The sequence below is a fragment of the Rhinolophus ferrumequinum genome, chromosome 6, assembly GCF_004115265.2.
Source record: "Rhinolophus ferrumequinum isolate MPI-CBG mRhiFer1 chromosome 6, mRhiFer1_v1.p, whole genome shotgun sequence".
Taxonomy (NCBI): Eukaryota; Metazoa; Chordata; class Mammalia; order Chiroptera; family Rhinolophidae; genus Rhinolophus; species Rhinolophus ferrumequinum.
In genome coordinates, this window is record NC_046289.1 from 72,347,528 (window position 1) to 72,419,616 (window position 72,089).

Consider the following 72,089-nt stretch of genomic DNA (forward strand, 5'->3'; position numbering starts at 1 on the left):
GCTAGATCTTCCAATTAGTTTTACTCTCAACACACATTTATCAAATGCATTTCATATTTCACTCACTGGACCTGCATTTAGGAAGAAAGTAGAATTTAAAAAATACATTTTTCAACATAGAATCACACTCATGCTCATATTAAGAGAACTGAGATGCTGGGGTTGCAAAGGTAAATAATAGAGACCCTGCCCCTCTTCGAGAAGAGGGACAATATTAAACAAAAAATTATAATGCGATATGAGAAAATTACATAGAGATATGCATAAAGTTCCATGGGAAAAAGGGAGACTGGACTTGGACTAATTGTCCACTGGCAATAAATTCATCCCTCTTTTCCTTCCTCCCTCCCTCCATCCTTCTATTAAACAAATGTCCATGGTGGTTAGTTACTATATATAAAGCACTGTGCTAGATGTCATAAATGAAAAGAGAATAAAATCAGATCCTTCTTGAAGGAGCATTAATTTGGTATAGGAGATAAAATAGTTAAACAGGTAATGCAAACAGCCACTGTTTATGGGCCACTTCTTTGTGACAAGGCCGTGTGACGCTCTTTAATTACACTATCTTACGGCAGTCTTGTGAGGTAGACATTATTATCCCCATTATACCAGTTAGGAAATTGAAATTTAGATAGGTTAGGAATTTGCTGAGGGTCATGCAGCTGTGAATTATGGAACTGAGTTCTAACATATTTATCTTACAACAAAGTCTGTGCTACAAAGACAATGTGGATTCTGGAGTGTGAGGTTTTGGGATTAAATTGCCTTCACCACTTGTCAACTGCATGACCTTGGGTATTTTACTGAACTTCTCTGAGCCTCCGTTTCCTCATACAAAAATGAAGTTAATAGTAGCTACTTCATAGGCTTGTAGTGGAGATTTAGCAAAACTCGGTTAAGGCATTTGGTCCAGTGCCTGGCCAATCTTTTAAGCTACATTTGATAGCTAATACTATTATGCTGTTCTGCATACCTGTAGATAGCAAGTGGTGCATGCTGAGAGATGCAGATCAAAAGTGTACATATTTCAAGAAAAGAAGGATCACTTCCAACTGGAGCGTGGGAGGGTGAGTAGATTAAAGGAGGATCGTGAAGAATTCACTTAAATTGGGGTTTCCAAAAAAAAAAGCTAAGACTTGGGGCCGGCCAGGTGGCTCGGTTGGTTGGAGCTCCATACTCCTAACTCCGAAGGCTGCCGGTTCGATTCCCACATGGGCCAGTGGGCTCTCAACCATAACGTTGCCAGTTCAACTCCTCAAGTCCCGCAAGGGATGGTGGGCTCCACCCCCTGCAACTAACATTGAACATGGCACCTTGAGCTGAGCTGCCACTGAGCTCCCGGATGGCTCAGTTGGTTGGGGCGTGTCCTCTCAACCACAAGGTTGCCAATTCGAATCCCACAAGGGATGGTGGGCTGCGCCCCCTGCAACTAGCAATGGCAACTGGACCTGGAGCTGAGCTGCCCCCTCCACAACTAAGACTGAAAGGACAACAAATTGACTTGGAAAAAAGTCCTGGAAGTACACACTGTTCCCCAATAAAGTCCTGTTCCCCTTCCCCAATAAAATCTTTAAAAAAAAAAAAAAGCTAAGACTTGAACATTTAGACTCTAAAATTTGGAGTAGAAGATTGAGGAAGGCAGCAAGAAGCTTGTTACCTGTGGGAGGTGACAAGTAATAAAAATGCAAGCAAATTACAGAGAATGGTAATTAAACAGGGTAATGGCAGAGAAAGTAAGGAGGAAAGGTGGGGCTGTTACGGGTAAGCGTCTAAGAGCCTTAATTCAATCTCTAGGTAGAATGCTGTTCATATGTAGATCGACTGCTGTTCTGTGAATGGATACTGAATGAATAGCCCAAACTGACAGAAATGCAAATGCTCTTTGAAACAGGGGCTATTAGTAATGCAAATATTAAAAACCTCTGATTTAAGCAGAATAACAACAAAACACCCTAATCAAACTCTGTGTTAATCAAGCTGTGAATGAAGACATTTACATCCTCATGATTTTGATGACAGAAAAAAATTCCTCTGTCCCTAGTTTGTCTTATCTGTAGCTAGAACTAAGTATGATTAGTAAATGCCATCCTAATCTAGGGTTCATTCATTCATTCATTTATTTAACAAATATTTTACTGAGAGGTTACTATGTGCCAGGCCCTATTCCATGCCTGGGGGATACAGCGGATCGTCTTTCTTTAAGAGTTCTCATCAATAGCTAGAGAGGGCTTTTGGAACAGAAGGGCACCTCAGGAGAACCATAGGCAGGTTCTGACATATGTCTACTGACATGTTTGGATAGAGGTGGGAAAGGACCTAGAAATCGACAGGGTCCAGAGTGTGTCCTAAGATGATCTATGGTGAGAAGATAAAGTGCCCTTGATTGAAGAAGCTTTGAAAAGATTTTAATGTCCCCAGTTTCATTTGAACTAAAACATTGGCTGCCTTTCGCATTGCTCTGTGCACCCCATTCCAAAGCTTACTCCATCACTCCTCATACACCTGTCCTCATCTTGTGCTATCTAAATTTACCAAATAAATGTTCTTTCCACCCATTCCAATTCCTGCTGTTCTTCAAAGCCAGTCTCTGGGCTCAGCCCCAAGCCTTGAGGGGCAGTAAATGGATTCAGAGTTGCTACTCAAACACAGATCCCCATGGAAACCAAACGACTAAGAAAACAAAAAGAGAGGAAGAGGCAGCCACTGCCTGACCTTTTATGCTTGCTCTCCAAATTCTTTTCGCTCTCCGGCTTGAAGGCAAGTGCTTATTTGTATAACCAGTGGAAGGAAAGAACCTGACCCCTCCTCCCCACTCTCAAATTTCTTAAGAACCTCTCTTCTCTTTGATAGTAAGTATAGAGCAGTGGGACATCTCCACCTGGTGGTGCAAATACCAAATTACCTCCAAGAAGAGATTAGAGAGAGAGCCTGCAATGCAGGTTATTAAGCAGCTGCAAAAGGAAGAGAATGCCAAGACGTCATATGCAGGAGCCACTCTTAGGAAAAGTGTTTAGTTGTGAGGCATTTAGTGCCTCACATAATGATCTATGGTTACATATATATATATATATATATATATATATGATTAAATATATATATGATTAAATATATATATGATTAAATATATATATGATTAAATATATATATTTAATACTTCATTTTTAAATTATTATTATTTTTAAGGAGGGCACAGCTCACAGTGGCCCATGAGGGGATCGAACCGGCAACCTTGGTGTTATTAGCACCATGCTCTAACCAACTGAGCTAACCGGTCACCCCCCTCACATATATTTTTAAAATACTTAAATATCATCTTTTAGTTGGTGACTTTTTTTTTTTTTTTTGCATTCAATCGAAATATGGATGGATACATGAGGTCCTCTCATATCTTCCAACTTCATAGCAGATATTTCCTACCTGAATGTCTTGTCCCCACAAATTCAGTGTAATCCAGGATCTAGATGGTGTTCTTCTCTTCCTTTTCTTTCCCATTGAGAAGGCAGGCCTCACTAGCTTACACAGGGAAACCAGAAGATTTATTCCATTGTCTTTTAGATGTATCCCAGGGTTGAAGTGTCACCCTTCTTCCTCCCCCATCATGAGAGCAGAAGCCCAGACTGTGGCAGGCACATACTGCTGTCCTTGTACCCCCACAGCTATCATGCAGGACCTCAATGTTTTCTGTACATATTCTTGGGGGATGTGATAGCCCTTGTCAACAGACAGTTGTTGCCACCAATTCAATACAACAGGAGTCTCCAGTTTGGGGTGTGGTGAAGGGGAACTTTAGTCAATGAAAACAGCTCAATCATGAAATAGCACAGCTATGGAACAGCACAGTTGTGAGGTGGCCCTGGGGTGAGGTGGCCCTGGCCCTAGTGTTGCAGCTCTGTCCCTCTCTGGCTCTACCCCAGTTCAGCAAGCCAGCTCTGCTCCAGTCCAACAAGATAGTTTTAACGTTACAACTCTAGCTGAGGAAACATAGTCTTTGGTGGAAATAGAATGTGTGATCGTTGAGTCAGAGGAGACCTGCCTTATATAGAGAGCTGACTTACATATACATACACCCCTGATCTCTGTTTTGGTCCATTTCTATGCCAATGAGGACGCTAAATCCTCACAGTTTGATCCAAATAGTATCATCCTGATTGGTCAGAATGGAGCCACTCTGATTAGTCAGTGAAGATGCAAAGGAGGATATAGCTACACAGCTCCAATTGGATGGGGAAAATTTCAGTCCTATTGGTTGAAATGTGATTCCAGGAACTACTTTATAAGTGTTGGTTCAGATGGCAGGAACACAGTGCAGGCAGGCAGCTTCTCCCTGAAGTGTGTTGTGCAGGAGAGGCCCCTGTTTAACAATGGCTGCTAGGCTCTGTTTTTAAATTTGGGCCCGATTAACCACGAGGAGTCCTTCCTAAAAGGTATTTCCTTTCTCTGAGTCAACATTCTCTCAATAAGAGGGCCTGGCAACAAGGCTCAAGGGCTCCTCTGAGAGAGCACAACCGCGTCCCCTGCTCATAGCTACTTCTAGCCAGGGGCACGTGCAGGAGATGCTGGGGCTCATCACTGGAAGAAGGCATAAGACACGATCCATTCTCTTCAGAGCTGAGTGCTTTCTTCTAGGAATTCTTTCAAATTGCAGGTGGCTCATGTCCCCCTAGTTTTGTGTGTAAGTAGGTTGAAATAAAAACATACTCAACATATTGACTAATTGCTCCTTTGTACCTTCTTTCTGAAGTTATGTTTCCCCAACCTTTATTTATATCTTTTGGCCTTTTCTGGATCTTTTCCACAGTCTTCTTAAAAATGTGTTTTATTTTTTAGAGCAGTTTTAGATTTACAGCAAACTTGAGCATAAGGTACAGAGATTTCTAATGTGCCCTTTGCCCCTACACATACATAATCTCCCCCATTATCAACGTCCCCACTAGAGAATGTTAGAATTGATGAACCTACATTGACAAATCAAGCATCACCCTCGGGGGTAGGGAAACCTGAACTGTAATTGATGATTTCCTGGAGGCTCAGTGTGGACAAGGCTGAGAGATAAAAACGCCAAGGGAATCTAGTCCCAGGCTTTTCTGAGTTTGCCTTTAGGAGTTCTACTTCTGGCTCGGTCTCACAGTATATATTGGAGAAAAATCCCCTCATGTTTCCAATAGGAGGAAGGAAAATGGGACCTTTTTGAAATAAGCCAGAGCATTCTCTTCTTTACAAGTCCTACCCTCAGGGGAACTATTTAACCAGAGCCTAACCTGCTGGGGTATTATCAGCCCAACTGACTAGGGAGAAGGGAAATACTCAACTCCAGCCCCCTCTAGCCATCCTGTCCCACTTAAGGTGGGAAGGGGGTGTTGAGAAACACATACAAAGTTCACAGTCCACAAGTACAGACTGTGTAAAATAATGACACCTAGTTATAAGACTGGAGAATGCTTCCTCTCCCCCCATACCTCACTACCATATTATCAAAGGCATATTTACAGCAGTTCTTTTTACCAAGTACATCATGCCCGATTATCGAGAAAAAATTACAAGGCATACTAAAAGGCAAAACAAAACAAAGCCCAAAAAACTCCCCCACAAAACAAAAAACACGGTTTGAAGAGACAAAGCAAGCATCAAAATCAGACTCAGATATAGCAGGGATGTTGTAATTATCAGACCAGGAATTTAAAACAATTGTGATTATCATGCTAATGGCACTAATGGATAAAGTAGACAGCACGCAAGAACAGATTTAAGCAGAGAGATGGAAATCCTAAGAAAGAATCAAAAAGAAATGTGAGAGATAAAAAACACCAGAACAGAAATGAAGACTGCCTTTGATGGGCTTATCACTAGACTGGAAGCAGCTGCGGAAAGAATCTCTGAGCTTAAGGATATCTCAATAGAAACCTCCAAAACTAAAAGGCAGACAGAAAAAAGACTTGCGGGGGGGGGGGGCCAGAACAGATATCTAAGAAATATGAGACAACTACAAAAGGTTTAATATATGCTTAATAGAAAGAAAGAAAGAAAGAAAGAAAGAAAGGATATGGTGCCTTTGATATAAAAGAAATTAATTTCTACTATGACTATCGTATGTATCCATATTAGAATATTATATGAAAGGGAAATGAAATGTATTAAATCACAATGAGTTAAATGAAAATACCCTTCCTGGTGGAGGTCACATGTGAGCTAACTGAATCATAAGGAGTCTGCATAAAAGTTTAATGCTGTATTTTGAATTTATAAACAGATAAAAAGATGGTAATCCTACAAAACTATAGGTTGTAAACACAACTCTAAACCTGAAAATTCTAGAAAGAGGGCATCATTTAGTGAAACTCATCTCGAAGTTGAACAAGCCAATGAAATTATTAAATGCATTGTTGCTTGTTTTTCTTCAAAACTTAAACTTGATGGAGGAGACAAATACTTAAAAAATTTTTTTTAATTAAAATTTATTGGGGTGACAATGGTTAGTATAATTACATAGGTTTCAAGTGTACAATTCCGTAATACGTCATCTATATATCACATTGTGTGTTCAACACTCAGAGTCAGCTCTCCTTCCATCACCATGTTTTTGACCCCGTTTACCCTCATCTATCACCCCCCGCCCCTCCTATCCTCTGGTAACCACTAAACTGTTGTCTGTGTCTGAGACAAATACTTCTTGAATGAATTCACAAATTGCAATATTCACTACCATTACCTTAATGCAGGCTAGTATCACCCCTCACCTGAACTGCTGCATCAGTCTTCTAATCAGCCTCCTAACTGTGTTTTGCCTTCTACAATCCATTCACTACATAGCAATAAATGCGACACTATTAAAACACAAGTCAAATATAGTCAATAACATTTGCAATCCCTATGATGTTGGTTGGGAACTGAACTTATTGGGGCAATCACTTTGTAAGTTATATAAATGTCTAATCACTATTCTGTACACCTGAAACCAATATAACATTGTATGTCAAATGTAATTGAAAAATTAAAAACAATCAAACAAACAGAAAACCCCACGAGTCAAATCACCTCAATTTGGAGCTTTGATTCTCTCGGTGGCTTTGATATGATACTGAGAGCGAAATCTATAGTCCTTATAAAGATCTGGATGACCTGGCCCCACTTTATTTTTTTATAGCTTTTCTTGTGTCCCTGGATCCTCACCCTTATTGACAATGCTAGCCTTGCCTAACTCTTTCTTATCCTTCAAGTTTCAGATTACCATATTTTCACAAAAATTCTTGTACATGAATGTTCATAACAACTTATTCATAATAGCCAAAGAGTGGAAACAATGCAAATCATCATTAACTAACGAATGGATAAACAAAATGTGGTATAGTCATACAATGGACTATTATTCAACCTGTCAACATAAGAAACATCAAACCTGTAGAGAATTTTTATGAAAGTTTATTTGAACTACATTGACACTATATGCCAGGGAGCAAGATCTTAGATGCTCTGGAGAATAACAATTTCACAACCTCTTTTATGTGTTTGAAATTAAGGAGGGAATATCAGGAAGATTACATGAGGATGGGAGAAAGCAAGGCAGATATTGGATTACAGGATAGTTAACAATGTTATATGCTTTCTTGAGGGTGGTTTTTTGAAAGGTGTGTTAACCTAGATGCACAGAAACAATGGACAAGCTTGCTTAAAGTAAAGATAAACCTTTTACTAAAAAATATATGCCTGGAGCATGACTACCCACTATGATCTGCCCAGTCAGAAATTTAGAATCAGATCACCCTGTCAAGTTACTTTCCAGAGAACCCCTTTTTTTTGTCCACAAATCTTAAAAAAGAATGAAATCACAAACCTTAAAAAAAGAGTGAAATTCTGAGGAGGCAGGATAGCTCAGTTGGTTAGAGCGTGAGGTCTGAACAACAGGGTTGCCGCTTCGATTCTCACATGGGCCAGTGAGCTGCGCCCTCTACAACTAGATTGAAGACAACCAGCTGCCACTGAGCTTCTGGATGGGCGGCCGGATGGCTCAGTTGGTTAGAGCGCGAGCTCTCAACAATAAGATTGCTGGTTCACTTCCCACATGGGATCGTGGGCTGTGCCTCCTGCAACTGAAGATCGAAAAAAGCAACTGGACTTGGGGAAACACCCTGTTCCCCAATATTCCCCAATAAAATTTGTTTTTAAAAAAATGCTAAGTAAAAAGTAGTTAGGACAAATATTGTGTGGTTCCACTTATATGAGATACCTAGAACAGGCAAATTACTTAATCATACGACACAATGTGTATATTTCAAACCTTGATTCTCCAAATAGTTCTTTACGTCAGTGTTCTATACCATGGTCTGGGAATAATGGCTCCTGCCCTTTGGCCTATGACAGGTCAGGTGAGGCCTGAATCACATGAAAATGTCTGGATCTTGGAAGAAGGAGGCCCTGAAGGGCTGAGAGTTTAGGCCAAAAGAAAAAACGATCAGAGAAACAAAGACAATGGCCGGCCCCAGGAAGATGACAAAGGCTGTTGAGGTCAGGCAAAGATTAAGCTACCAAAGCATTAGGAGAGCTGTTCTGGAGGGTGGTTCTAGGGCAGACATTTGGAAAATAAAGCCCTGGCTGGGGGTAGAAGGAAGAGAGGTGTTCAAGTATCAGGGTCTTAGGTCACAGTAGCCAGGAGGGTATTAAATATAGAGCACTTGCCAACATCACCAGCTTCCTGTTTTTTTCCCCAGACCCCAGGCCCTACCCTTCCTCTTCAAGGGTGTCTCAGCCTCTTTTCACTTCCTTTTTGCTTCTCTTTCCTCTCTGGAAAACCATAAATGCTATTGCCCCAGAACCTTTGATTGCTAGACCCATGAGTCAGAGAACCTTGAGGCTACTTAGGGGGCTTAGGGTTTGGGGGAGGCTGGCTTGTTGCTTGTGCTGGGTCAAAATTGGTTGGGGCATTTCTGCTGTTGTAGTTGTATCTTGTCCTTCCAAGCTGCCCAGCTTCTCTGTAGAGGAAACAGGGACCCCTGTGTAACTGCACGTGAACTTCATTTCTTTAGGATGCATTCTACTTTAATCCAAACTAGATTTGTTTAGCTTGATAGAAATATAACTCACTTGCATTTTTTCCCCAGATTCTCCTACCTGTACATATACTGTATGTCCGCTCCTTTTAATCATTAAGCCCTTAGGATATTAGGTTCTGGTCAGTGTCAAACTTACTTCGGAATAAAGCTTCAGATCTATCAACCATGACCAAGATACAATAACCAAACCTCAAACTAGAATAAGGTTTTGGTCAAACAAAGCTAACACCTTGGCCTCCTTTATGTCTCAGCTCCAGACTCATGAAAGCAGAACGGTCCCATGGACCACGTCCCCTGGGAACCAGACAGAACATGCCATGACTGGCACCAGACCTGGAGCTGTGATCAATCGCTCCCTGCCTTAGCCCCGACCAATCAGTAGAGCCCATGACACCAACTCCCATAGTAACCGTGATTAATGATTTGCCCTTGACATAACCTGGCTGCTAGAGGCCACCAGAGAGCCAGGTTTTTGAGATCATTAGTTCACCTATGTCTCTGGGCTTGGCACCAACTCCTTAAATAAACCTTTACTTTCTTTGCTGCAAACTCCTGCTCGTGTCTTTTTTTTTTTTGGCTTGGCTGCATGCAGGCAAGTGGACCCTCTGAGTCTATCGTAATGCCTTCTCTATATAACTTTTGGCAGAAAGGTCCAGAAAGTGGAGACAAAACTGCCTTGGGGGACCAAGAGTCCAGGCTTCTTCCCATTGCTTCTCTTCATACTTCATGCACTGTGAGGTCTTTTATCCCCAGGAAAATTCTGCTCTTGATGTTTAGATTCATTAAATGGAACATAGAATGAGGTGTGCTTTGGGTGTCAGAGAGTCTCAGCATCCTGCAGCATCAAAAATGATGGGTCAGTACCCAAGTTACACAGCCCCACCCCATGCAGGTCCTAGCTTCTTACAGCTGGGTGCTATAGCAACACAGCCTAAGAGGAGAGAGGCTCAGAAACCGCTCCAGCCACAGAATCCCTAGGACCTAATTCTCCAGAAGCTTGAGCCTGGGGCCAAGTTAAGGAGCATATACAGGTTATTTGAGACTGGGTATGTGAGGTCTTTCACTGGGGGGGTGGAAGTAGACATGGTGACTCTTCCTTGGCCCTAGAGAGAAGAAAGAAAAATAGGAGTGTGTAAAGGGCTAAATGAGGTTCTTATGAGTAAGCAAAATGAACATGAAAAGGGAAATTGGTGAAGCTTTTGTCCTGTGCAGACATGAAGCAGGTTTCCAATGGAAGGGCTTTATTTTCGTAGGTAATAGAGTAGACTGGTGGATTAATCTAAATTGGAGCAGAGCAGAGACTTTCCCTTGGTTCCAGAGGTTCTAAGATTTGTGTTCAGCTCCAAGATGTTGTATGGCTTTGGGCCTTTCATTTAACCTTTCGGAAATTCAGTTACTAAAAATGGCTTACCATACTCCGTGCCTTACCTCACGGATGGGGTGATGGCCTTATATATGTGACGGGCCTTTGTAAACTCTAAAGCCTTGTTATTTAAAGTGTGGCCTTGGTCCAACAGCATCAATCACCTGGCAGCTTGTTAGAAATGAAAATCTCAAGTCCCATTCCAACTCTACTGAATCAGAATCTTCATTTTAATAAGATTCCCAGATAGTCACCTACACATGACAATTTTCAAAGAATCACCGTAAATCACTGTATAAATTAATGTTACTGTCTGAGTGAGGACCAAACATCACTTGGGATTCAGTTTTGCCCTCTTATGTAAGACCACAAGGGGGTGGCAGGTGCCCACTTCATTGAGTGACAGATCCCTCTACTCCAATTTCTTTCATAAGTGTAGTCTTCAGAAGGATGATTAAGAATGTGCTGGCCCCTGGCAATGGGATGGGAGAAAATGAAAGAAGGACCTGGAGAGAAGAAAAGAAAGATGGATGATGGAAGGAGGATGAACTACAGTGATTTTCTGGGCTGAGAGCAGGAGAACGAGTATAAGTGGAGACAAGTAGAAAGCATTTGTAATCCTGTGTTGGGGGCTTTGAACACACGAAGGTCTGGTGTTCTGAGGTAATAGACAAATTTCTCCTTTTTGTCACTTTTCTCCTTTTTTTAACAGAAGACATGCTTCTGACATGGATCCTCTTCTTGCTCCTCCTAAAGGACGAGTCTGGCTTCTCCGAGACCCACAACTTCCTCGTCATCATGTTGACAGACCCATAGCAAAGGTCTCTGATAAGTACAAATATTACTGTGACGTGATGATGATGGTTCGAGGGCTGGCCACTGAGAATAGCTGTAAGAAGACCAAGACCTTTTTCACAGCCTGTTTCCTAACACAGGTAACCCTCTGCAAGGGTCCAACTGCGAGTGACTGCCACCTCATCATCTTCAAAGTCACTCAATGTAATCTCTACCCAGAGGCCTTGTCACCACACTTACTACTAAGGCATTAACCCGTGGGGGGATGTGAGGGTGGTCTGTGTGGGGAAACATTCAATTCTCTTGGAGGAATCATCTCTAAGCATCTCATCAAGGACGACTGTGGTTCTGCCCCGCACCCCCCAACCCCATTCCCACTGGGAAGCCCTGTTTGGTCCTAGCTAGTCTAGATTCTCCCCCAGAGCCTGGACTACCTCTCTGTTCCCTACATCCTAGCCCCTAAACCTGCTCTGAGGGATAGTGGAGGCAGAGGGGAGAGAGGCTTGTCACCAGCCTCCTTTGACACCTTTAGTACTTGCCCAGTCTAATTGCCTTATCTTTCCTACAGAGAGAGAGAGAGAGAGAGAGAGAGAGAGAGAGAGAGAGAGAGAGAGAGAGAGAAAGAGAAAGAGAGGGAGAGAGAGAACACCAATGCTAAATATTTTTCTAGGGTTTGGCCCCTTTTCTCCTCAAGCTCTCACTCCCTAGGGTGGAAGAGAAGGTCAGAGAGAGGTTTGTGAGCCTGGTGTGGGCAGTTATGCTCCAGGGGTCTGCTGAGCCCATTTGCCCACCTGCTGCTTTAATAAAACTCTCAAGGGTGCTGACCATGAGTGGCTCTGAGTGTTTGGGTTCCTAGCACCCTCTCATTTGAGGGGGGCTTGTGACAGAGAGGGGTTTGTAGGGGAAATCCTCCTTTACAGGTACAAGTCCCAGAACTGTCAAGCACCAACAGTGGGCAGAAGTGTCACTATCAGGAGATAGGAGTGACATTGGCCTGGGGCAGACCAATGAAGCGACATGATCCCTTCTCTGACCATGCTGGTCATGCCCCCTTGAACACTGTCTTCTTAGCTTAGCAGAAGATGCAGAGAAATATTGAAAAGACCAAAATGATTACTGAGAGTACAAGAAAATTAACCCAGAGGCTATAATTAGCATAAAGCTTACCGAGGACAGATTTCCTAACTTATTTTGTTTGAGGACAGATTTCCTAACTTATTCCGTTTCACCTATCATTTTGAGATACTTAAACTTTGGTCCAAAGGGATCAGGAGAGGAATCCATCACATCTACTGAGCATCCTCAGTGTGCAGAAACACTTCCTACACTGTGGCAACTATACTGTGGAAGGGACAGACAAGGTAAGAGAGGAAGATGTCTGCTACCTTGTCTGCCTGGTATTTTATCTCCTCCAAAGAGCTTTCAGCTTTTAGAAGCAACCCCTTTCTACGTCACTGTAATGTTTTTAATTTTTATTCTGTCATCTCTACCTTGTATGGTCTTTTGGTTACTAGGGTTTCACTGAGGAAATCGGTAGGAAAAGTTTAGGATCCATGAGTTTACTTTTAAGTTTCAGGCCGAGAAGGACAAAATCTTTGCCATTGGTTTGGCTCACTTTCTTTTGTTTTTTAAGTGGCAATTGTTTTTCTATAAGAGAAAAGATAAATCTATGTTTTTATTGCATACTATATGCAAAAATAAATTTCAGATGAAATAAAGATATAAATGAATAAAACAAAATTGTAAAAATGTTACAAAAAAATTAAGGACTCTAGAAAATCTTGGGGTGGGGAGCGAGCTTCTTAAGCAAGACAGAAGCCCAGAGTCCATAAAGGAAAAGATTATGGCACAAAAATAAACAATTTGGAATAAAAAAACACAGAATAAACACAAACAAGTGATACAGTTGGAAGAAAATAGTTGTACTATATCATCAACAGATGACTTTTCTAATACGCAAAGCTCTCATGGATTGATAGGGAAAAGTAAACAACTCAATAAAAAAATAAGCAAGTGATATAAACAGACAAATGATAGAAGAGGAATTCTGAATTATAGGTAAACCTAATAAAAGATTCTCAATCTCTCTATTAGTTAGATAAATCAAAACAAAAATAAGCCTCTCAACAGCTTGGCAAAAATTAGTTGATTTATTGTAGGTGACAGTGTGGGAGTGGGCATTCATTCACACACACACGTTATATTTTATGCATGTATGTTTTTGGTGTATATATTGTAGTAAGTTCTCGCTTAACATCCTCAATAGGTTCTTGGAAATTATGACTTTAAGCAAAATGATGTATAATGAAACCAATTTTAGCATAGGCTAATTGATATAAACAAGAGTTAAGTACCCACATCATATTTCTAGTCAAAAAAACATCACCAAACTTCTAAATAATGGCCCCAAATACTTCATATTAAACACTGAAATAATTGTGAGTGATACAGACGTTTAAGAAAGGTTAATAAAAACAAGTAAGATAATGATTTACCAAATTGTTGACTCCAGTACTATATCTTGAGGGCTGGAGCCTATGCTGGTGGCTCAGGGCACAAAGTAGGAACCAACCTGAGCAGGACACCCCTTCCATCGCAGGGCACGCTCACACCCCACCCACACTCACTCGGATTGGGACAATTTAGACCTGACATTTCACTTAATATGCTGCACATCTTAACTGACTATAGGAATAACATTTATAGTCATAATGTGATACCCTTTAGGTAAATGCTTTTTAATGGTTTTCCGTATTTGGAATCACCATAAACAGAATAATAAAGGCCTACTGATGGTTATAGAATAGAATATAAATTTGATCAACTCTTACAATTAAAAAGTACAGATTACAGAAGTTGAGAGGTGCAAGGTAAAGAAGAGGTGGATAAAATGGGGGTTCTCATGGTCTCCTTTCATAAAGTGAAAGGAAAAGAGATTTAACTGTATTAATTCGCTAATGCAACAAATACTGACTGAACACCTGCTATGCTCATACACTCTTCTTAGTGCTGGAGATTCAGTGGTGAATAGAATAGACACAAATCCCTGCCCACTTACAAAGACAATGATAGAAGAGTTACACTTACAACCATCGTCTTATGGGGACAATACATGGAAAATTGGTCAACAGGGCATCCCCAAATTGCAGAATGGAGCCCATCCCTCGTGTGGCAGTCATGGAAGTGTCATTGGCATCTCCGTTCGAGACAGAAATAAGCTAGTATACACCTCCCAGTGAGAAAATAAACCTTCTTCCTCAGAAAATGTAAGATGACAGTTAGGTTTTCATGGTTTCCATGTCGTACTGTTTATTTGCATGTTTCTATGTGGCCAGGTGACCTTCAACTGACACTATCCCTTTCATGCAAGCACATGCTCTAGATAATAGCCCTCGGAGTCACAAGCAAATATAAGTTTCTTATATGACTTCGCCAACAGCCCTTGTGATTAACAGTTTCCCCTGCCTCCTACTGCCTTCCCTTTTTGCACCCCTTAAATAAGAACCCCCACATGGCTTACCAAAATCCTGCTCTTTTTGTTTGACTTGATCATTCAGCCTAAAATACTCCATCCATGGAACTGAATAAAGACATGTGATAATATTATTTTATTAATTTTTAAAACAACAGCTATGATAGCAATTGTGCTAAGCACCTGGGAAAACGGGAACAAGATATATAATAGCCTTTGGAAACTTTTTGATTCATAAGCTACAGATTTAAGGTTATTTTTGTAATTAACTATTCAACCATTTTATTTGTTAACTATTTTGAAAGATTAAGGTATTTCATAAGTAATTTTGTAGTTCGAGGGAGTTGATATCTAGCGCATTGTTTGTTTTCAGTATAGAATATTGAGGAATTGTGTATGTTTGCTTCATCGAAGGGAGTATGGCTAGTTTTCTCCTAGATCAATAGGTGAACTTCTGAGTCGTTTGGAGAGGAATATTCACATGACCAAACTAATGACTCTCTGCTATGACCAAGAGACTTTGCTCTATTGATAACATGATTTCATCACATGGATAAAGCAACCATCCAATATAAAAAATGGAGCATGAGGCAGAACCATATTAGGATAAGACTGGAGGTGTGAAAGGGTTAAAACGAGAGCTATAGCATGAAATTTGCCCACATTGATTAAGCCCTGGCCTAACTCACTGGAAGCTTGTCAACCTCATGAATCTAAATAGACATGAAATACTAATTTGGATAAATTATCCTGGTGTCCTGATTAATTGCCCTATTTTCTTTTAATGGGAAATTTCATATTGAGCTTTACTTTTGGGTGTGGGGGAATTATTACTGGGACATTTGAAAATATTTTATTGCATTCTTTTTTGGATTGTTTAATTTGGTTTGGTTTGTGAAAGTACCGGTTTAAGAAAAGGTTTATTTCTTCAGCAGGCAAGGTAGAGTAAGGACTTTAGCTCCTCTTTATATCCCATACTGGCCTCAGGAAGTTCCCCAAGCCAGGCCTTTTAAAATGCACACAGCAGGGAATCTATAGTTTCTCTTCTAGCACTAGCTCCTAAGGTATATATCCAATTGCAACAGAACTGAAGAACATTCTCCCATCAAAAAACCTATAGTCCATCCTATGAGGGCTTGACCATTCCAGCCTAGATGTCAATCCTCTGGATGTCTAAATGTGCCAGGCTTTGCTCTCTTCTGAGTGGCTTTTGTCTCACTCTTCACTCTTGTAGCAGCTGAGTTGTTTACCTGGGAAGAACACTAAGGAACTGCTGGAAAGTAGTATTTTACCTAAAACTGTGTTTGATCTTGATGTATTGATACTGTATGGCTACATAAAAAAGAAAAATCAAGAAAAAAAAAACAACTGTCTGAAATCTAAACATTAGAATAATTGTAAATGCGAAGGTGTCCCCAGTGAGGGACAGGCACTTTCAAACATCACTGGTAGTCCCAGGACCTCCTATGATTCTCTTCAGGGCCAGCTTCACCTCTTGGTTCCGCAGAGTATAGATGAGAGGGTTGAGAAAAGGAGTGATGGCTGTGGGGAATAGGGCAGCTGCGCCACCCAGGGGGCTGTTGATTTCAGGCCTCAGGTAGATGAAGGCACAGGGCACATAGTACACCGTTACCAAGGTTACATGGGCTCCACAGGTGGAAAAGGCCCGGCGCCGCCCATCAGCTGTACGGATTCTCAGGATGGCCTGAATGATCTGTATGTAGGAGAGGAGGATCAGGGAGAAGCAACTGGCAACCACCAGTCCGATGTCCACAAAGGTTACCAGCTCGTTGACTGTTGTATCAGCACAGGCCAGCCTCAAAACTGCAGGGATGTCACAGAAGAAGTAATCCACCTGGTTGGGCCCACAGTAGGGCAGGCGGAAGGTTAGGATGGCCTGGAGAGCCCCATGGATGGAACCGGCCACCCAAGCTCCAGCCACAAGAATGATGCATAACTTCCCATTCATGAGCACCGGGTAGCGCAGGGGCCGGCATATTGCCAGGTACCTGTCATAGGCCATCAAGGTGTAGAGGAAGCACTGGGTGCTGCCCAGGAAGTGATAGAAATACAACTGAGCCACACAGCCACCAAATGACATGGGTTTGACACCTAAAGTGAAGTTCATCATGAGACGAGGGACAATGACGGTGGAGATGCCCATGTCAATGATGGAGAGAATGCCAAGAAAAATGTACATGGGACGGGTATGGAGCTGTGTGTCTACCCAGACAGTGATTAGAATGAGGAGGTTCCCCAGCTGAGTCAGGATGTAGATCAGCAAAAAGAACACAAAAAGAAATGTCCTTAGCCTGAGTGGGTAGGGAATTCCTGTCAGGATGAACTCAGTCAACAATGTACTGTTGACTCTTTCCATCCTCTAGAGAGATCCTACCTAGAGAATAGACAAAACAGGAATTAGCATGGTGGTGAGAGGAAGGTGAGGAGAAATTAGAGAAAGAGATTGTAAAAACCAAGTGAGGGGAAGGGAAGTTTCTCTCTTATGTGGAGAGATGACAAGTAGGGAGAAAATATGTTCTATGGCAGGAGCTGGCCTGTTTTGTAAGTAAAGTTTTTTGGAATACAGTCATGCTCATTTACTTATATGTTGTCTGAGGCTGCTTTGATGCTATGATGGCAGAGTGGAGTCGTTGCATTTGGCCTGCAAAGCCTAAAACAATTACTCTCTGGACCTTGACAGAAAATGTTTGCACCTAGAGTACTTTTGCCAAAGATTAAAGGTTTACTGGGAATGACACGTGGTGGAAAGGATATTTGTTTTGTTAAATGCTCTGCCAGTTCAGAAACTCCCAGAGGCCACTAGCTCATTCTTATCTCTGCCAAGATATAAACTTATACAGAGTGGGGAGTATGCAGAAAGGAAATGAGAAAATTCTTTTCCCTTTTTTGTAGTAGAGAGAATGGAATAGAATTTTGATTAAATGATTAGTTACATGTAATAGTGCTTGATGCTGTATAAGTCTACTCTTCAAGTTCTTTGTAGAAAAGAATGCCCATGAGGCAGTAAGCATATAAGTAAAGTTGTGGTTGGTACTTAGTGCTATGTATTTTGGTTTCTTTTTACATAATAATTTTGCCTTGGGACATGGTAAAGGAAGAGAGGAGAGAAGGAAGCAAAGAGGGACAGCCATAGTGAGAAGTCAGGTGGCTGTTCTGGTCTGGCAGACATGGGATGCTATAGTTTTCTGAGGTAGAAAAGGTCTGATGTTAAACTCTGCAGATTTAGAAATCTGATTTGGTCAGGTTTCCCCAGGGTAATCAGGCATTGGGAAATCAATTCACTCTATTCAAATACCTGAGAGAATGACTTGTAAACCAAACAACACTTTTGTTAATCTACAGTGGGAGATCTCACTCCCATGACTGAAATGGTGTGGGAGTGCCATAGTAAGTGCCCAGGGCAACCACTTACTATGTAATATCAAGGTCCCTGGAAATCAAATTAGGAATCAGGTGTATATTTCTGAATTTTGAATCAGGGCAAAAGGAATCTGATGGAGCTTCAACAACTCTCAATTAATTACACCTAGTGAATTACACAGTACCTTTATCTTTATACTTCAATCTTCCCTTCAGATACAATACCTTTTTCTTCTGGACAGTAGTGGGGATACATGGACAAAGTTTTACTGTTATTATTTCCTTCCTGAGTCTATATCTGTTTTAGATTGCCTTTATTATTTCTAATAGCTTTCTTCTTTTCAGCACATTTCATAACTTTTTGGGATTCCCTAATACTTTTTTTTCTCATTTATTTTCCATACTGTCTTCTTATTTGCATTAGGGAACATTCTCTGTTCTCTGAATTATTCTTGTGGAGCTATTTTTTCCCCCTGGAAATTTCCCATAGGTAGGGAATTCCAATCCACACATATTGTGTTGATTCTTGTGTGGGTTTTAAATATATGTCAAAGATTTATTAACTCAAGAATGAGCAAACTAGTTAGAACATAGAGTTACCAAGAGCATTTGACGGAGAGAGTATTTATAGGCATTAAAAAAAAAAAAAAGACTGTTGGCATAAGGTTGCCAGGTTAGTCCAAAACTGGTTACAGTATAATGAAACCATAGCCTTTGGGGATATTTTTCCTATGAAAAAGAAATCTGACAAATTAGCATATTATCTCACAGAACCTAAACTTAAAATTTTTTAAATTTGTATTTTTATATTGAGGTATAATTTACATTAGCATTACATTAGTTTCAGGTGTGCAATATAATGATTTGATATGTGTATATGCTGACTCTTGTTATGTTCAACCCGAGAGAATGTATTTCCTAACCTTGCCCTTAGGTTTTAGAGCCATCATGGGAAGGCATGTAGCTCTGTGTGTAATTCTGTTTTATTAGGTGTGATTTCATTCCAGTTGCAATTAAGTTTTCCTCTATTTGTGTCTTTAACAATTTTTCTTCCTCATTTAGTTATAAAGATTCACAGGACAACTTTTTTTTAACCTCTGATTTGTCATGCCAGTATCATAGACCTCCAAGCATGAAACTTGGTATTCACTGGCTGAACACCCTCTACTTACTTTGAGTCACTGATATCCCAGATGTGGCTCTGAGATGCCTTACTTCATTTCAATAACAAAACTGGAGATAGAGATAGCTAGCTAGCTAGATAGGAGAACATGGCACAAAGAGAAAGAAACATGGCACTTATGAAATCTCAGTGGACTAGGGTGATATGAACTCACAAAATAATGATGGTATTTTACATCTCTGTAGTGTTCTCATGATCCTTAAAGGAGTTAAATGACAGAGGCGTCCCATAGCCATGGAGTGCTAGAGTAAGGACTCCAACTAGGCTTTATGGTTTCCAGTTTAGTGCTTTTTCTACATTTTACTCACCATTACTTCCAACAAATAAGCCAAAATAATTTAGTAAATTGGGTTATTTCAGGTTGCTAGCGCATTAGGAGTTTTAAAAATTCATTAAAATATCAATCGTTAGTGTTCTTGAGGCCATAGCTTTGTCTATGATCAAAATAATGATTTTAAGCGTTTGGTGGTTCATTCTGTCAAAGATTCTAAACTGGAGTTGCTGCCCCCTATTTCTAAACCTAAATGTAGTAGAATTAAGTGCACGTTCTAAAATCAAACAAGAGTAAAATTTTCTTTACCATGAATCCGTAAAGTAGCCCATCTTCTTTCATTGTCTGGAATTCTATCACATCGAGTGTTTTTTTAAAAAATAGACCATTGCTGGGGCTTAGCAATATTTTCATTTTACAGAGAATTTGACTGTGAAGATATTGGTACAATGTGTTTCTGAATTGGGATCTGATACCAAATATAAAAAGTCATGTAGTACGATCATGTTTGAAAAAGATGGGAATCATTAGCGGACCACAAAATGACTATAAATCAACAATGTTGATCATTAAAAAATGGTTAGTGATTGATGATTTGCCCAGGGGATTAGGCACCTTTTCTAATGAGGCAAAGGGCACAGGCTTGACCCCACTTCAGCAGATGAGGTTTGCTTAATTTTGGTTCCAAATTACATACCTAACTCTAGTCATCTATCTCTCAAATGGCCATGAAGAAAAAAAAAATTGTTTTTTGAAAATCAACTCAAAGCACTTTCTTTTAATTTATACAAAGCGTCTCAAATATTTAGAAACTTATATAATCTATTGCTATTTTCTGAATTTTACAATGAGACAGGTAAAACTGAAAATAATCTAAAGAGGAGTAGCATTGCAAAGAACATGTACATAAATACAATGAGATGAGAAAGATTTGAGTTACTAAGTCTAAGAAATGAGACTACAAGTTTTCATTAAAATATAAAACCCTTATTAGCAATGAGTGTGAACTATGTGTTTAAAACATTCATTAACACAGAAATCAGATTACAGTTTTACTCACACCCATCCTTCAAACTGTGGGCAGAGAACTTGTCTTAACAGGTGGGAGAAGGGACCTGACAAAGACCAAACAGCAAGGAGAAAAGTGGGAACAACCACAGAACTCCAGATGCTCTTACCTGCTTTGGTTGGCGTTGAGTCTAGACAGTGAATGGATCTCTGAAGAAGAGTAGTTTTGGAGAACGATGTATCCAAGGAAAGGCTTGGGGAGAGAGTGTTATCCTGATGTAAAATAGCTAAATGGTAGTTGCATAGTTAAACTTAGCAGAGCAATAATAATAAAAAAAAATTTCTGTGAGAACAGAAAGAAATATATTGAATAATTAAACAAGCAAAGATTGAGAAATAAAGTGACTGAGAGTGGAGAAACATTTTGCACATGTTTGGACCATCATTTATCTGTGTCTGAAACTCACTCTGTGGTCATCTATAGTTGGGAATATCTTCCTCTCTTTTCAGCACCTCTCCACATCAGTGGTCAAGTCTTGTAGGTGATGTTTAACTCTGGAAAATGGGATCAGACAAGGATAGGTGCTACTTGAGGAAGAGAATACCACCTTCACCTGGAGGTGTCAGTGTCCGTAGAAAATCCTTTTGCAATCTGAGAAGAGAGATAAAAACCTGTTTCTAGAAAGATTTCAATGATTTTGGACCTAATGGGATCAGCAGTAGTTATTGTGAAGAGATCATGGCAGAAGACCCAATCTGTCAGTTCTGGCTGGATCAAAATGAAGGCCCAAACTATTGAAACTTGATCTATTATTTACCTGCTTATTTATAGACGTCCTCTTCCAGTTTCCTTACAAACTGAGGGAACAGTTGTGGCTCCCACTGAAGGTAACTGCTAAGGTTTGTCTCTCTTGTGTTCTGTTACTTCTTTTATTTTCCCCAGAGTCAATTACAGTGGGTGAGACCATTACCTTGGGGAATATTATAACAGCACTCTTGTGATAAGACAAGACCAATATTCATGGTTTTGTTTCCTGGGAAACTCCCTTGTTTCTAATTTTTTAGAATTTTGTAGCATTAGGTGGGACAAAGTCTGTGGGGCTTAACAGGGCTTATTGAGGCTTACATATCTATGATTTCTTTTATCTTCCAAAAGCAAATTTGGGGGTGGAGAAGGAAGGACAGCTAATGTGGTTGTCGTTGGTCAAAAGATGTTTTCTTATTGGCACTTTCACATTTTATGAAACTCATATTTCTTTGAATTTCTAAGGTGCTAACATAGATCTACATAGGCTAAGAGAAACAGAATCTCAGGATTAGAGGGACATGAGAAGTCATCCAATCCAACTATCTACAATATTTTCAGTCATGCTCCCTAAGCAGTGATTTTTACTAGTATTTTTTAGTCCTGTTTCTTTGAATACTTTCAGATTGGTCTGATTTCTTTTCTGCTAGTCTGATCTTTGAAATGATCTGAACCCTTTCTCCAAACTTCCTTCAAAAGTCTGATAATTGTCTATATCTTAAGATAATACCCTGAATGTGATCTGTTCCCGCTGCCCCCAAACTTTAGTAATAATCTCTATAGCTCCAGTCACCTTGGTGTTGAAGTGTCTAGAGCAAAGGTTGGTAAACTTTCTGTAAAGTCCAGATAATAAATATTGTTGGCCTTGAGGACCATACAGTTTCTATTGTAACTATTCAAGTGTGTCATTGTACATGAAAGCAGCCATAAGTAATACATTACAAATGGACATGGCTGTATTATGGACGTAGCCATATTACGAACATGGCTGTATTATGGACATGGCCGTACAAACTTTATTTGTAGACACTGAAACTTGAATTCATGCATCATAAAACTTATTCTACTTTTTTTTCCAACTATTCAAACAATCAAAAAACCATTATTAGCTAGCAGGTTATACAAAAACAGGTAGCAGGCCAAATTTGGACCACAGGAGAATAGTGGTAATCAGGGGAGGAAAAAAACTTGTTTGTGACAAGTTTGTGAGAAGAACTGGCCAGGTGTGTATGGGTAGATGGAACCAGGCGAAAATGTTTGTCTTACCTTTTCACAGCCTTATCTTCCTTGTATGAGTATTTTGCAGCTTCCACTATTTCAGGAAGCATGACTTCAGTTGCACTAGGTTTCAGAAAGGAAACTGTTGAATTTTATGGGTCCAGGTTTGTATATTGCAACCAGACTGTGTGTGAGGAGGTAGTTTGTGAAGTGGGACTGCACAGGTACAGGTTCATAATTTAAGTTGTTCATGATTTAATCTAGTTTCACGGATTCACCTGGCACCTTTCTAGCCGTGTTTCACAAAAATCATTCCACAAAAGTAGTTATGTTTATTGATTAAAGTAGTAATGATACACACACACCTCTAAGAGTAGTTAGGTTTTATGGATTAAACATGCGTATGACCCCAAGATCTGACAGGCTTCATAGCATCTCATCTCCTCTGGCAACAATAATAAGGTCCCCAATGTTAGGTGTTATACAAAAGACATATCCATTAGCTCTGATTTCTATCATTATTTTATTCATGTCACAAGTGGCTATTTTATTGCTTCTGACGAGAGAAATGCAGATAAACAGATGGGCAGCTGTTGCTGTTGCCCCTCCCCCATTGTTGCAAGCCCTTGCAGCCTCCAACTGTAGTGACTTCCAGGGGATTTAAAGGGTCTCTGTCTTTTTCTCTTCATTTTTTGCTTTACTTAGACATATAACTACACCTACCTGTTAAGATGGACTGGGAAATGTCCATAGTGGGGCAGCCATGTTCTAGCTACAGCTCTCTGATGAGAGAGGAAGGAGAGAATTTAGTTTGGTGGGCAGTTAGCCATCTCTACTACAGTGCCTATTAGTAGATATTAGGGAAAAGAGGGCTACAACATAAATATCAATAAAACATTCTTTCTGTTCTCCAGTGACTCTGATCTAAACTATAACACAGGCCAGCCTATGATAAGTGCTATTACAAAATTCAAAGGACTGTAGGAATACAGGGAGGAGGAGATAAGTTCTGATTGGGAGAATCAGAGAAAACTTCTTGTAGGAATAAGAATTTTTCCTGGGCCATGAAGGCAGCATAAAACATCAATTTACTAAAATAAAGAAGGAAAAGAGTATTTCGGATACAACAATGTCTTAAGTAAAGGGAATGTTAAAAAGAAAAGGCAGGTAAATTAATGGGGTCTGGAAAAGAGGGAGGTGGAAATGTGTGGAGGAGATGGGATATGTTGGGATCTGACTGTGGGGGATTTGAATTCCAAGCTAAGAGGTCTGGCTTTATCTATATGCAATGGAGAGCCAGAGAATATTTACAAGAAAAGGAAAGAAATGACATATTGAGTTCTATGTTTTAGAAAGGAAACTCTGGTAATGCTATGGATGAGGATGGGGATCACAAGGGGATAACTTAGAAGTCAGAGAAATATTCCTGAGACAGAGTGAACAGAATTTGGGGAGAGAAAGGGGCTGGAAGGAAACACAGAGGATCCACACGGAGATTACATCAAGTGCTTGGGGAGGATGGATTTGCCTTGACGTGAGCACAGTAATCCTGAATGCCCAGAGGTTTGGGAAATTAGGAGAGAAGCAAATCAATGAAGGGTGATGGGACAGCATTTTGCTGATGTTTCCCAAATTGGCCTGGAATAATCCCCCCTCCTTCCAGATAGAACATTTATTCCTCATATTCGACATTTATGTAGAATGTGCTTTCTCCTGAGAGATGGGTCATAAAAGTGTAAAACAGCTCTAGCCTATTTGCAAAGGTTAAATATAGCACTAGAGCTTTTTCGTAGCAGAATTACATTCAATTAAGCCTAAACCAACATCTATTTGTTGAATGTTTACCACATGCAGCAATAGCTGAAAAGAGTGGTGGCCACGGTGGTGTAGGTTGTCCCTGAGCCCATAGTCACTTATTTTCATTCGCAGTCCCCAGACCTGCTGTTATTCTCTTCAGAGCAGACTTCACTTCTTGGTTCCTCAGTGTATAGATGAGGGGGTTCAGTAATGGCGTGACAACAGTGTAAAACACAGCCACTGCTCCATCCAGGGGGCTCTTGGAGCCTGGTCTGAGGTAGATGAAAATACAGGGGACATAGTAGACTGTGACCACAGTTAAGTGGGAACCACAGGTGGAGAATGCCCGGCGCCGCCCATCAGCTGTGCGTATCTTTAAGATGGCATGGACTATGTTGGCATAGGAGAGCAGAATTAACATGAAGCAACTGGCAGCCACTACCCCAATGTCCACAAAGGTCACCAGCTCATTGACAGTCGTGTCAGCACAGGCCAGTCTCAATACTGCAGGGATGTCACAGAAAAAGTAATCCACCTGGTTGGGCCCACAGTAGGGCAGGCGGAAGGTCAGGGTGGCTTGGATAGACCCATGGATGAAGCCGGCCACCCAAACTCCAGCCACAAGAATGGTGCATAGCTTCCCACTCATGAGCACCGGGTAGCGCAGGGGCTGGCATATTGCCAGGTACCTGTCATAGGCCATCAAGGTGTAGAGGAAGCACTGGGTGCTGCCCAGGAAGTGAAAGAAAAACAACTGAGCCACACAGCCACCAAATAGGACTGCCTTACTGGCTGGAGTGAAGTTTAGAATAATGCGAGGAACGATGACTGAGGAGAGCCACATGTCCAAGAATGAGAGCACGCCCAGAAGAATGTACATGGGGCGAGCATGCAGCTTTGGGTCAGCCCACACAGTGAACAGAATGAGCAGGTTCCCCAGCTGAGTAAGGATGTAAATGATGAAGAAGACCAGGAAGAGGAGGGTCCTCAGATTTGGGGGGTGAGATAAGCCCAGGAGAATGAAATCTGTCACCACAGTGTCCAGGGATGTGTTTTTGGTCTTTCCCATGTCTCTCTGTAGTCTGCTAAGATGAATGGTGAAGCCAGACAAGGGAAGTACAACACAGGGAGGTGATGAGAGAAAGCTTTTATCTGCTGACCAGAGTCTAGGAGGTAAACAGAGGATTTCTATGTTTTAAGTAGAAAGCATTTTCCATCAATCACCTAGGTTTGCTTGGCAAGACAAGTCCTTAGAGGCTGCTTACTTTCTAGGTGCCCTGAAAGGCTCCTTCAATGGGAGACACTACATGTATGTGTTGGAATCCAAGGCACAGGGCGTTTCTGAACAATAATGTTAGTTCAAATGATAGGTCTGTGCCCCAAAGGGACCACAAAGAAGTAGATGCTGGTGTTATGGAACAGTACGAACAATTAGTCATAATTACTGTTTCTATTGTTGGTCCTCTGACTTAATATCCTCAAAATGTTTCCTCCATGATCTACAAGAATCTTTGAGATCTGACCCTTACATATTTCTAGTTTTTTTTTTTTTTTTTTTTTTTTTTTACCCTTTGTTTTCCTCAGAGTACTATACCCTCCTTTTTTCTGGACCTCCTCCTTCTGATGTACACTGATTCGCCTTAACATAGCCTCGTTCCTCAGGATTCACTTTGTCTGTCACCTCCTTTGGGAAGAGTTCTCCCTTAGAAAACAATCTTCTGGGAGATAAGAGTTTATATTGTAAAAGGCAATTGCAGTACAGTGTGATAAGAGCTATTTGCTTAAGTGCTCATTGGTTTCTTCTACTGGGTTAAAACATCCTTCAGAACAGACTTAGTCTATTTTGTTCTTTTTATGTTTCTACAACACCTGCCCCAGTACTTAGCAATAGTAAGTTAATTAATAAATATTTGGCTGATTGGCTGACTGAATGGATATTGCCATTTCCCATTAATCCTGCATTCTGTTAGCCTGTGTAATCACATTTCTCATGCTTTATGTCACACACACTTCAGCAACATGAGACTATTCCCAGTGTAAACAAAGTCCAAGACATTACCCATGCTTTCTGTTTGCTCCAGAATGTTATTTACATTTATTGATTGACCTAAGTAGTTTAATGGTTTTGATGATTTGGATTATAATAGCATTGATTGTTATAGGATTTGACCTTTAGTATGTTTTTATTTTAAAATCTATTTGCCTCCCAACAAATGAATTTCTTAAAAACTCTTTGAAGGTGTTAGAGAGCTGAGTCAGATGTTATTTAAAAACTCCATTGGATGACTGGTTTGTTCTAAAAGAAATTTTCCTCAGAGGGGTAGTAGATGGGGGGTGGGGGGTTATAATTGTGTGAGGGATATAAATGATAAATGTTTAACTATTACATTGTTTTGTACACCTGAAACTAATTAAAAAAATTATTAATGAAAAAATAAATAAAATAATTTTTCCTCATAATAGTGTTTTAGTTATTTTTCTTGTTGCTTAAACTAAACATCTTATAATTCTTAGGAAACAACAAAAATTAAACTATATTTAAACTAAACTTTAATAAGAGATTAATTATTCTTTATTCTTATTCTTCATATTTATTCTTTATTTATTCTTTATTCATATTTATTCATATTTATTCTTTATTGTTATTTAACCTTCAAGTAAGTTGACTAAGTGTGCTTATCACTGGGAAAAAAAGGGTTAAGGATCCCATCTCTGAGTTTGCTCAGTAATGCTGATTTTGAGGCATCATTTATATTTATTATTTATATGAAACTTTTAAAGTCTGGAAATTAAGTCTTTGCTTCTACTGTAAATTGACCTGACTTTATTACCTCCTCCAAATTAGAGAAAAGAAAAGATAATTGTTTAAAATTCAAGTCAAAGAAAAAAGTTCCTAAATCTGGAGAAATACAAATTTAATTAAAAATTAATCTGCATAAAGTATTAACTTGTGAGTAGAGGATGAGGTAAGGAAGAAGATGGAGAAAGAGACAGACTAAATACAATTTTTGACAAGATTACTGAAACTTTTAAAGTCTGGAAATGAAGTCTTTGCTTCTATTGTAAGTTGACCTGGCTTTAGGAATGCAGCCCTTCTTGGACTCACATGGACACAACAGCAAAATCTTGGAGGAGGCTGGTCTTTCTCAGGTAGAATAGTCCAACAGGTGGAGAAAGCACACTTCAGGACATCTCCTGCGCTTGTGGTGATGGGTGACTGGATCTCTGCTCTAGAATTCAATTAAATCTGCCAGGTGTCAAACACATTGACTATTTTAGTAATTTATGAGACCACCTGCCTTGGAGGTTCTTTATAGATTGTGACTTCTCTACTTAAGGGTCTTGAATTTTATATCACTACGGTATCAACTAGATCTCCTTTGAGCTTCATTTTTTAAAAAGAAAAAGATCGTCAAGAGATTTGTAGAAAACTATTTACCTCTTGGGAATTCTACCCTGAAACATTTCCCCCATGAGAGCTACATCCCCCTGATCCTCATTATTTTTTGTTTTGAGGGCAAGCGGGCATCATTTCTACACGTTGAGAAAGTGAGCTGTGAAGAGCAGCATAACCTGTTTGCGTGACCTCTGATTTCTGTGATCCCTTCCTTTGAAGTGTTGCGAATCACACATTTACCCACATGATTCCCAGAAATGCATCGAAAATCTTCTTAATTTTCAATAATTGAGCTAATCTTCCTTATATGTTTCCACCTCTTTGGATATTGCTAGAAAAAAAACAACCCTAAATTTAGGTGAGTTAAGTAAAATTTAGTCATCTTCACTTTAAAGTCTTGAATGATTCCATTGTTCCCATGAAGTGGAGAAAGAGGATGTTTTCACACAGTTGGAGTGTTCCTTGGGTACTTGTACTCTTTTTTGGGGTTTGGCAAGTCTGGTAGAAAACTTGCGTCATGCAGGTGACAGTGGCCCCATCTGAAATTGTGGGGTGACTTGTTTCCCCCAAATGTTTGTTTGGGGTAAGTTGTGTGCTGTGATTCATTCATACTGGCTTTTACAACTAAATATGCGTTTTCAATTACATAAATTGCATTAAAATATGATAATATTAAAAACTCATCACTTTCTAATTATTTTACTATGTTTTACTAGTATCTATAAAGTTATTCATGTTTATCATATCTTTATGGTGGAAATACTATATAATGGTGTCCTGTCATTAACAACTGCATATACAATGATTTCATGTTGGAGTTTGAAAATTCTGTGGTGGGAGTATTTAAACCATGGAAATTGGCAAACAATACAAATTAGGGCCTTTTTTTTGGAAGGGAGGTTAAGGTGGGAGTATTTTTAAACATTACCAGCATACCACTAGCTGGAATCCACAGTTCCTGTTCTTGGCCTCTGGTCTGGAAATCACTGCATGCAGTGGTGACTTTGCTTTGACTCCAGCCTTGTGCTGCTGCACTGTCATTCCCAATACCTCTCTGTGTTCACTGGCAAAACATGCAGGCATTTCTGGTAAAACATATAGGCATGGGTGGGCTTGAGCAGTTCTGATATTCCCTGAGTGTATGAGGTCTGACAATTAGGTTTGCGAACTCATCCTAGAAAAAGTGCTACATACCTCATTGCTGACTATCACAATGGTCACCTTCAAAGTATTCCCCTTGGGAAGCTATGCACTGATGCCAACGCCTAGTCCACCCTTCAATTTTGGAACTCTTTTTCTGGAATGGCCATCAGAGCTGTCATCATATTACCTTTGATGTCCTGAATGTAATCAAAATGTCTTCCTTTCAATATTTCTTTTATCTTTGGGTAAAGTAAGAAACCACTGGGGGCCAGATCAGGTGAGTAAGGAGGGTGTTCCAATACAGTTATTTGTTTACTGGCTAAAAGCTCCCTCATAGACAGTGCTGTGTGAGCTGGTGCATTGTCGTGATGCAAGAGCCATGAATTGTTGGCGAAAAGTTCAGATCGTTTTCGTCTCACTTTTTCACGCAGCCTTTTCAGCACTTCCAAATAGTAAACTTGGTTAATTGTCCAGTTGGTACAAATTCATAATGAATAATCCCTCTGATATCAAAAAAGTTTAGCAACATTGTTTTTATTTGGACTGATGGAAATTTTTTGGTCATGGAGAATTGGCTGACTTCAATTGTGCACTTTGATGCTTTGTTTCAGGGTCATATTGGTACACCCATGTTTCATCACCAGTGATAACATGGCCCAAAGCATCATCTTGCCTCTCCAAAAGGTCTTGGAAAACTTCGACTCTCCTTTGCTTTTGTTCATTGATGAGCTCCTTTGGGACCATTTTTGCACACACCTTTCTCATGCCATGATTTTCAGTTAAGATTTTCCTAACTGTTTCTCTATCGATGTTTACTTGATCTGTTATGTTTCTCACAGTCAGCTGATGATTTTGATATGCAATTTGATGAAGTTTTGCAATTTTTTTTGTCAGTTCTGCTTGTTACTGGCCGCCCTGACCTCTCTTCATCAGTGATCCATTCTCTCCCCTCAGAAAAACGTTTAATCCATTTGTACACTGCCGTTTTCTTCATGGCATTATCCCCATAAGCTTGGACTTCTGATTTCACTTCCACTCTTGCCAAGTTTAACAAGAAATTTAATGTTTTTTCATTGCTCTAATTCAAGCTCAGAAATTCTTGCGACGGCACACAAAAACACACAACAACAATAATGATCGCCACTCAGCAAGACATCACCACACGTTGACATGAACACATCTGTGAGACACTAATATACCAAGGCTATGAAACCTTACCGAGCTCTTTGTACAGTGCTGCCAATGTAAGTGCACAATGGCAAGTTCGCAAACTTAATTGTCAGCCCGTAGGCCTGCTTCTACCTTTAACTTTAAGCTTGTTTAGAATAATGTAGCAGAAAACTCTGAAAGTGAATTCTAGTATATCTGAACCATGGACTGCTAGAAGGAAAGATGATCTGCGCGCTCTCTCTTCTTTTTCTTCTCCTTTCCTTCCTTGTCCTAGTTATCCTGTGGCCCTAAGGGTGGAAGACAGAATTTGCTTTTGAAAAAAGCTCTTTATTCAACGGTAAGATCCTTGGTGAGTACTTTTGTTTATGCAATAATAAGTTATACACTTATTCATTTATTCCTGGAAAGCTCTGAAATTTGTGAAGTAAAGGAAAATGCCTCAGCTTGAGATATTGAGATTCCATTTAATTCTGTAAACTCTGTCCTCATTTTTGTATTTCTTGGAGGGATTATTTTGATATTGTTTAACTTTTTGGTGGATTTATCCACCAAAGTTGGAGCATTTTGGAGAATGCTGGGTCTGCAGATTTAAGGAGTAAAAGGAAGATTAAGGAGAACTCCTCTCTGTGGAACAGAAGAGTAAGGTTATGCAATGAGGCGGAGGGTGGGGTGGGAAAGACAGGGCCTGTAGATAATTTCCATAAACTCACTAAGGATGGATATAAAGAATAGTAAAATCTTGTATCGAGTTTAAACATTTTTCTTTTTCTGAATTATAATTCTTGTGTGCTATCCCAAAGTCTTGTTGAACACTATAGCTTATATATTCTGTGTAGACAGGGAAATGCAGAATTTCTTTCTCATAATGTGAATTCCTCTTTCTTTTAGTACATCTTAGTACATGTATTTATTTCTATGTATATTTTCCCTTTAGTTTTGGGTGTTTAAATTCTTCTATCAGCTAATTTTGAATCATCCTTTTGGTATAAATAGAATAAGAGAGACTTGGTGGTAGGGACCAGGAAATAAAGGTAAAATGGATGGATTTCATGTCACAAATGTTTTGCTGGGAACCTCATATGTGCTAGACATGCTTTCAATTATGAGGAGGGTGGGATCAGTGAATAAAAGATCCCTGCACTCATGTTGCATATATTCTAGTGAAGACAGAGAAAGAATAGACCTTTTAGAAAACATGCTTTTGAAAGTATAGGGGACATAAACTTCACCCTCAGAACTGGACTTCATTGTCTTTTAGAAGAAGAATGATGAAATGTATAAAAGCAATGCTGATGTCATATGTTTGTTATAAATTTTATAATATAAATTAGTGATGAGCCGAGTAAGCGCTATACAGCATTGGATGATTACAAGACTACAAGCCAAGTATCCAAAGAATCTCAATCTTTCAAATTACTCAAATGTATCTAGGTTCATAGTAGGACTCCAACACATAAAATCAGAAAGATACTGAACATTTGAATAGAGGATCTACCACTGAAGCAAATGACATGTGTGTTATTAGTAAAAAATGAAAAATGAAAATTTAAGTACCTCATTGAAACAATGAAGGAGATAAAGTCTAAAAAACTTCTAGCAAAAAGTGAATGGTAGAAAGAAGTGACTGTACAATATCAAATGTCTTAAATTTGAAGACATGTAAGTTATTGATATTCTCTTTACTCAGTATGTTATCCTTGTATTTAATTTAATGACTATGAGGAATATTCATAAAGACTTTTGTAGACTCACTCTGACCTTGCTTTCAAACCTATTTTACCCTACAGTCTTAAGTCTCTAAAATCACGTTTTTCAACCATAGAGATTTTCAAAAAGAGCATCACCTCTCTTTGATACTTTCTATCTCTGCGAGTAGCATTTCTCTCTAGCTGACTTAGCAACTTCTTTCATTTCCACCTGGAATAAGGTTGGGTGTTAGAAGTTGGAGCAAGCCATTACCTGAGGGTAGGAACCACAACATTTAGAATTACTGTGGGTCAAACTGGGGACTCAGCTCTGTTGTCACATTCAAAAAAGAGTAGCTACATATGGATTTGGGTGTCAGAAACTTCTAAATTCAAACCCTGGCTCTACAGGGTGTTCAGATAAAATCTCACAGCATAAAATAAACATAGGTTGTCAGGATTTGGAGTGCATCTAATCCGATTATCTTTCATGATGTTTAGAGCGAAGCTTCCTGAGCTCTTGTTGAGCATCTTTTGGCTTTGTTCCCTAGAGTATTTGGGAATGAATCCAGCTTCAGTGTTCTTTATCTTGAGATTTTTGGGGCTCTCTGTATCCCTCCTAGCTAGAACATCCTATCGTCCTGTTATTTTCTCATCCTTGTGGTATCTATGGCATTTCCAGAGCCGCATTGATACTCAGATGTCTGGAGCATGCACTCATTGTGGCAGTTAACTTCTCTTCAGTTCTATTTCCTGGGGAAAATAAACCAAAGAATGGTAGTAGAAGATGTTTCATCAACAAGAGTGTACCCCATCTCAGGGATTAATTATTCACTGTTACATATGTAGCTCAAGAAAAACTAAACATCTACAGGCTGTATATGTGTGTGTCATTACTCTGGAGGACAGGATTTGGGAGAGTTATATGACACTTTTCCTCCTGGCTTTCCTAATTGTTTCCTCCTTTGTCTCTTCTGGCTTAGAGATGGTAAACTGTTTGAGTGTCACTGAGCCCCAGGTTATTCAACTTTTCCTGTGGTCCTCCTACTCCCATATCTTTGTAAATAGCCTCTATGCAAATAAATCCTCCTCAAATTATAATGTTTGGGGTGGACCATCTATTTCGTTTTGGGAAATCAGTACCATCCAAATGCCTTAAGAGTTATTTGCATGTGTACTCGGGTGCTAGGCAGTGAAGGAAGTCAGTTGGAAGAAACATAAAGGCCAAGATCCTCATTAAGAAGAGTTTTAAAATTTGGAGCTTATAGTTTGACACTCTTCTAAGAAAAGTCTTTAAGAGATTAGACAATATGATTTTGGATGGGAAGTGTATTCCACCTAAAGGGGAAAACTTGAGCAAAATAGTGGCAGGCAAGTATTGGCCATACTCAAGAAATAGCAGTAAATCAATGAGGATGAGAGAGGAAAAGGAGGTTAGAGTTGTGTTGGGAGATAAGGTTTGTTGGGTCCAGATTTTTTTGGATTTTGAATTCCAGATTAAAGGGCCTGACTTTATTGTACATTCATTACAGAGTCCTACAGATTCTATGGTCCAGAAGGGTAATTTTTTTGTGATATGGATGAGGAGGAAGAGGACAAAAGATTATTTAGGAATCAAGAGAGATATTCTAAAGGTGAAAGGGACAGAATTTGATGTCTTAGTACATGGGAAGAGTGATGGACAGGAAGAAAACATAAATCATCCAATATTTTCAAGTTCAAGTGCTTGGAAATGTTAATGCCATATAAGCAAAGAAACAGAATTTATAGGAGACTAGGGTTTAGGGGCAAAGAGAATGAAAAAAGGGCTGGGGTAGCATTATGTCATTTGTTTCCCCTTTCACATTTTCTGCCATAATATACTTTTGAAGAGGTTGACACATTCTCATCCTATTTACCCTTTGATAAGGCATTTTTTTATACCACAAAGTAATCAGAGGTAGTAGAAGTAATGTATCCATTTATTTCTAAACAAATAATGTAAAACAATTTGAACCAATTTAAAAAGATAAAAAAGATTATGAATCCAAAGAGGTCAGAAATTTCTCATAAATAGAATTAAATTCTGTTCAGTTTAAATAATTAACAGTTTATTAAACATTTGCCACATGCAGCAATAGCTGAAAAGAGTGGTGGCCATGGTGGTGTAGGTAGTCCCTGAGCCCATAGTTACTTATTTTCATTCACAGCCCCCAGACCTGCTGTTATTCTCTTCAGAGCAGACTTCACTTCTTGGTTCCTCAGTGTATAGATGAGGGGGTTCAGTAATGGCGTGACAACAGTGTAAAACACAGCCACTGCTCCATCCAGGGGGCTCTTGGAGCCTGGTCTGAGGTAGATGAAAATACAGGGGACATAGTAGACTGTGACCACAGTTAAGTGGGAACCACAGGTGGAGAATGCCCGGCGCCGCCCATCAGCTGTGCGTATCTTTAAGATGGCATGGACTATGTTGGCATAGGAGAGCAGAATTAACATGAAGCAACTGGCAGCCACTACCCCAATGTCCACAAAGGTCACCAGCTCATTGACAGTCGTGTCAGCACAGGCCAGTCTCAATACAGCAGGGATGTCACAAATAAAGTAATCCACCTGGTTGGGCCCACAGTAGGGCAGGCGGAAGGTCAGGGTGGCTTGGATAGACCCATGGATGGAGCCGGCCACCCAAACTCCAGCCACAAGAATGGTGCATAGCTTCCCACTCATGAGCACCGGGTAGCGCAGGGGCTGGCATATTGCCAGGTACCTGTCATAGGCCATCAAGGTGTAGAGGAAGCACTGGGTGCTGCCCAGGAAGTGAAAGAAATACAACTGAGCCACACAGCCACCAAATGGGATTGCCTTAGTAGCAGGAGTAAAATCCAATATTAGTCGAGGAACGATGACTGAGGAGAGCCACATGTCCAAGAATGAGAGCACGCCCAGAAGAATGTACATGGGGCGAGCATGCAGCTTTGGGTCAGCCCACACAGTGAACAGAATGAGCAGGTTCCCCAGCTGAGTAAGGATGTAAATGATGAAGAAGACCAGGAAGAGGAGGGTCCTCAGATTTGGGGGGTGAGATAAGCCCAGGAGAATGAAATCTGTCACCACAGTGTCCAGGGATGTGTTTTTGGTCTTTCCCATGTCTCTCTGTAGTCTGCTAAGATGAATGGTGAAGCCAGACAAGGGAAATACAACACAGGGAGGTGGTGAAAGAATGCTTTTTCTGATGATTAATACCTAAGAGTTATGAGAATAACTCATAACATGATTTATGAAACTGAATACTATTAAATTTTTTTAAAAGAAGAAGTGGTGTTGCCATTAGTTATTTCAGTTCACTTGATATGAGAAACTGTCCAGAGGCTGGGTGGTTTCCTAGATGAATGGAAACCCTTGTTTATTGGGAGATACTTAGAAGCTGAATTTGGCTGATCAGGGAGTAGGGGAACTTATAACTCCAAACAAAAAGGATGTTCACCAAAGAGGGGCTAAGGTTGAGGCTGAGAAGTATGAAATGCATATGCATATGCTACGATTACTACATCTACTTTTTTTCTCCACTTAATCATCATTGCAATGTCTCCTTTTTGCCCTCAGCTAAAAATCCCATCTCCTCACAATAGCATGCAAAGACATTCATTATCTGGCCCTTATTTACCACTCCATCACATCACTTTTATTTATTATCTACGCTTTCTTGCAATTCCTTCTTAGTGTTCAGATGCACAGGAGTCCTCAGGACTCCCTGCTCCTGTGTCCAGTCTGCCTTCTCTGCTCCCTTCACCTCGTAATGCTCCCTTCCCACTTTTCCTTCAGGACTGAATTTAGGGTCCTCACCTTCACGAAGACTTTCCTGATTCCCAAGGACCATGCTTATACTTTTCAGAGCAGGTATCATATTATATTTCCATTGTCCAATATCTGAATGTACTAGATGGGATGTGCTAGATGGGATGACTAAATGGCTGATTGAATGGATGTTGCCAAATCCCACTGAATCCTGACACAGTGCTGCTTTCTCTGCTTGATCTTGTTTGTCTAAACCTTGGGCCCACCTGGCTGGCAAGGGCATCTCATTCTTATGCAATATGGATTTAGTTTTATTGTAACAAATTCCAAGGGTCATTCATGTTTTTTTATTGCTCCAGGATATCATTTATATTTATTGATTTGTGTGGTCCATTGGTTTGCGATTAGACTTTTTTGGTATGGGGTTATAAAGGAATTATTATTGTTTATTATAAAAGCATTGATTAATGCAGGAATTGATCTTATTGTATATATATATATATATATATATACACGTATATATACATTATATATATATATATATATATATATATATATATACAGTCTATAATACAGCAACTCTCTCTAAAGACCTTGAAAGAATTTGAAGTACTTAATTAGGATGATAAGAAAAGATAGAGGAATAAAATATGTTTGTTTCACTCTTTTTGTTGAATAGGATGTTAGATAAAAGATTTTTCTCTCCACACTAGGGTTTGAGATGCATGCATCTGTCATTTAGCCATAAAATATCTTTGTAATTTAAATGACTATTTTTCAGGAAGCAATTATAGTGGCAACAGATTAATTATAAATAACGTGAGTATTGACAGGTTTACCAATTCAATCTTCATCAGATAATTCCAAGAGATTTTACGTTGGTTATTTTCTAAAATAACATAATTCCTATATTAACATTTAAGAGCTATTGATAGTAATAATAATACTTAATATACCAGGCTCTTCAGGGTCCTTAGAAAATGTTAAGCATGCTCCTGAAATGTTTTATGAAAGTTAATTGTATATAAAATCAGATAAAATGTACCACTAGAGGAATCATTTGGAAGATTTCCATAAATACATATTTACATATGGTGAAAAAATTGTTCCCAATTTATCTGCTTTGCTAGTCTGATTTTCCCCATTTGTTTTGCATAAATATGGTGGCATAAATCTGGTCCCACTTCTCCCAGGTTCCCTGTTGGAAGAAAGTTCCTTTTACCTTCTAGGTTCTGGTTGCCCTTCCTGGTAGGACCAGGAAACTGAGGTGGGTAACAGCTGCTGGATGTGAGGGCAGATTAGTTTTCAAGACTGACTTTGCAGAGGGTGGAGGTTTTGACTTAGGCTGTGGTGTTCAGGGGTTGTAGAGGAAGGCAATCTGTGATGCAGAGAGGTGGACGGAGCAGATTTCCAGAAGGTGGATCTTTGGAGAAACAGGGAGCATGTTTGTAGAAGGTTAGATGTGTTGATGAGAGAGAAGAGTCTGGGCACCACCCTCCTTGCCCTGCTGTTCCCCGGTCCAGTAGGTTTATGTATCACTTCATTTTAGGTCTGCTCCTGTTTTCAGTTGTGGAAACTTTGGATATTTAAAGTGAAGAAAGGGGCAGACTTAAAGAATTTCAAAAAATTAAAAATAACTTTAATATCTCTATTCTGGCTAATTAGATAACCAACTTATTTTAAAATCTCCTGTTTTAGACTATTTGATATTGCTAAAATCATGTTAGGAAATAGTTGGAATTTAAATATAAAAGCACATAAAAGTAACAAAAGTTTAAAATTCAATACAAAAAGCATCGGAAAATAAGGGCCCAGTGACATTAGAGAATAAATAATATATACTTTGAAAGCAATTATCCTGGAAACTCTAGGGAAAGGCTGTGGGGATGGGTGAAAGACTGGGCCTTAAAAAGATAAGAACAGTGGAGATGGCCAAGAGCACTTTTTAGAGAACTCTATGGAGCCATGGGATGATGGGAGAGGCTGCTTTCTGTCCACCCCACTTCTGCCCAAATCAGGCCAGTTTGGTGCGAGCACTTCCAGCTATTTGAAAGTTTGGATTTCTATAGTGCATTTTGGGATCTGGGCCATTAGGGAACAGTTATGAGATCCTGAAGATGAAAAATGAAGACTGGCCCACTGTTGTGTTAGATATACTAGGATCACAGGACCTTTATTTACCCTTGGGAGAAGACCCAACCCAAATCTGTTTCTGGAAAGATTCCCCTTCCATCACATTCATTCGGTTAGACATCCTGATAGAGCTAGGGCAGAGTAAGGGAAATGGATAGAGTCTGAGGTGGCCTAGACATATTTTATCTCTTCCCACGAGAGGATATTCCGGTCCTTTTACCTGAAGTTAAAAAAATGGGCTTGTTTAAGGAGAGGCACTTAGTGTTCTTTTCACTGGAGGAAGAAAAGGTGACCAATTTGGCCTATGTTTGCACAATTACTAAAGAATCTTCTTCACAACCTTTATGACTTTATCACTGCACAACTTTGCCCTTTATCACTATCCTAAGAAAAAGAGAATATGAAAAGAAAATAGTGTTAAAATTCTTTTGAGTCATTTTCTCAACACAAAAAAGAAATTCCCTAAGCTTGGAAAGAAGGAAGTTAATTCTAGCTGTTTGGGAAAAAGTTGAGGAAGAAGATGGAGAAAAGAGACTGATTAAATGAACATTTGAACAAAATAACAGGAAACATTTAAAGTTTCAGAATTAGTGTGTGACCTTATTCTTAATGGAGCTGGTTTCAGGATTGCTTTTCCATCCATCTTAGACTCACATGTACAGAGCTGAGAAATCATGGAGGAGACTGGCTGTCCTTGAATGAAATGGTCCAGCAGATAGAGAGATGTCCTTCAGAGATTCAGTCTGGCCTATTGTAAAAGGCTCCCATGTCTGATTTGGAAAGGCTTTAGAATCCTTTCAGGAGTTTACCTGGCAAAAAAATATTCAGAATCTCTGAGAGCACTTGCCTGTCAGGGCTCTTTGAATATTGTGACTTCTATATTATTTGAATCACATTTTACATTGGTTTTCATCTGTTGTTGCCTCTGTTGCTCCGAATAAAAGAAGAAGAAGAAAACACTGTCAAGAGATTTGAAGAAAAATTCTAACCTCTGGGGAAATCCTACTCTAAAGTATTTCCCTAATGAGATTTTTCCCTCCCCAAATCCTCATTATTTTGTTTTGAGAGAGAGTGGCTGCAAATGTTTCTAGTAGATCTCTGGAAAGGGGGCTGTGGGGAATGACCCTGTCAGAATAGTTTCTGGTAAGAAACTGGAAGTGTTATGAGATTTCAGTTGGTCACTGTCCCTCCCCAAATATCCATCAGGAATTCTCCATCACCCCTTCTGGTTTTTGTTCAGATGTCACCTAATCAGTGAGATCTCTCTTGACCTTTCTCCTTCCTCTTTGCTGTTTCATTTTTCTCAGTAACATTTAACACCACCTGACATACTATATTTACTCATTTACTTGTTTTCTTGTTGATCTCTCTTCACTAGAATGTAGGCTTCACAAGAGGAGGGGGTTTTGCTCATTCTGGAATCCTTAGCACCAGAACAGTGACTGGCACATGGTAGGGTCTCAAGAAATACTTTTGAATAAAAAAATAGGAGAAACCGCCACACAGGTTAAATGCTGTGGACAGGAAAAAAACAAAACAAAACAAAACAAGCTGTGCTTTTAAATATGAACCTCTGATTCAAAGTTACCAGGGGTTGATTTGATATCAAACTGATTCTCACGTTCACGTGCAGGTCTAGGTAGCATATGCCAGTTCAAGTAGCTTTGGGTATTCATTTATTTATTTTATACAAGTTAATGTTAATCTGAGTGATACTGGAGAACTGGCTAGAAATGAAGTGTGATATGAGCTTCAGGAACCTCCACTGTAAAATGATGGAGCTGGACAAAGACTAGATGATTTCTGAGATTCCTTTTAATTCTAAATTACTAAGGAAGATGTTTAGGCTCGCGCGTGAGAGAGAGAGAGAGAGAGAGAGAGAGAGAGAGAGAGAGAGAGAGAGAGAGAGAGAGAGAGAGAGAGAGAGAGAGAGAAGAGAGAGGAGAGGAGAAGAGAGAGAGAGAGACATTGCAATGTTACATCTGGCCACAAGATGACAGTATCATCTATGTTAAAACCAAGTACTGAACTGTGTCTCCTATATGGAGTAAATAGAAATAATGAATCCAGAGGACTCATGAGGGATATAAATTCCTTTAGCGAAGATACTGTATACGGGGGTGCATTAGCTTGGGAAAACTATGTGTCAAAAGAGATAATTTGCTTTTGTGACAATTGGGAAATAGTTTGAAACATTTCTTCCCTTCCTTCCTCCCTCACTCCCATCCTTCTGTCAGTTTTCTTCTCGTCCTCTTTTGTTCCCTTCCACTTCCTTCTTTCAAGTTCGTACTTTATTACATAAAAATTATTAATCAAACAAAACGAAGATATATAAGAGGAGATTTATATTCTAATTTCCTTTAAATCTCAACCTTCTGACTGACTCTGGGTGGTGAACACACATTGTGGTATATAGCTGATGTATTACAGAATTGTACACTTGAAACCTAAGTAATTTTACTAACCATTGTCACCCCAATACATTTTAATTAAAAAAAAATCTCAACCTTCTGAAGTAACTACAGTTAATAGTTTCCTTTGTTGTTCCACATCCATTCCTCTATATTTACTCATAAATACAGACAGATATATATTGTATTTCTTTAGATCTTTTAAATAACATCTCTTTGCATGTGAGGAGATACATTTAGATGGTAGAAAAACTACTCCATCTCTTCTGTACTGTCACAAATACCACCACCATCACCACTACCACACACACACACACACACACACACACACCACTTCTAATCCCACTCCTGTTTCTATTTTCTCCTGCTTTGAGAAAGAGAAACTCAGTATGGAAAAATTGACTACGTCTGCCTTTGTTTTATATTATTTTCCCATTCCTCATCTCTGTTGTTTACACGCAATTCTATTGTTCAATGTTCACAGAATCACTTGGATTAAGACCTGTGGATTTGTTTGTAGAAAATATTCATGTTAAGACACTCCTATAAGGGAACCCAGAGCTGCTCAGGTGGAAGCTTAGAGTCACCCCTTTTTGGATAGAAGCTCCTCCCCTTGCATTTCTTCTGGGTTTTGCATCCACAGGGAGGGAGTCGACCTTCGACCTTCAGCGGCTCAGGAACTGGGATGCAGTGCCTGGCTCGTAGTGTCCTGCAGCAGATGTGGGGACTTTTCCTTCTTTATGTTTTTCTGACAATGGAAGGTAAGTCTCCCAATGTTCCCAAGGAAACATTGCTTGGAATTTTCAAAATAATTTTCTTCCAGCTAAATTAAATGATTACAGCGTCTCACACTTATGATAAGAGAGTCTTTCCTGACACACATTTTCCTTATGTGGTGTTAATTATCCTTATCCTCCTTCTCTTCCTCCTTCTTTTACCACCACTTATTGCTAGCTAAGGAACTCCTCCATCAATGGCAGTTTTTTTGTGACTCTATGGAAACTGACCTTTTTAATAATGATGTGGCTTCCAGGAATGCTGCCCTGGTAATGGTCACGTATGTGTCTTCTCATAGGCATTCCAGGACAAAGTGTTCAGCAGACTGCTGAGTTGACGGCTATGGAAGGAGCCTCTGTCCAGATCAACTGCTCGTACCAGGCATCGGGGTTTAACGGGCTGTCCTGGTACCAACAACATGAGGGCAGTTCACCCATATTATCTCTTACAAGTTCTGGATGGTTTGGAGAGCAGAGGGCATCATTTTTCCTCATTCCTGAGTCGTTCTGAGACATACAGTTACCTCCTTGTGAAGGATCTTCAGATGAAAGACTCTGCCTCTTACCTCTGTGCTGTGAGAGACACAGTGATTACGAAGCCTCTTCAGCTGTAGCAAAATTCAAAAGGCAGCCATTGGAGTAAGAAGTTGTATTTCCTGAGTGTATGCCTGCTATGAGTTAAGACAGGGGACTTTGGAACCAGATTGCCCCGGTTTGTAGTCCATTTTAAGATCTTCCTTGCCTGCTTTGTAATTTCCTGCTTTGTAATTCAAATTTTCAGGGAAGTTTGTTAAACATTACAGCCTACTGTCAGCTAGGTTTAGAGAATAAATAATCATTGTTGTGGTTTTGTCTCCACACAATAAGGCTGACAAGAGCTTAGACAGTCAAACTGTAGATTATTTGGATATCAAAAGTGCGGGCTGCTCTAAGTCAAAATAAGGTATAGTCAGTCATATATTACATAAATTTGTTTGGAATCAAAGATTAAACAAAATTCTCTTTGAGTGAACCTTTGAGACGGAATTTCTATGGAAATAGTCATGTTGGAAAGCAATGTAGCATTATGAATCAAAGCCATTAAAATGTTCATATTCCTTTACTGAATAATTCTAGTTTTGAGCTCTCACTGAAAGGGAGGCAGGCTAGAAATGAGGCTTAAGGGCTTTGGACTGTGGAGTGTGGAATGTGTATATAGCAGCATTATTCATTAGGGCAAAATATGGGCAACAACGTTAAGTAAGTTATGATCAATGGAATATTTTAAAGATGTGTTCGTTTCTATTGCTGCCTAACAAGTTATCACAGCTCCCATGTATTTACTTATAGTTCTGTAGCTCAGAAGTCCAGGCAGTTTGAACTGCTTTTATGCTTAGGATATCACAAGTCAAGGTGTTGGCTGGCTGAGTTCTCATCTGAATCTCAGGGTCTTTGTCCAAGATCATTTCTATTCTTGTCAGAATTCTGTTCCTCGCACTTATAGGACTGAGGTCATTGTTTCCTTGCTGTTTGTGGGCTGAGGGCATCTTCACCTCCTTAAGGACACCTGCATTCCTTCTCATGTGAGCCCCTCCATCTTTAAACTAGAAACAGCACTTCAAGTCCTTCCCATGTGTGGAATTTTGGGGCTTCATTTTTTGCCTTCTTCCTCTGACACCAGACAGAGAAAGTTCATGTGCTTTTAAGATCTGTGCTTAAGCTAGGCATACCTAGATATCTCCATTTTTAAAGGTCACCAGTGTCATATAACACAACATAATCAATAGAGTGATATTTCATCACGTTTAACATTCTGGGGATTAGGGGATGGAACTTGGGGCTTGCTCGAAATTCTGCTTACCATACAGGCAATAAAAGGCATTCATAAAGATTGTATAAAAACTCTTGAGTTCATAGAAAAGGGGAGGAAGCCCAAACATATATTTCTTATTATAAATCACAGTATCACAGTTGACTTTTTAAATAATAAAGTTATAAACTTTTATTACAAATTAAGAATGAGGTTCTCAAAGATCTTACCTTGACCAGATATGAAACAATTTAAAAATATTTAATATTAAAGATGTATGAGAAAAAAAAACCCAGGCTTTTAAAAAAACAACCACAATCATCATTACCTAAAAGTGATGTTCTTTAGATAAAAAATATTAAAAACCCCAAACTGTGTAGATAATGCATAGTCCTAGTCATTCTGGTCAATGGGCAAGAAGTAAGCACAGTAAGGTCTTCAACTCAATATTTGGTTCATTTCTTATTGCTGGGATTATATATTCATTTCTCTTTTTGGATGATTGAACCGGGTGATGGTAAGTGTGGGTAAGCTGACCTTTACTCAAGCTGGGCCCTGCTCAGCCTCAGTAGAGGACAAATTCTCAGCTGGTGAATCAGCTGCTATTGTCTCTTTGCCATGTTATGGTTTAGGGTTTTCCGGGCATCTGCGGAGGTAACTGAAGCTGCTGCAGTAATGATACTGAGGTGGATGCTGACCTTGGGTCTTATCTCCTTGATTTTCCTTCTCCTCTTTATTGCTGTCCTCTCTGTGCTGCCTCCGGTTAGGAGGGCCCCTGAGGAATTGTGATCTATAACTCTGATCCATATTCTGTCTCACTGGTCTACTTGGTTCTTCTGAACCCTAGTTGTCAGCTCCCTCCAGCACTTCTTTCTGCACTGGAGGGTTGGAATCGTGTGACTGATGATCACAGGGTCTCTGCATATAGTAAGGTGAGAACTTACTTCAGGTGGCCTGAAGGAGGGCTGACACCATTGGGCCTGGCCTTTGGGAGCACTCTCCCATCCCTCCTTCTTTTCCTTACTCTTACTGTTCTGGTAATTACACGGAGGAGCCCTACCACCTGGGTAGCATCTATAATAGTTACGGTCTGCTGAATATTTACTACCTTGCACTGGTGGAACTCCACCAGGGCCTGTAACATTTGCTGCTCCCATACCCTTTTCTCTTCAACAACACCAAACTCTACTGTCTCTCCATCTCCTGCACTACAAAAGTGGATATACGTTTTATTGTATATCAGTACCTCAGTCCTTTTTATTACTGGGTAACATTCCATTTTGTATGGATATACCACATTTGTTTATCCATTTGTCAGTTGATAGACATTTTGGTTGCTTCCATTTTTTGGCTGTTAGAAATGATGCTGCAATAAATGTTTGTGTACAAGTTTTTGTGTGGACATGTTTTCAATTCTCTTGGGTATAGGAGTGAATTTTCTGAGTTAGGATTACTCTGTGTTTAACATTTTGAGATACTGCCAAATTGTTTTCCTAATTGTCTGCACTATTTTTCATTCCTACCAGTAACGTATGAGGGTTTCAATTTCTCCCCATCCTTTCTGACACGTGTTATCATCTGTCTTTTCAATTATAGTGATCCTAGTGGAGTGAAGTGGTATCTCTCTTTTTAAAAGAATTTTATTAAAAATATAGCTAACATACAATATTATATTAGTTTCAGGGGTACACCATAGTTATTCAGCACTTATGTACCTAAAGAAATGATCAACATAAGTCCAGCAACCATCTGACACCATACTATGCTATCACAATATTAATGACTCTATTCCCCATGCTGTACATTACACCTCCATGACTTACTTGTTTTTTACCTGGAAATTTGGACCTCTTATTCCCTTCCCCTGATCACTTTTTAAATTTATCAATTACAGTTGACATTCAATATTATTTTGTATTAATTTCAGGTGTACAGCATAGTAGTTAGACATTTATATAATTTAAGAAGAGATACCCCGACTAGTCTAGTACTCACCTAGCACTATACATAGTTATTACTATATCATTGACTGTATTCCCTACGCTTTACTTTACATCCCCACGACTATTTTGTAAGTAAATTTGTACTTTTTAATCCCTTCACCTTTTTCACCCTGTCCCCCACCTCCTCCCATCTATCACCCTAACAACTCTAGTTCCTATTTGACACTATAGATAGTTATTACAATATTATTGTCGATATACCTTATACTATACCCTACATCCCCATTGTAACAACCAATTTGTACTTCTTAATCCCTTCCCTTTCTTTTATCCACACCACCAACCCCTCCCATCTGGCAACCATCAATATGTTCTTTGTATTTATGAGTTTGTTTCTGTTTTGTTTGTTAATTTTGTTCTTATATTCCACAAATAAGTGAAATCACATTGCATCTGTCTTTCTCTGTCTGGCATACTCCACTTAGCACAACACCCTCCATGTCCTTCCATGCTGTCGCAGATGGCAAGAACCCATTCCTTTCCATGGCCGAGCAATATTCCATTGTATATATGTACCACCTCCTCTTTATCCATTCTTCCTTTGACAGACACCCAGGCCACCTTCACATCTGGGCTGTTGTAAACAATGCTGCAATGAATATATGGATGCACACGTGCCCTCAAAATAGCGATTTGGATTCCTTCAGATAAATACCCTGAAGTGGGATTACTGGGTCCTTCATTAGCTCTTCTTTTTTTTAATATATAAATTTATTTATTTAATTTAAAAAAATTTTTATTTTATTATTTTTCTTTTTAAGATTTTTTTTTTGGGGGGGAAAGGGAACAGGACTTTATTGGGGAACAGGGTGTACTTCCAGGACTTTTTCCAAGTCAAGTTGTTGTCCTTTCAAACTTAATTGTGGAGGGCTCAGCTCAGACACAGGTCCAGTTGCCATTGTTAGTTGCAGGGGGTGCAGCCCACCATCCCTTGCGGGAGTTGAGGAATCAAACCCACAACCTGGTGGTTGAGAGCCCACTGGCCCATGTGGGAATCGAACCTGCAGCCTTCGGTGTTAGAGCACAGAGCTCCAACCGCCTGAGCCACTGGGCCAGCCCCCATTATCTCTTCTTATAGCCTTTGTTTTAAAGACTATTTTTCTGGTATAAGTATTGCTTTCCTCAGCTGTTTTTTTTTTTTTTTTTTTTTTCATTTCCATTTTCATGAAATATTCTTTTCATCCCTTTACTTTCTGTCTGTGTATGTCTTTCAATCAGAAGTGAGCTCTTACAAGCAGCATATGTAAGGGTTTTGTTTTTTTATCCATTCTGCCCTCCTAAGTCTTTTGATTGGAGCACTTAATTCATTTACATTGAAAGTAATTGTTGATAGATATGTATCTATTGCTATTTTATTATTCATAATTTTGATTTTTTTTTTTTAATCTTAAAGAAGTCCCTCTAACATTCCTTGTAATAATGTTTGGTGGTTATGAACTCCTTTAGCTTCTCTTGTCTGGGAAGCTCTTTATCTGTCCTTTGATTTTAAATGATAGCCTTGCTGGGTAGAGTAATCTTGGTTGTAGGTCCTTGTTTTTCATCATGTTGAATATTTCCTGCCAATCCCATCTGGCCTGCAAAGTTTCTGTTGAGAAATAAACTGACAGTCTTATGGGAGCTCCCTTATAAGTTTATTAGTTGCTTTGTCTTGCTGCTTTTAGGATTCTGTCTTTGTCTTTAACCTTTGCCCATTTAAATTATAATGTGTCTAGGTGTGGGCCTGTTTGGGTTCATCCTGTTTGGGACTCTGTGATTTCTGGACTTGTATGTCTATTTCCTTCGCCCGCTTAAGAAAGTTTTCGGGCCAGCCTGGTTGCTCAGGTGGTTAGAGCAATGTGCTCCTAACTCCGAAGGCTGCCGGTTCGATTCCCACATGGGCCAGTGGGCTCTCAACCACAAGGTTGCCAGTTCAATTCCTCGAGTCCCGCAAGGGATGGTGGGATGTGCCCTCTGCAACTAACAATGGCAACTGGACCTGGAGCTGAGCTGCACCCTCCCCAACTAAGACTGAAAAGGAAAACAACTTGAAGCTGAACGGCACTCTCCACAACTAAGATTGAAGGACAACAACTTGACTTGGAAAAAGTCCTGGAAGTACACACTGTTCCCCAATAAAGTCCTGTGCTCACTTCCCAATAAAATCTTTAACAAAAAAAAAAAAAAAAAAAAGAAAGTTTTCAGTGATTTTATTTTCTTCAAATAAATTCTCAATCTCTTGCTTTCTCTCTTCTTCTGGTACCCCTATGATGCAAATGTTGGTACACTTGATGTTCTCCTAGAGGGTCTCTTAAACTAGCCTCATTTTTTTTCAGGTTTCATCTTTTTAATGAGCTCCATGAAGAACATCCTAAATGCTATGAGACAAAACAAATATTTTTTCTTCCAGAATTAAAAAAAGTGAACATTCACAATACTTTAAAGAAACTTCTGTATAATCCGTGTGGTGACCCTTAGTAAAAAAACACCTCTAAGTAATCATATTGGTTTCTTGTAGTTACATTTGAAAGTTGCTTCCTAACTATGTTAAACACTGTGTATGGGTTTTTTTAAAATGTCCCTAGATACACATTAAATCAGGATGGCCGTTTTTTTGTCAGAACCAATCCTGAGAGCCAAACTGAAAAACTGGTCAAAGGAAAAATACCCAAACTCTATAAATATCCCAGAAGTTGTCTTAAATGGGAGAAAAAATTTTTTTTTTAAAATACATGGAGCTTTCTAAAAGGTTTTTTTACAGCTACCTTGCGAGCTCAATTCAAAAATAGAAGTCAATGTACTAAAACAGATGTTTCAGTGAAGCTCCAAAATCTTTACAAATACAGCCATTAGGAAAGACATTCCTGGATCAGAAGTTTTTATTCCTTGTGTATCCACATAGGTGTGTATGCGTCATCTTAGTTGTCTTAATTGTCTCTGGAATTTCCTCCTGAGTAGCAGTCATAACCCACCCTGGCTTCTGCTACCATAGTCTCTGGACCTTCCATATCCATCTTCATATCTTCCAGGTTGATTGTCATACCTGCCACTTTCCTACAGCCCTGGTCCCCACCACCTCTAAAGTAGCTGTAAACATTCCCATGGGTCCCAAAGGCACCCTCTCTGGTACCCTCAGCCAATTTGCCTGCGGAGTCCATACAGATCTGGCGACTGTCCAGAGACTCTTCATTTATGGCTCTCATGGCATCTGAGGCATGTTCTGGATTGGTGAAGGTGATGAAGTCAAAACCCCGGATCGCTATGTCTCCCGGTCCTTGACAACAACCATCTCAGAAATAGGGCCAAAGCTGCTGATGTTATCTCCCAGAGCTTACTCATCAGTGTTAAAGTTGAGCCCTTCAACAAAGAGCTTCTCTTCTTCAGAGGACATGGCAGTGAATTGGAGTCCTGGAAATTAAGAAATAAAAGGACCAATGGCACAGCAACCACCAATGAGCAGAGCAACTGAGTTATCCTCATTTTTTTTTTTAAATTCTTTTTTCTTTTTGCTGTTCCAGTTGGGTGTTTTCTGCTACCATGTCTTCCAAATCACTGATTAGATCCTCTGCTTCATCTAGTCTCCTGGTGATTCCTTCTAGTGCATTCTTCATTTCAATTATTGCATTCTTCACTTCTGACTGGTTCTTTTTTTATGTTATGTATGCTCTTTTTATGCTTGCAATCTCTTTGTTGAAGTTCTTACTAAGTTCGTTGAGCATCCTTATAATCATTGTGTTGAACTTTGTCTCTGGTAGGTTGCTTGATTACATTTTGTTTAATCCTTTTTTTTTGAGTTTTCTCCTGTTCTTTCATTTGGGATGCATTTCTTTGTTTCCTCACTTTAGCTGCCTCTTTGTGTTTGTTTCTAAGCAATAGGTAGCTCTACTATGTTTCCCAGTCTTGGATGGGTGGCCTTATGTAGTAGGTGTCCTATGGGGCCCAGTAGCACAGTCTCCCTGGTCACCTGAGCTGAGTGCTCCAGGAGCATCCCTTGTGTGGGTTGTGTGTGCTTTCCTTTTGTAGTTGATCCTAGATTGCTGTTGGCATGTTAGTGTGTGGTATCGACCCTTAGCCTGTCTGCCTGTGGGGTTGGCCATGTCCACAGCTTATGGGCTTCTGTACACGAAGCTTACCCCATTGAATGGGATTTGCCCTAGTGGGCTCTGGTTCCTGTTGAGACTACCCTTTGTGTGTGCCACTTGGGCTAATTGGGTGGTGCTCTGCTATGGCCTGAAGACCTCCAAGTATGTTGGTTCTGGGACTTCTTGCAAGGGGCTCTGGTGCAGGCCCAGGTCACCCAATGCCTGTGACTTGTTGGGGATTACCTGGTAGGAGCTACAAAGAAATCTGCTATTGTTTGCTGCCTGTGGTATATCTGAAGGCACATAGGAGAGACCACACTGCAAACTGAGGATGATTAACACCAGTACCAGGCTGGGGTTACTCTGCATAAAGCCAGGACACCTGGAGGCCTGCTGCCACCTGCCGGCACCCTGAAGGTTCAACCACTGATAAAGTTTCATGCAGTACTTGCGTTGGGTGAGGCAGGATCTCAGGGAGTCACTAGAGTGGGAAGAATTGTGGTCACCAGGTTAATGTAAACTCTGGTTTGGTGCCGGTGCTGAGCCTGGAATGACTCAGCAAAAGTCTCAGAGCACACCGAGGCCAGTTGCACCCCCGCTGTGGTCCATGGACTCTGATAGTTTTCCAGGAAAGAGTGCAATGCAGGAGGGGTTGGCTGTTCATGAGAAAGTGCCTCCAGCTGTGTGCGAGTTGGGTGGGGTGGAGTACCAGCTGAGTCAGTAGGGCAGAGAAGTGGAGCTCACCAGGCCAATCAGATTCAGATTTGGCCTGTGGGGGCGGGCTCAACATAGGAATGATGGCGCCCACCTGCTGGATGCACAGGAAGAGGACCTCTTACTGGGAAAATGCCAACTGTCCTCTGGTCCTCTTCCTAACGCCACTCACTTCAGGCTGTCCCCCGTATGTCTCCGAGGCCCCCTGAGTTACCGTCCCTCCACTGGATCCCAAGGTGAGTGCCTGCGAGTGTTTGAGTCTGTGCACGGGCTGTTTAAGAGTATGTTTGGGTTTCCTGTATCCTTCCTTCCCACGCGAACTGTCAGAATCCCTACTGTTTTTCACAGCCAGACGTTGTGGGTGCACCTCTTTCTGGCACCAGGACTCTGGACTGGGGAGGCTGGTGTGGGAAGCTGGGGTCCCTCGCTCCTCTGTGGGGAACCTCTGCAGCCAAGATATCCCTCCCGATTCTCAGCCACTACAGGGAGGTTTGGGGCTCGTTCAGTGTCTCTGCTCCTCCTACCAGCCTCGACATGGCTTCTTTATATTTTTAGTTATAGAACTTCTGTTCAGCTAAACTTCAGATGGTTCTCCAGGTTGATTGCTGTATAATTTAGTTGTAATTTTAATGTGTTCATGGAAGGACACAGGCACAGTGTTTATCTACTCTGCCATCTTGGATCTGAAGTGGTATCTCACTGTGGTTTTGACTTGCATTTTCCTGAAGGCTAATTATATTGAAAATATGTTTATGAATTTATTGGCCATTTGTATATCTTCTTTGGAGAAATGTATATTCAGATCATTTCCCAATTTTTAAGTTGTGCTATTTGTCTTTTTTATTGGTGAGTTGTAAGAGTTTTTTTTTTTTTTTTTTTTTAATATATTCTGGACACAAGTTAGACCATTTTCATTTAATATAATTATTGATGGGGTTTGGTTTAAATCCACCATTTTGCTATTTGTTTATTATCTTCATTTTTTCTATGTTCTGTTTCATTTTTCATTTGGATTAACTGAGTTTTTAAAAAATATTTTCTCTACTATTACCTTATTAGCTATGCCATTTTATTTTAGTTTTTCTCTATCACTTAGAATATATATCTTTAATGTAGTATACCACTGAATAACATTATAACACGGCCTGTATAAGAATCTTTCAAACTACCATTTTCCTTCTCCCAGCCTTATTATTTTTATTTTAATATATTTTACTCCAGCATGTTGTAAGTTCCACATTGTATTATTATTATTATTATTTTGCTTTAAGTAGTCAAAACTCTTTTAAAATAGATTTAAAAACTGACTGGTTACAAAACGTCTTGACATTTTTTCCTTATTGGAAGATGTTTCCTCATGCACACAATCTATAAAGTGTGTATTATAGTTTTTTTGTTTTGAACTTTTATTCAAGCAGTAAAAAAGACAAATGAGAATGTTTTGCATCAGATACTTCTGGAAATTAAGTTAGTTCCAGGCTGTATGTTAGGCATTTTGGGAGCCTTTAGATTGGTATCAATTTACTTAGTATTCATGGGTGAGGCCTTGTCAGTGGCCTTGAATCCCTGGTGTGTATTGCAGTAGTTAGTACAGTGGCTAAACAAACTGATGTCATGCTAATTGCCAAAGTTTGGAACTTTTTCATTTTGGAGGCTGCTGGTTTTATTGTTTACTTATTAAATTGCTAACCGAATGAGATTAATAACCAGAAATTCATTGATATGGAAAACTTTTAATAATACCCCGGAGTATTCACTGATGGTAAGTTCAATTATAGTTATGCAATGATCACTTCAAAATCCTATGTCAGATAAGTAAAAATCCCAAAGCTTTGAATCCTGAAATCCACTTTGTGTAGAATTTTGTGCTCTATGATTTTACATCTCAGGCTTCTGTAACAGGGTATAAGAGGAGAAATGAATCATTAGAGGAGGTACAGGAGCTGTGGTAAGTGTTTGTCAGTGGAAATTCTATTTTAAATAAGCAAGGTGAGTCTACACATGTTACTGATTACACATTGAAGAATATTGCTTTTGCCTTTAAAAGAGAGCCAGAGTTTTATAGAGTTACTATGTTGATTGATTTGATTTGATGACACTGAGTTTCCCTATCCTCTTTCTGCCTCTCCTTTACAAAGTGATAATGATTTTTATATGCCACAGAACCACTAATGCAGCCAGAGATTCTTCCCATTCCCTGGCTTCTTCTTAATCTTTTCAACAGGAGACCTAGACATCTGCTACATTCAATCACATAAAAGAGACGCATCTAGTTCCTATTTTACAACTCAGAAAACTGATGCTTAGGGAGGTGAAGGCCAAAGGTCACAGTTATTTGAATTCATTGTACATGCTCTATGACAAGCCTCTGCTTTTTCCTTTCTAGTTGAAAGCAAAACAGCTCTTGGTTCTCTACTACTAATGTGTTGCTGACTAGAGTTTACAGGAAAGTTCATCCCCATCTTAAGACTATTGATTTATGAGATATACAACCATACTATAAACTCTTAGACATGGAGAAGGAAAAATGTACTTATAATCCCATAAATTCAGATTTTTGTTTCTGTTTTGTTTTTTCCCCCATGCATGCTTTTAATACTATGTTTTTTTAAACAAAGTATCCCATGCTTATTATACAAATTTAAACAATACAGAATATAATGTAAAAATTAGTAAAATCCTACTATTCCTTTCAACTCTACATTCCATGTGTAACCAAGGTTAAAATAAGTGTGTTGTTCAACACCTATCTTCTATCCTTTTAGGCAAAAATACTATAGACAAACATAATTAATCAATTTTGAATATGTTTGAATATGTATAAATATGTTATACATATATGCATATATATGTGTATGTGTACACATAAAACTCTTTTTTGATTCCTTTCTTTCTTTTTTTCTTTGTTCCTTCTCTTCTTCTCTCTCTTTCTCTCCTCCCCCTTTTTTCCTTCCTGGCTCACAATATATTCATAATATGCTCTTTTTACTTCATATATTGTTAACATTCCTTGAAGTTAATACCGTGTTTCCCCGAAAATAATACATAACTGGAACATAAGCCCTAGCATGATTTTTCAGGATGATATCCTTTGAACATAAGCCCTAATGCGTCTTTTGGAGCAAAAATTAATATAAGACCTGGTCTTATTTTTGGGGAAACATGGTAGTTTGCAGTCTTGACTATACACAGGAACCAAGAAGGAGATTTAGAAGCACTGATGGGTCTGACTCCTAGAGATTCTGAATCAATTACCTGGGGTGAGACCCAGGCAGCAAAATTTATAAAACCCCCTTAGGTTGTTCTCATGTGCTGCTACATTGAGAACCATAGATCCAACTCATTCTTATTAATGTCTATATAATATTCCATATTGTGGCTGTACTAAAATTTATTTACTTATTCCTCTATTGATAAACATTCAGTTTATTTCCAGTACCTTGTTTTGCTAAAAATATTTCAATAAACATGTGTCTTTAATTACATAGTCTTTTATGTCTAGGAAATACAGTCCTAGAAGTGGGATTCCTGGGTTAGGGGTCTGGGCATTTAAATTTTTGAGAGGGGGGCCGGCCCGGTGGCTCAGGTAGTTAGAGCTCCATGCTCCTAACTCCGAAGGCTGCCCGTTCAATTCCCACATGGGCCAGTGGGCTCTCAACCACAAGGTTGCCGGTTGGACTCCCGCAAGGGATGGTGGGCTGCGCCCCCTGCAACTAGCAATGGCAACCGGACCTGGAGCTGAGCTGCGCCCTCCACAACTAAGACTGAAAGGACAACAACTTGAAGCTGAACGGCACCCTCCACAACTAAGATTGAAAGGACAATAACTTGACTTGGAAAAAAGTCCTGGAAGTAGTACACACTGTTCTTCAATAAAGTCCTGTTCCCTTTCCCCAATTAAAAAAAAAATAATTAAAAAAAAAATCTTAAAAAAAAAAGTAATTTAAAAAAAAAATTTTTTTGAGAGGTACTGTCAGATTATTTACCAAAAAGTTCTTAATAATACCTATTTCCACTAGCAGTCTATAGAGTGATCAGCAACCTACCCCTTTGCCAGTCTGAAGAGAGACAGAAAGTATTTTTTTTAACCTACTTTTGAAGTTAAACATCTTATTTGTCATTTGCATTTTTTTCTGTGATTTATCTTTTCATATTTTTTTTGCCCATGTTTAATTGTCATCTTTCTTTTCTTGTCAAATTTTAAGAGATCTTTGAATATTAGGAATATTATCCCTTTTTTGGTCATAAGGGTTGCAATATTTTCTTCTAGCTTGCTATTTGCATTTTGATAATTTACATGGCACTATATATATTTTAAATTGTGGGAATCAACAAATTTGATCTCATTTTTTATTTATAATATTTCAACATTTTTTATATTGGTAATTCTTTATTACTGCCATTCCTAATGTCTTTGTACAATTCTATTCAAGTTCCACTATATTCATTCAAGCTTTAAAAAAAAAAAAAAGTCCCATGACCATTATTTTAAATAATGCTGTAATTAATATTTTCTTGCATTTAGCTTTTTCAATAGTTTGGATGCTTAGGAGATTCCTACCAGTGAAATGACTGAATCAAGAACATAATTTTTTTTTATGGTTTGTGGTAATTATTTCCTAAACTCTGTTACAGGTTTTGCCCAGCCAATCAGTATAGAAAATTAGGGGTAATATAATGTTGATATTTATACAATAATATCTCCTGCGGGGAAAGTCATATTACAAAAATGTGTTTCTTGAGTCACTCATTAGCTATATTATAAATAAAGGATTGGATTCTCTTTTCAGATAAAAATATTTTTTGCATACCTACTGTGTGCAAGAAACCATGCTAAGTGCTACAAGGGGTAAGTTATACGTGGTTATTGCTTTTTAAGAAAATTTTAATTTAATGGGGAACAAAAACAAGTATTTTCTTTTATAGTTAGGTATCGTAAAAGAAGTAGGAAATGGAAGAGATAGGATTTAATTGTGTCAGGGAAGTTTTCTTAAAGGTACTGCTTTTCGAAATAGTCTTGAAAGATGAATAGTATTTTATAGTCAGCAACGAGGTAAAGAGAGCATATTTGATTAGAGGGTATGTTTTCTGAGCAGAGGAAACAGAATAAATAAAGACAAAGAGTTTGGACAATAAATAGGTGGAGATAGCATGGCTGAAGCACAGTAACTTGCTTCGTTGGAGAGAAGAATACGTAGGGAGATGGAGGGATGCTATACTGGAAAAATAAATGTTGCAGGCTTTGAAGGTACATTTAATTTGATAGGAGGAGTGAAACAGTGAATGATTTCAGTTGGGAGTTGTATTTTAGAACATTAACTTGGTGTTATCTACGGATTAGACGGAAATGAAAAGAACCAGTTAACTAGTGGCTAAGGGTTTTAGGCAACTTACTTATTCTTGTAAGTCTCACTTATCTCATCTGCAAGATGGATCAATAATGCTTATGCCATGGTACAGTTGTGGTTAAACAGAATGGTGGATGTAAAGTTTTGGAACAGCTCCTGATACATAGATGGGTATATTGTTACAATTATTATTAAATTGATCTTATATTCTATATGCCCTAAAAATAAATAAGCAATTCAGATAGGAATGCAGAATCACTTCAGTTAGTTCTATTCCTTAATATTAAAGCTAAATTAGCTTTCATTCCCCCGACCCCTACCCAAGGTCCTTTGGAAAGCTCACTGGATGGATGGATGCACTAAACCAAACAAGAGTGACCGAATTTGTCTTCTTGGGACTCACAGATAAATGGATACTGGAGATACTACTTTTTGTGGCGTTCTCTGCCACATATGTGCTAACCCTTTGGGGGAACGTTCTCATTATGGTTACCATAGTCTTTACTGCACATCTCCATACCCCCATGTATTTCTTCCTGAGCAATCTGTCCTTCATTGACATCTGCCACTCATCTGTCACTGTGCCTAAGATGCTGGAGGGTTTGCTTTTAGAGAGAAAGACCATTTCTTTTGACAACTGCATCACACAACTCTTCTTCTTACATCTGTTTGCCTGTGCTGAGATCTTTCTACTGACTATTATGGCCTACGATCGTTACGTAGCTATCTGCACTCCATTACACTACCCCAATGTGATGAACATGAGGGTCTGCGTACAGCTTGCCTTTGGTCTCTGGTTGGGGGGTACTGTTCACTCACTAGTGCAGACCTTCTTGACCATTCGTCTACCTTATTGTGGCCCCAACATTATTGATAGCTACTTCTGTGATGTGCCTCCTGTCATCAAGCTGGCCTGCACAGACACATACCTTACGGGAATGCTGATTGTGTCCAATAGTGGAACCATCTCCCTCACCTGCTTCCTGGCTTTGGTCACTTCCTACACAGTCATCCTGGTTTCTCTTAGAAAACAGTCAGCTGAAGGGCGCTGGAAAGCCCTGTCTACCTGTTCAGCCCACTTCATGGTGGTTGCCCTTTTCTTTGGACCATGTATCTTTATCTATACCCGGGCAGACACCAGCTTCTCCCTTGACAAGGTGGTATCTGTATTTTACACGGTGGTCACCCCTTTGCTGAATCCCCTCATTTACAGTTTGAGGAATGAGAAAGTAAAAAGTGCCATGAAGCAGCTCAGAGAGAGACAAGTCTTTTTCATGAAATCATGTACATGATGGTCTTGAGATTGCAGGTATAATTATGGCCGTATCTGCAAGGAGAGAGCAAAAGTAAAAATTCAAAATCATTAGGTGAGGGCCTGCCTGGTGGCTCAGGCGGTTGGAGCTCCGTGCTCCTAATGCCGAAGGCTGCCGGATTCCCACCTGGGCCAGTGGGCTCTCAACCACAAGGTTGCCAGTTTGATTCCTCGACTCCCGCAAGGGATTATGGGCTGTGCCCCCTGCAACTAACAACGGCAACTGGACCTGGAGTTGAGCTGTGCCCTCCACAACTAAGATTGAGGGAACAACAAGTTGACTTGGAAAAAGCCCTGGAAGTACACATTGTTCCCCAATAAAGTCCTTTTCTCCTTCCCCAATAAAATCTTAAAAAAAAAAGAAAGAAAATGTATGGCTTTCCTTTTAAATAAAAACAGTAGGTGAAATGGCATGGAGCAGGGCAGACTTTTGCATTAAAGAGAGGGACTTGTTAACTATTACTTAAATAAGGAAAAGATCATGGTGGAGCATATAAGGAAAAAGAACCTGGAAAAGTTTAAAGAAGCCTTCTAATTTCACCAATAAAATACATTTTGAGACACAGACTCATTTTCAGGAACAGGTGTAGTTGACAGAGAAACTACTTTCTTGATTTGTACTGTTCTGTGGGTGATTGACTCTGGGAAGCTGTATTTCATATTAGGTTGGTGCAAAAGAAACTGTGGTTTAAAAGGTTAAAAAAATTATTGCAAAAACCGCAATTACTTTTGCACCAACCTAATAGATTGCAGTGATTTTAATCTTGTTCTCAAGTATATTTTCAGCATGTTTATTTGAGCTTTTACTTAATTTATATTGAATTAAACTTTGTTACTTTTGAAAGTGATTTTCTCATTATTTCTAAATTGATTTTGTACTTTTTATAGTATTTTTATTTGGACAAATAAAATGTATTAAGAACTTTAAAATGTATGAAGAACTTATTTTAAAATAAACTTTTTGAGGTAAAATTTAATTACACAAAATACACCCATTTTAATTGTAAACTTTGACAAGTTTTGATAAATGCACATACCCAAATAAGCACCTCCCCAATCAAGATATAGGACCTCTCCAACACCCCAAAAGTTTTGTCAGTCCCTTCCCAGTCAATCTCTCTACCTCACCCAAGTATCCAAGGATCTGATTTGTCTTTTCCAGAGTTTCATATAAATTGAATCATACAATATGTACTCTTCTGTGCCTGACTTCTTTTGCTCTGCGGGCAGTTTCTGAGAGTAATACATGTCTTTGTGGTATCAGCAGTTTGTTCCTTTTTTCTTGTTGAGTAATATTTTATTGTATAGGTATACCACAGTTTGTTCATTCATTCATGTATTGATGGACATTTGGGTGTTTCCAGTTTTTGACATTTATGAATAAAGTAGCTATAAACATTTATTTTCAGGTTATTTGGGACACATGTTTATTTCTCTTGGGTAAATACTTAGGAGTAGAGTTATTGGGTTATATGGTAAATATATGTTTAACTTTGTAAGAAACTGCAAGACTTTTTCAAAGTGGTTATATGATTTTATACTCATTAGAAGTGTAAGTGTTTAACATCCAATGACTGGTATTGTCAGTTGTTAATCTGAGGCATTCTAATGAGTGTGTGTTTTATTTTTCATTTCCTTAATGACTGATGATGTTGAGCATCTTTTCATTTGCTTATTATCCTTTTATGTATCCTGTTTTGAGGTGTGTCTTTTCAAATATTTTGCTTATTTATTATGTGTTGTCTTCTTGTCACTGTGTTGTAAGAGTTCTTTTATATTCTGGATACAAGACCATTGTTGGACGTATGTCTTCACAGTATTTTTTTCACTCTCTGGTTTGCAGTTTTATTTTCTGAATGATGTACTTTGCATAGCAGAAATTTACATTTTGATTAAGTCCAATTTATCAATTTTTCACTTTTAGGGTTCATGCTGTTGTGTTCCAAGAAATCTTTGCCTACCCCAAAGTCTCAAAGATTTCCTTCTAGAAATTTTATAGCTTCAACTTTAAATTTAAGGTCTGTGATGTATTTTGAGTTCACTTTTGATATATGATGGGAGTTACAGGTTGAGATTTATTTTCCCCTCTATCTAGTTAATCCAGCACTATTTGAAAAGACTGTTTTTTCCTCATTTAGTTACTTTGGTACCTTTGTTGAAAGTCAGTTGACTCTTTAAACGTGAATTTATTTTTAGATTTTTTATTCTGTTCCATTGACCTAAATTAATTCTGAACTTACTGAATAAAACAGCATAATAAAAAGGTGGTTGTTTTTACCACTGACTTAAACGCAGTTTAATGGTAACCTGAATAGAATACATCTGGCCCCCAAATTTTCTTTGTTGGAAAGTTTTAAATTATAAATTAAATTTCTTTAATAAATACAGAATTATTTACATTTTGGTTTTTCTTGTGTCAGTTATGTAAATCTATGTTGATCAAGGAGTTGTCTAATATTAACATTTTTATTGTGTAAATGGAGATGCTGTTAATTGAAATGAAAAGGACTGAGAGAAGTTTTTCTTTTTTAGGGTGGAAATTAAAAATTCTTGTTTGGTTATGATACATTTGAGAGTCCTATTAGACATCCAAGTGGAGATGATATATGGATCTGGGATTTGGAACAGAGGTCATCTCTGGAGACACAAATTTACAGTATTAGCAGTGCATATAGAGAGTATTTAAAGTCATGGGACTGGATGAGGTCACTAGGAAATACTGCATGGTGACTTTAGTTAATAACACTGTATTATGGGTGGCTGGTTAACTCAGTTGGTTAGAGTGTGGTGCGAATAACACCAAGGTTGACGGTTCGGTCTCCGCATGGGTCACTGTGAGCTGCGCCCTCCTTGAAAAAAAAAAATTATGTTGTACAATCTAAATAAATAAAATAAAATAAAAATAATACTGTATTGTATGCTTGACAGTTGCTAACAGAGTAGATGTTAAGTGTCCTTACCACACACATTTACAAAAGGTAGCTATGTGAGGTGATAGATGTATTAATTAGCTTGATTGTGGTAATCATTTCACAGTGTATACATATATCAAATCATCATGTTGTACGCCTTAAACATGTACAGTTTTTGTCAATTATACCTCAAGAAAGCTGGAAAAAAAAACTTAGAAAATAGTGTAGCCCTGTCAACACCTTGATTTTAGCCCAGTGAGTTTAATGTTGAATTTCTAACCTACAGAACTGTAAAGATAATAAATTCATGTTGTTTTAAGCTTTTAAGTTTGTGGTAAGTTGTTACAGCAGCAATAGAAAATTAATACAGTTTTTTTTTTTTTTTTTTTTTTTTGTATGGGATTTCTTTGTTTTGTCCGATAAAGGAGGCTTATATGTTTCTATGGGGAAAAAACAAAAACAAAAAACTACAAAGCTCTGTTGAGAAAACTTGAAGAAATAGAGATTTATACATGTTCCTACATAGGAATAAAAGAAATGTTAATACAAGAGACCTTTTTAAAGTGATTTATAAAGTGATTTAAAAATTTACTTATAAGGGGCGGCCAGTTAGCTCAGTTAGAGTGCCATGCTCTTAAGAACAAAGTTGCCGGTTCTATCTTCACATGGGCCACTGTGAGCTGCACCCTCCACAACTAGATTGAAACAACTACTTGACTTGGAGCTGATGGGTCCTGGAAAAACACAAATAAATAAAAGTTTAAGAAAAAAATTAGCTTATGAAAAACCCACAGGATTTTTGGAGTATAATTTCCAATAATTTTATAAAGTTTATTTGAAGAAATAAAGAGGTGAAAATAGTTAAGAGGATGCTTGGATTTACATAATTTTAGAGCTGTTAACTTACTGAATTAACTAGTATCACTCATTGGGCTAAAACACATCAGTTTATTGTGGAATGGGCAAGTCCATATTAAGAAGACTAAATGACACATTACTTAGGTAAAGAGGAGGATGATATACTGTGACCAAAGGGAATAGGATAAGAGGATCCTATAGGTGGTCAGAGAGCTGCCAAATAAAATAGTAATAAGGTCTATTTTAATGGAGCTCATGAAATGATGCAGAGTCAGAAGACACTTAATTCTAAAAATATATCTGACCTTTCTTTGCTTATTCTGAAAGGAATTTAGAATTCATTGGGGCCTTTGAATCACTATTCTACCAAGTTCTGTTAACTTGTAAAAATAATGCTTATGAGTACTCTAGAGAATTGGCTGCCAGAAAATATGAACAACTGCATGCACAATACAGAATGAGTGACTCAGTAACTCTGGCTAAAAGGTAGTAATTCAAATGACAGAAGTACTCAAAAGGACAAAGAATCAGAAGCAGTTTATTAAATAAATGGGAGATGCTCATGAAAATATCTAAACATCATTACTTGAAAATTGATAGATAAATATAGCATATCAATCCCTTACACTTTTCAATAAAACCAAAGTTATAATAAAAATCAGAGTTTTATATATCTGTCATAAATTGAGGACAAGATATCATTACTACATGCACTTGAAAAACTTAGAAAAATGATCTAATTTTGCCTCTACATTCTGGACTTTCATACACACAGATTTTCATATCCATTAGTAGCTTTTACACAGAAATATATTCCTAATACCTTATTTGTTTCTTTGTATTATGTCAATATTGTTGTTTGTATTATGTCAATATAGTTACTCTTTTGCATAGAAGATGGTTATAGCCTGAAGAACTCAACTGTTGGATACAAAGTTGCTGAGCAAATCTTTATATAGATAATGATCCTTGTAGCCACTTTAAAGTAAGTCAACCACAGAATCAAGAGTGAAGATATTTTCATTTTATTCTTTTTTAAATAATTGTTTTATTTTTCAGTTAGAATTGACATATAATATTGTATTAGTTTCAGATGTGAAACATAGTGTTTAGACATTATATATATTACGAGGTGATCGCCTTGATAAGTCTAGTACCCATGTGACACCATGCATAGTTATTGCAATATTATTGATTACATAGCTTATGCTGTACTTTATATCCACATGAGTACTTTGTAACTACAATTTGTGCTTCTTAATCCCTTCACCTTTTCCCACCCACTCTCCCAACCCGTCCCAGCTGGCAACCATCAAAATGTTCTCTGTATGTATAAGTTTGTTTCTGTTTTTTTTTTCTTTAAATTCTGCATATATGTGAAATCATACGGCATTTGTTTTTCTCTGTCTGACTTACTCCATTCAGCACAATACCCTCTAGGTCCATCCATGTTTCAGATGGCAAAATTTCATTCTTTTATATGGCTGAATAATATTCCATTGCTTATCTGTACCATGTCTTTTTTATACATTCATCCATTCAGGGACACCCAGGTTGCCTTCAAATTTGGGCTATTGTAAACAATGTTGCAATGAACATACATATGGATGCACATGTCCCTTTCAAGCAGTGTTTTGGGTTTCTTCAAATAAACACCCAGAAGTGGGATTACTGGGTCCTTCTTTGTCTCTTGCTGTTTTAAAGTCTATTTTGTCTGGTATATTTATTGCTACCCCAGATTTTTTTTTTTCATTTCCATTTTCATGAAGTATCTTTTTCCATCCCTTTACTTTCAGTCTGTGTGTGTCTTTTGATTTAAAGTGAGTCTCTTGTAGGCAGCATATATAAGGGTTTGTTTGCTTATCCATTCAGCCACACTATTTTTTGATTGGAGCTTTAATCCATTTACATTAAAAGTAATTGTTGATAGGTATGCAGTTAGTGCCATTTTACTATTTGTTTTTTTGATTCTTCTCCTCCCCCCTCTTCTTCTTCCTCTTCTTCCTCCTTCTTCTTCTTCTTCGAAGTTTCTCTAACATTTCTTGTAATACTGGTTAGGTGTTGATACACTCCTTTAGCTTTTTCTTGTCTGGGAAACTCTTTATCTGTCCTTTGATTCTAAATGAGAGACTTGCTGGGTAGAATAATCTTGGTTGTAGGTCCTTGCTTTTCATCACTTTAAATGTTTTGGATCACTTCCTTCTGGCCTGCAAAGTTTCTGTTGAGAAATAAGCTGCTAGTTTTATGGGAGCTCCCTTGTAGGTAACTAACTGCTTTTCTCTTGCTGCTTTTAAAATTCTCTCTTTGTCTTTAACATTTGGCATTTTAATTATGATGTGTCTTGGTGTGGGTCTCTTTGGGTTTATCTTGTTTGGGACTCTCTGTGCTTCCTGGGCTTGTATGTCTATTTCCTTCACCAGGTTAGGGAAGTTTTCTGCATTATTTCTTCAAATAGGTTTTCAATTAAATGCTCTCTCTTTCTCCTTCTGGTACCCCTATGATGCGAATGTTGTTAAGCTCAATGTTATCCCAGAGGCCCCTTAAACTATCCTCATCTTTTTTTGAGTCTTTTTTTCTTTTTGCTGTTTTGATTGGGTGTTTTCTGCTACCTTAACTTCTAAATCTCTGATTCGATCCTCTGCTTCATCTAATCTACTGTTGATTCCCTCTAATGTATTCTTTTTTATTTTATTTTAATTTTACTGGGGAATATTGGGGGACAGTGTGTTTCTCCTGGACCCATCAGCTCCAAGTCTTTGTCCTTCAATTTAGTTGTGGAGGGCCCAGCTCAGCTCCAAGTGCAGTTGCCATTTTCAGTCTTAGTTGCAGGGGGTGCAGCCCATCAACCCGTGTGGGAATTGAACCGGCAACCTTGTTAAGAGCTCACACTCTAATCAATTGAGCCATCCAGCTGCCCCTCTAATGTATTGTTTACTTCAGTTATTATATTCTTTATTTCTGACTGGTTCTTTGTTATGTTTTCTATTTCGATTTTTATGTTTCCTATCACTTTGTTAAAGTTCTCACTGAGTTCATCTACTCTTCCCCTGAATTCATTCAACATCCTTATAATCAGTGTTTTGAACTCTGCGTCTGTAGATTGTTTGTCTCCATTTTGTTTAGTTCTTTTTCTGGAGCTTTGCTTTGTTCTTTCATTTGGGACATATTTCTTGGTCTCCCCACTTTGGCTGCCTCCCTGTGTTTATTTCTATGTGTTATGTAGGGCTGCTATGTCTTGTGGTAGTAGAGTGGCCTTATATAGTAGGTGTCCTGTGGGGCCCAGTGGCACAGTCTCCCTGGTTACTTAAGCTGGGTGCTCCATGGGTGTCCTTCATAGGGGTTGTGCCCTTCTGTTGTAGTTGAGACTTGATTGCTGTTTGTATGTCAATGAGAGGGATTTACTCTTGGGCTTATTGGTTGTGAGGACTGGCAACTATAGTGGAGGAACTGTTGTGTAGGGGCTGACCTTGGGGAGCAGGATTCACTTGAGCAGGGCTCTGGTGTCTGCCCAGTCTGCCTTTTGGGTGTGTCACCTGAAGAGGCCGCTGGGTGGTGCTTCAGATTGCTTTGAAGCTGGCCATTGGGTGTGCTGGTCCTGGCGCCTCCTCTGAGGGAACCCACTGCAGGCCAAATTCAGCTGCAGCCTCTGCCCTGCCTGGGACCACCTGACATAAGCCACAAAGCACTTTGCAGATGATAGCTATCTGTGTTGGGCTTGGAGGTTCCTGGGAGAGGCCAAGCCGTGAACCGAGGCTGGCTGCTGCTGGGCCAGGCTTGGGGCTACTCAGCAAGAGTTATGGGGCATGCCAAGGCTGATGTTACTTGTTTGGATTTTGTGACCCTTTGAGAAATTTTAGGAAAGTCAGCAGCATGAGTGAAGATAGGCCATTTGCATGGAAAAGAAACCGGAAGCTGCTTGGGTAGGCCTGCAAGTTGGGTGGGGCAGGGTCTCAGGGACTCACCAGGGCAGGGTGACTAGTGTTGGCCAGGTTTATGGAGACTAGATATGGCCGCTGTCTGTGGCTGCATGCTGGGAAAGGGGAGGGCTCAACAAAGGGCTCAGCACTTCTGTCCGAGAGAAATCTGCCTCTCCAGCCCTTGCCCTGAAGCCAGATATTTCAGTTTCTCCCAGATGACCCTGGCACCTGTCAAGCTGCTGCCCCAGCACTGGAGCTCAGAGTGAGTGAATCCATCAGTGAGTAAATCCTTTTGCAGGTCCTTTTAGAGGAACATCTGGGACTGTAGCCACCCTCTGTCTCTTTCAGTCACAATCGCTGCTGTTTCTCACAGCCAGAAGTTGTGGGGGCTTTTCTTCCCAGCACTGGAACCCTGGGCTGGGGAACTTAGTGTGGGCTGGGTCCCCTCGCTCCTCAGGGAGGACCTCTGCAGCTGAGATATCCCTCCTGAGTTTTAACAGCCACACATGGCTGTTAAAATGTGGACCAGCCTGTTCCACATTTCCTCTCTTCCTACAAGTTTCAAGGTTGCTTATTATGTATGTCCTTAGTTGTAGGACCTCAATTCAGCTAGACTTCAGGTAATTTTTAATGATGGTTGTTTTGTAGTTTAGTTGTAATTTTGATGTGGTTGTGAGAGGAGGCAAGCACAGCATTTACCTACCCTGCCATCTTGACTGAAAAAATCTCATTTTATTCGTTACTCTTCTATTTATTCAGTGAGTAGTTAAACACATTTTATATTATTCCTGAGTCTAAAAACCTTTTTCTGTGAAATGGAGAATAAATGTTTTATTCTATTTCCTCAGAGAGTTGTGAGGACAAAGGCAATTGAAAATGGGTAGTATTAGAAATATGCTTGCAATTATGAGAAACAAAGCAAACATAACATTGTTATTCTATTGTAGTTTTACTAGATACCACCATAAGGACTTGATGATGTATTGTCTTTTCTATCACATTGCATGTGTTCCTCTGTGCAGCTGATTTCTTCACAAGGAGGTTCTATTTGCACTCTTTGATAGGTTATATCTCCTTATTGTCTGCCATTTCTTGTAATGAAAGTATTTCATACAAATTGCTTAATTCTCAAATGTAGTTCAGTTATTCTACCAACCAGTTCCAATGAATGTAGTTTCTTACTATGCAGAAAATTATCTTTGGGAAAGAGACTACTGTATTAATTATTAGATTTGTCTGTTGGAAGTTAACTTGTGCTACCCAGAAAACCTACAGGATGTCTTCATAACCATGCCTCTGTATAACTGAAATGGATTTTATGGCATGAATTTCCTTCCCAACACATTTCCTGGCAAACATAACATAAAAAATATGAGATGGGTCATGTGACCCACAAGTTTATTGATCACAGGCTTATAGATCACACCTTCACGGATTGACAAGGAAATCCCAGCTGCATTTAAGCATCCCCTTCTTACTGATGGAGTCAAAGTGAACTGTTGGGTCCCAATATGCCATGATTTTTGTATATAGATATGTGAAACACTGTTGCCTGGACTAGCCTCCTCATATTCCCTGTTTTTCCAGTCCATTTAGCACACACCACTCTTAGACACTTATCACAATGTTACAATGTGTGTCCCCTAACTGGATTCAAGATGCTGGATTATAGACTATGTTCTATTCAGTTTGGTATTTTCTCCCAACAATTAGTGCAAGACTGAGTGACTATTAAGTGTTTAGTAATAAATGCTTTGTTGGATGGATTCTCTGTATAATAATGGAATAATTTTATTAACATCTAAGTTATATCATGCCTTTTCTGTACTTAAACCATTCTGGTATCTTCCAATTGTACTGAAAAAGATTCTAAACTTGTTGAGAGGACATGATAGTCCTGTTTTTACCTCTTCAATATCATCTCTCACTATTGTCTACCACACAGTCTAAGCTGTAAACACATTAGTCTTTTACTCCTTGGAACAAGCCAAGGTCTTTCCCAACATATGTCTTCATACCTGCCATTTCCTCTGCCTAGAATGTTTATCACATCTTTTTTCTCATGGTTGGCTCCTTTTCATATTTCATATTTTAGCTTAAATGTCATTTCCTTAGAGAAGCCCTCCTTGGACTACCCAATCTAAAAACAGTCTCTTCTCTAGCTCTCTAACAGAAGACTGCTGTGTTCTTTCACAATATTTGTCACAATCTGTAATTAAAATCTGTTTGTATTTTTGTTTTCTGTTTTCACTAGATTCTAAACTACATTAAGGAGGAACAATATGTATGTTTTATTTATGACTATAAACCTAGTACTTAGCACATAATAGGTGCTCAGTAAATACTTGTCAAATAAATGAATAATAAGACATCCCCATTTCATTGCTCTGATAGCAAACTTTTCCTGGACACTTGAGGATATCAATGACTTTAATAGTTCAAAATCTTCTTTCCAAGTCACCAAAGTCATATGCAAATTCACTTCATCTGACTTACTGGTGTTTGCTAGTCTATTTAGGCAAGTGTCTAAATGAATGATATAGGCAAGTTTCCGAATGAATGATATAGGCAAGTGCTGCCCAGAAATCTGAAGGTTTGTTTAGACTTTAGTTATGACTCTAAGACAAAGGCAGGGAGAGGCAACATGGTGTAATGAACATAGCCTGAGTTTGTGTTGATACACTTGGGTTAACATCCTGTCTTCATCATCTCCTAGCTGGGTGACCTTGAGCATGTTATTCATTCTCTTTGAGCTTTGGTTTGTTCATGTGTGACCAAGTATAACAACTATTTCACAGCATTGTTGTGAGAATTAAATAAATTGCCTAGAACAATTTTTAGCATATGGGAGATATTAAAAATCATACCTATTGCTATGATTGTCAGATATTGGGCCAGAAGATAATTGTGTAAGTCATACAGTCATGCGTCACTTAATGATGGGGATATGCTTTGAGATATTCAGCATTAGGCAATTTCGTTGTATCAACATCATACAGTGCACATATACAAATCTATACAGTATATCCTACTTACATGCAGGCTATATGGTATAGCCTGTTGCTCCTAGGTTACAAACCTGTATAGCATGCTACTGTACTGAATACTGCAGGCAATTGTAACACAAAGGTATTTGTGTGTCTAAACATAGAAAATGCACAGTAAGAATACAGTATAAAATAAAAGATGGTACACCTGTATAAGGTACTTAGTATGAATGGAGCTTGCAGGACAGGAAGTTGCTCTGGGTGAGTCAGTGAGTAAGTGGTGAGTAAATGTGAAGGCCTAGGATACTACTGTACACTGCTGTAGACTTCATAAACACTGTCCCACAACCACCGCCCTTCCTTCCGAAAGGGTCAGAAATAGAACATCGAAGCTCTCAGTGCTGCTCCATGAACAGGGATCTGGGACTGATTGGAAATATTGAGGAAAAACTGGCTGGGTAAGGTGTAGATCACCATAACAGTGACTGTCAGGAGGGAGTGAAAGGTGGCCTGAGGATCAGTAGAAATAAGACGTTAAGATGGAGAGGTGAAGGAACAAAAGGGATTGTCATGGCAATGTGGTTCGGCTATTGCATGTTGGAGCAATGGTTGGATTAAGGAACTTTGTGGTATTCATTAAAAAAGTGAGTGTTTAACATGGAGAGGGTGTAGAACTGAGGATTTAATATTTTGACTTTGGAAACTGGTTTTTGGTTGCATTGATCTCTCTGGCACAAAGGGCTCTCTCTGCCATTGAATTGATGGAAGAAATAAAAGTTATCTATGCTTTACATCATTTCAACTTGAAAATATTTCCAAAATACAGGGACGGGCTAGCTCCACACTACCACAGAAAACTTTTACTAAAGTGGCGGTGGCACTTAATACTTGTTAATGTAGCTTCTGTGGACCTGTGTCCTTGTAACACATCGTATATCCTCAACAAAGAATGTATAGCAATGTACCCCAAAGACCATCAAGCCAGCTCTGGGAGGGCTGTAGCGCCCTCTGAATACATACCACTGGGGGGACAGGCTTCTCTGTGCTGAAACAGGTCAGTGCCTGACTGATTGGGATGTAATCTGTGACTGAGGTGCTGTGAGTGAGAGGGAATCTCTTGCCAAACCCCACAGATATTGCTCCCAACAGAGAAAAAGATATTCCTTGTGAACCACATGTCCTTCCATTTCTTTTCAGAAATTCAGCTCCATTATAATCCTTTGGGACCACTGTCATATATTTGGTCCATTGTTGACCCAATGTCCCTATGTGGTGCATGACTGTAGTGTGATAAATACGGTATGTAATGTATTCTTTGCAAGGCGTTTCTTTGATCTGGAGCACAAAACATCTTTAGGGCTTAGACATTTTCATTTTGTTTCTTTCCCTTCCTTCCTACCCATTAACTTGTTCAAGGCATTCTTCATATCTTCATTCCTTAAGGTATAGATGATGGGATTCAGCAGGGGGGTGACAGCAGTGAAAAACACAGACACCACCTTGTCTTCTGGGAGGCTGGTAGAGGGGCGGGAATAGATGAAGATGCAGTGTCCCAGGAACAGTGTGACTACAGTGAGGTGTGCTGCACAGGTAGATAGGGCCTTCCACCTGCCCTCAGAGATCTGCTGCCTCAGACTCACCAGGATGACTGCATAGGAAGCCACGAGAACCACAAAACAGACCACGGAAATTAGCCCACTGTTGGAGATGATAAGAGTCTCAATGATATAAGTATCAGTGCAGGCCAGTTTGATCACCTGAGGTACATCACAAAAGAAGTTGTCAATCTCATCAGGACCACAGTAGGGCAGTTTGATGGTGAGGGAGGTGAGGGCTATGGAGTGGATAGTCCCCCCTGTCCAGAGAGCCACAGCCAGCCCCACACATACTTTCCAGTTCATCACTGTCATGTACTGCAAGGGTTTGCAAATGGCCACATACCGATCATAGGCCATGACAGTGAGGAGAAAGATCTCTGTGCAAGCAAAGAGGTGCAGGAAGAACATCTGAGTCACACAGGCATCAAAGGATATGAGCTTCTCCTCTGACCAGGTGTCTATCAGCATTTTGGGAACAGTGACAGTGGAGTGGCAGACATCGATAAAGGACAGGTTGCTGAGGAAGAAGTACATGGGGGTATGGAGCTGGCGTTCATAGAGAATAGTTATGACAATGAGGGCATTCCCAATCAACGTCAGGACATAGAAAATGAGGAACACAGCAAACACAGCCACCTGCACCTTCTGATTTACAGATAAACCTCGAAGCTGAAAATATGTCACTAAAGTAGTGTGATTGAGCAGGCCAGCCTCTTCCATTCTCTTTGTTGGACACTTTGTCAAGAATTAGGAAAAAACAACAACAGTATTTTCATTAATTATATGGTCACTTACTTTCTTTTGTACTCATGACTTTCCCCTCCATTTAGAGTTTATGTTCAAATATCTTATTTAAAAATCCCCATTCAGCATCTTAAATGAAGCTGAATACATAGTAGGTGCTAAACGTACACTTTTGGAATAGCAGAATAGAGAATCTCGATCCACAAAGAGATATAAAACAACCTTGGATAGGGAGAGACCAAACAAGTTATTCCTCCCTTATTGTGACAAGATATCAGTGCTTAGATTTAGGTTACAGATTTTTATAGAAGTTAAAATTCTCCTTTCTCCAAATAAGTAAATTGTCTAAGGCCACACAAATTTTGACCTTGAACACAATTTTCTTTATTGTCCTGTTGACTGCATTTTTCACTAACCCAAACTACTTGCTTCCCTGTTAACTCTGCCATGATGCCCCTGAGACTGTAAATTCAATGATCTAGTTTTCAGAAGGCAGAGGCTTTTCACCAAGCTGTTGGACAACTGGCAATATGGCTGCAACATTTTTTTGAACACTTATTCAGAGGAGGCTGGATAAAACCCTGGAAACCTTGGAAAATCTGTAGAGGGTAAGGGAGGTTTGCATCTCCTCCACCCCTCAGATGAGGACAGACTTACTCATTCATAAGTTGGAGGGTCAAAGTTCAGGCCTAATAGCATCACTGTCTTGACTAGCTTATCCTTCGCTCTCTTTAAAGTTCAGTTCTGTTGTCTGGCTCACAAGTGAAACAAAAGTAATTGTTTTATTTTCCTTTAAATTAGTCTACCTTTGACCCAAGCCTCACAATTTTTAATAAGAAATGTATATACTATATATAGTCACAAGATCTCAGCCCTTAAAAGGACCGAAGAGTTTTTCTAACCTATTTGTTTTTCATTTTACAAATGGAAAAAATGAGGCACAGAGAGGTAAAGCAGCTGGCCCAAGTTCACAGAGAATTGGAGTAATAGCTGGGTCCAGAGCTCTGGTCTCCTGACTCCTGGTCCAGGCTACCATCATCTGACCTGACTTCTGGTGGTGATTGGCATAATTGGGGCATTAAGCAGGATGCATCTCAGTTACCTCCCTGCTCCTCTCCTAGGCGTCCAGGACCAGCTTGGGTGGGCATCTGTGGAAAGCCTCTTTTCTTTAACTTGTCTCTTTCATGCCACTGCCTGGATGTATAGCCCTCCAAGGGTGGCCCACCCAAGCAGGTTTCCCCTCTGGGTTCCTTGGCCCCATCATCTTATGCTACCTTCTTCCCATCAGTGATCACAGCACATGTTTTATATCATCCTTCACGATCAGGCTCTCCACCAGACAAATGAATCAACTCCACATTGCTTATGAAAAAAGACTAGATGGAACTCTTTTGCTCCTAATCTCTCTTTCTTCTCAAATATTTCCTATACTTCCGAATGCTGGGCTTCTGCAGACAATGGCTCTTTTTGTCTTTATCAGAGGAAAGACTAATGGTAATGTCAAATTAGGGAACTAGTAAAGGAGATCTGTGGCAAAGAAGGGAATTTTAGGGCAGGAGAAGTCTTTCCTGAGACTGTTAATTCTCAGTTAACATTTAAATTAAACTCACATTATCTAGTGTTTCAATCCATATTTAGAGCAACATCTTAATGTAACTTTGGATTAATTTTACTATTTAGAAGGTTTTCTTAGAGTGTCTACTTAAAGCTTTTGCTCCAGAACTGACCAAGATTAGAGTCAGGGTTTTTTTTGTTTTTGGTTTTGTTTTTTAATTCAGTATGGGAATTTCTACCTGCATGGATAGGAAAGCGTATGCAGACTGAGAAATAGGTCTGAAGTGAAAATTTCTTTTCTATCATGATCACTTTTTTTCTATTTTGGTGGAGCCATAGGGGGAAAATGCTTTGAAAAACGGAGATGTGTCCAATTGCAGCAGGAAGTTTGTGTTAGTTTATGTCAAGAATATGGTGCACAAAAAGAAACCTACGTCTATTGCACACATTTCAGAAGGGGAAAACAAGGGCAAAAACAGAATAAAATTAAAATGTCAATAAAACTCACCCTGATTGTTCTTGATGCTCTCAGCACCTCCAGAAAGAACTGAATTATCAGTCTTATAGTTTCAATATCAAAAGTATTATTTTTCCAGTAGAAATAGAAATGTATGTCCTCTGTCCATTTTTAAAGTGTACAATTCTATAAGACATCATCTATATATCACACTGTGTGTTCACCACCCAGAGTCAGTTCTCCTTCCATCACCGTATATTTGACCCCCTTAACCCTCTTTTACTATCCCCCTGTCGCCCTTACCCTCTGGTAACCACTAAACAGTTGTTTGTGTCTATGAATTTTTGTTTCTTTGTTTGTCTTGTTCCTTTGTTGCTTTCCGTTTTATATCCCACATATGAGTGAAGTCATATGATTCTCGACTTTTTATGTCTGACTTATTTCTCTTAGCATAAATAATCTCCCACTCGAAACCTATGTAATTTTACTAACCATTGTCATCCCAATAAATTTAATTAAAAAATTCATTAAGTAACATAATATTGATATGGTCAGAAGCAGCTAATATAAACTTTATTTCAGGGTTTTTATTTAGGAAAAAAAATTATTTGAAGTTGAACAAATCAAACAACCCCACTTACCTTGATTATTCTATAAAGAAGTTCCAAACCCTTGAAGTTCCTTTAGGTCTTGTTCACAGTTATTGACACTAAGTCATAGTAGATATATTTGATGACATTTTACTTCCAGATTTCGGCAAAAATCACACCTCTGTACCTATATTGTTGTCATATTTTTTTCAATATGCAGAGCACGTAACTCTGCACTATGATTTTCTAGGATTGATTTCCAGTTCCAGTCAACTGAAGATGTGTTATAAGAATGGTATACTTTTTTGTACTTTGTCAGACTGCAGTAATGAGTAGAAAGGATTAAAAGCTGTTACTAACCACTTTTGCAGGCCACACTAGTTTACCAGAACACTTCAAACACCAAACTTGACTGAATT

General features: G+C 39.1%; 5 protein-coding genes, 2 pseudogenes and 1 gene segment (V, D, J or C); 2 read left to right on the forward strand and 6 right to left on the reverse strand.

Annotated features, from left to right (window-relative positions):
- The first annotated feature begins 12,486 nt into the window (after positions 1–12,486).
- LOC117023612 (T cell receptor alpha variable 1-1-like) lies at positions 12,487–41,533 on the forward strand. The segment is given in 4 exon segments: positions 12,487–12,566; positions 30,325–30,387; positions 40,697–40,814; positions 41,129–41,533. Coding segments are annotated over 2 exon segments (288 nt in total).
- Positions 16,113–17,054, reverse strand: LOC117023611 (olfactory receptor 10G3). Its single transcript, XM_033108619.1, has one exon. The coding sequence runs from the start codon at positions 17,052–17,054 to the stop codon at positions 16,113–16,115; it is 942 nt and encodes a 313-aa protein (XP_032964510.1).
- Positions 24,453–25,409, reverse strand: LOC117023610 (olfactory receptor 10G2-like). Its single transcript, XM_033108618.1, has one exon. The coding sequence runs from the start codon at positions 25,407–25,409 to the stop codon at positions 24,453–24,455; it is 957 nt and encodes a 318-aa protein (XP_032964509.1).
- LOC117023609 (olfactory receptor 10G2) lies at positions 33,847–34,952 on the reverse strand. The gene has a single exon (XM_033108617.1). The coding sequence runs from the start codon at positions 34,859–34,861 to the stop codon at positions 33,905–33,907; it is 957 nt and encodes a 318-aa protein (XP_032964508.1). The 5' UTR covers positions 34,862–34,952; the 3' UTR covers positions 33,847–33,904.
- A 1,511-nt stretch (positions 41,534–43,044) lies between the features above and the next one.
- LOC117023613 (Y-box-binding protein 1-like) lies at positions 43,045–43,897 on the reverse strand (annotated as a pseudogene).
- A 3,618-nt stretch (positions 43,898–47,515) lies between these two features.
- LOC117024205 (RNA-binding protein 3-like) lies at positions 47,516–47,988 on the reverse strand (annotated as a pseudogene).
- Positions 47,989–54,213: 6,225 nt separating this feature from the next.
- On the forward strand, positions 54,214–56,033 carry LOC117023949 (olfactory receptor 4E2). Its single transcript, XM_033109218.1, has 2 exons — positions 54,214–54,242; positions 55,067–56,033. Exon 2 carries the CDS (start codon positions 55,092–55,094, stop codon positions 56,031–56,033), a length of 942 nt encoding a protein of 313 aa, XP_032965109.1. The 5' UTR covers positions 54,214–54,242; positions 55,067–55,091.
- Positions 56,034–68,027: 11,994 nt separating this feature from the next.
- On the reverse strand, positions 68,028–69,113 carry LOC117024009 (olfactory receptor 4E1). The gene has a single exon (XM_033109346.1). It carries the CDS (start codon positions 69,043–69,045, stop codon positions 68,098–68,100), a length of 948 nt encoding a protein of 315 aa, XP_032965237.1. The 5' UTR covers positions 69,046–69,113; the 3' UTR covers positions 68,028–68,097.
- Positions 69,114–72,089: the final 2,976 nt, after the last annotated feature.

What these genes read in the sequence shown, in the direction of transcription:
- LOC117023611 (XM_033108619.1), bottom strand. Translation starts at nt 17,054, where the DNA reads ATGGAAAGAGTCAACAGTACATTGTTGACTGAGTTCATCCTGACAGGA.
- LOC117023610 (XM_033108618.1), bottom strand. Translation starts at nt 25,409, where the DNA reads ATGGGAAAGACCAAAAACACATCCCTGGACACTGTGGTGACAGATTTC.
- LOC117023609 (XM_033108617.1), bottom strand. Translation starts at nt 34,861, where the DNA reads ATGGGAAAGACCAAAAACACATCCCTGGACACTGTGGTGACAGATTTC.
- LOC117023949 (XM_033109218.1), top strand. Translation starts at nt 55,092, where the DNA reads ATGGATGCACTAAACCAAACAAGAGTGACCGAATTTGTCTTCTTGGGA.
- LOC117024009 (XM_033109346.1), bottom strand. Translation starts at nt 69,045, where the DNA reads ATGGAAGAGGCTGGCCTGCTCAATCACACTACTTTAGTGACATATTTT.